Source organism: Ascidia mentula, chromosome 6 (genome assembly GCF_947561715.1).
Source record: "Ascidia mentula chromosome 6, kaAscMent1.1, whole genome shotgun sequence".
In the NCBI taxonomy this organism is placed as follows: Eukaryota; Metazoa; Chordata; class Ascidiacea; order Phlebobranchia; family Ascidiidae; genus Ascidia; species Ascidia mentula.
Window position 1 is genome coordinate 17,522,089 of NC_138571.1, and position 72,089 is coordinate 17,594,177.

The window sequence follows — 72,089 nt, forward strand, 5'->3', positions numbered from 1 at the left end:
TTTTGAAAACGTTTGTTTAAATAAATCTTGTAGATCAGTACCACAAACCTGGTCATTTTCTGATCCAAAAGTAATAGCAAACTAAATAATGCACTTGTTTTGAGTCACGCTCTGTACATGATTATTTTATTGATTTTAAAGTTAAACGTTGACAGCAATTTGTCATATCGACGATTTTGCGACACAGAGGTTCAAGGTGTTTTGGTTATTTAAACCGTACTTCGGGTATGAATCCCGCTGTCGCTTCAGACGGTGCGAAAATAATCCGCGAACAACCGCGTCTGTTGTGCAGAAAAGGGCATTCCAAAACATATTTTTTCGTGCTGTGATGCAATCAAAACACATTCCCGTGGCCACGATAAACATGCTTTACAGAGCGACCATTGCTGAACACGTATGGTGATGACCTCTATGGAATGTTATGTGAATTCAAATCACGGACATTATAGTCATCTCTCCCCGACCCATCTTCAACACCATAGCATTCTAGTTGCGGTAAACGAAAAAACATAACATCCTGCATGCGAAAATGTCTTTGCTTTGTACACAGTTGTACACAGTAATACATTAAAATTGTGTTAGATTGATTTCAGTTCGTATTCCGTTTCGTTTTAAGTCTATGTATTCTAATTATTGCTATTTTTGCATGTTTTCGGTGTTCGAGTCCTTGCAGAGGATCCAAGGGGTTCGATGAGGTTTAAAGGTTAAGAATCACTAATCAATGTTCTGATACTCAGACAAGAAAGCAACAAAGCGGGAAGTTTTCTGAGGGAAGGTTGGGAAAAAAGAACGTTGACTTCTTTCCGCGTCTCTCTCGTATTTTAGCTGCATATCTTGCTCTTTTTCAGTGCGAGCTTGGAAGTATGTGTAATGTGCAGTCACAGATTAAACTCACTGCACAACTATATGATTGACTCAAATGTTCGCAAATGAATGGGAAAAAACATAAACAAAATAAAGAATTTTAATGATTTAAATTTTAGTTTTTGGTTATTTCTTTAAATCAAATGTTTACTGGTATCGCAGCCAAGGCTTCGCACCCAAGATTGATCAGCCACTGTGACCCCTATAGGCACAATGACCCTTTTGGAGACGAAAGGCCTGTTGGCTAATAATTGCCCGAATGTCTCTCTGTAGAATTCACAATGGCAAACACTTTAGTTCGAATAACAGTTTATTATCAGACTTTTGGGAATAAATTCCAATCCCCGGCGAATAGCTTATAGAGACTCAGTGTTGATAGTCTTGTTACAATGATAATAGAGAATGCAATTGAACATGTAACAGACTGATCTTAATTCAACTTGTAATGCCATGCACTGCGATTTGAAACGTAAGATCACGTGACAATGCTAGAGCAGCAGCGACATATAGTGGAAGAGGAAAAAGGGAATGTCACGCAATGACTGTTAAAACTTGTCATTGTCCGCTGCAATATCCACGCCGCTATATGACTTAAACCTTGGTTTCGTATATGTTTAAGATTTTCCCCGAAATGTTACGATCAATATTTTGTAAAGTAAATATGTTCACAATTTACACAGCAAGGGACAACACACAATTAGAAATATTTTTGGAAACCGTCATGCAGTATAAAGAGGGTTTCCATACCATGCTTATTTCTAGAATTTGTGCATATTTCCACAAGCAGTGTTTTTGAAAATAAATCTATGCCCTTTTCCAAGACACGTGTTTCCTTTGGACTTGCGTTCTTGTTTGTTGTTTAGGTTTTGCGTCCTAACGGGTCTATTTCTTCAACAATTACGGATTATCAGTGACATGGCGCGGTGGTAAACGATTTCTGAGGGATCTCCTCAGAAAAGTCCAATCATTCTGACGAATTAATATATCTTCAAGATCGGACGAAGTGTGAAATGCATTAGAAATGTTGACGTAAAAAGCAACATGCTTATGTTGTTGATAATAACCCTGGGTGTAACACGTAATAGTAATTGCTGCAGATTGCTACATAATAAACCGTGCAAATGAAAGCCTTGGGTTGAGTTCGACTTTTGCATGGGGTTTTTATATTTGAAGACGAAGCTGGGCGTTTTCTGAAGGAAGGTTGGGAAAAAGGAACGTTGACTTCTTTCTACGTCTCTCTCTCGTATTTTAGCTGCATGTCTTGCTCTTTTTCGGTGCGAGCTTGGAAGTATGTTTAATGTGTAGTCACAGACTAAACACACTGCATAACTACAAGATTGACTCAAATGTTGCCATGTGAAAGGGTAACAAATATTAACAAAATAATTCAATTCAAATATTTTGATTAATGGTTTTTTCTTATATGTTTGTTATCAAATGTTCACTGGCATCGCAGCCAAGGCTTGGCACCTAAGCTTGATCATCCACTGTGGCCCCTATAGGCGCAACAAATCCTGTGGAGGCGAAATGCCTGTTGGCCAATAATTGCCTGAATGTCACTCTGTTGAACTTACAATGACAAACACTTCATTTGGAATAACAGTTAATTATCAGGCCTTTTGGGAATAAATCTCAAGCCTCGGCAAATAGCTTATAGAGTCGCAGTGATGGTTTGCTTGTCACAATGATAATAAAGAATGCAATTGAACACGTAACAGACTGATCTTTACACTGCTTGTAATGCCATGCGTTGCGATTTGAAACGTAAGATCACGTGACATTGCTAGAGCAGCAGCGCCACATAGTGGAAGACGAAAAAGGGAATGTCACGCAATGACTGTTAAAACTTGTCATTGTCCGCTGCAATATCCACATCGCTATATGACTCAAACCTTGGTTTCGTAAATAAGTAAGATTTTCCCCGAAAAGTTACGCTCAATATTTGTAAATTTTGCACAGCAACAGACAACATACTTGGAAATATTTTTGGGAACGTTATGCATTTGTGGAAATAGTGCTGTGAACCATTGGGTTCATTAGCAAATCTATATGAAGTTTCTCGCAGGAGCTATACAGAAGGTCAAGCCTTGGTTATTAATATGTGTGTGCAAGCGAAGCAACAGATTCGTCAAAAACCACTCGTACAGGAAACAATCAGGACTGGTATCGGCACTCAAACCTCGGAAATATTGTCAAAGTCATCGGCAAATAGCGCAATGTGATTCCATCGAACCAATGTTCTTCGTATTAATGCAATGGATAAACGCGGGAAACTGCATAATGGTCACTGAATTTAATGCCTCACAAAAAACAAAACAACATTTCGGTTTGGTACATACGACGATGCATCAGCACAAAAAACACTTCCGGTGTCTCTACGGGGGTAATTGCTTCTTACGTGCAAGTTTCAGGTATTTTCCTTTACCAATGAAAGGGCTCACAAAACAGAAGAGTGTCATTGCCATATTTATGTGAATCATCAAACAGATTAAGTTATTTGAACTTGGGCAATGCGTGAGAATGAAGCAATATCCCACAAAAGATTTCCCAAATACTTAAGTTCTGATACTGCGAAATGAATTAAAGTTTGAAGCAAATTTCTTGTGGTATGAGACGTAACTGTGATCGCTGACATTGCAATCAAGGCTTGGCATCTAAGCTTGATCATCCACTGTGGCTCCTATAGACGCAACGAATCGTATGGAGGCGAAAGGCCTGTTTTCTAATAATTGCCCGAATGTCAAATGGGAATAAATTTCAATCCCCGGCGAATAGCTAATAGAGACTCAGAGTTGATAGTCTTGTTACAGTGATAATAGAGAATGCAATTGAACACGTAACAGATTGATCTCAACTCAACTTGCAATGCCATACACTGCGATTTGAAACGTAAAATCACGAGATAATTTTAGAGCAACAGCGACACATAGTGTAAGAGGAAAAAGGGAATGTCACGCAATGTCTGTTAAAACTTGTCATTGTCCGCTGCAATATCCACATCGCTATATGACTTAAACCTTGGATTCGTATGTGACTAAGATTTTCCCCGAAACATTAGTATCGCAAATGTATTTGAACTCCCAGTATAAAATAGCGACTTATCGAAACCCAAAATTCAAGCTCACTCTTATGGCGTCAAAAATCTTTCACGAAACATCTACTTTCAATTGGGCGCAGTATAGTTGATATAAATAACGTAAGAATACAAAGCGATTAAATCCATGCTTCTCATCGAACCTTTATGAAGAAATTAGTCGTGTTGTTTGTTCACTGCAATAATATACCGTGTTAGAAACAGTTTTTAAGTTGTTTCGGTAACTTCACACACAACTGTGTCTAATATAGAGCATAATAGATGGCCGTGACAGCAACGCACTTGAACTGACGTAGTGTTTAATTGAAATTGCAACTCAATGTACGTGCCGCCGATTTGAAGCAACACAAAAATTTTACACGCACCAAACTTTAAGCTGTGTCTAACATGGAAAAACATAAGCATATTTTACCGTGCAAAATAAGTTTGTTTCTAGCGCTACAGTGATGGAGCATGAATTATGGATCGTGGCAAAAGATATTACGGAAAAAAGGACCCGATTTTTTTTTGAGCTGCAGTATATTTGTATTCGAAGACATAACAAAAATATTAGGAAATTTTTTTTTGTAGAAAGCGATACGTTTTCGTACACGAGTCTCAAACAGTTTTTAAAAACACGTACGATCATGATATTTAATCTAAAAGAAACGACCGTTTGCAACTGTTCTGGTTACGCCGTATGATTAGTATAATGTGCCACAATCAATCTGTGACTACATGTGTGATAACTACCACCGTGCGGAATACTGATAGCAATTAACTGTCATATAAATGCGTTCCTTTTATCCAACGTTTTTAGTTGATTGTTTAGCCTACAGTCATTTCGATACGAACAATTTAAAGAAACGCAACATCAACAGGGAAACAAAAATGTTCATCTCGTGTTAGTTTTCGTTCACTTATATCAATTCACTTATAAATGTTTTGACAAATGCCTTAGCCAGGGGTTCACAAATGGATTCATCAGGCTTGTCCACAAGCATATGAACAATGCACAATGTTACAGGACCAACGATGCGATGCGTGCTTATGATGCTTGAATGTCATTGCGTAATCCACTAAGTGGCGACAGCAACCCTGGAGCGATGTCTGACTGAAATAGGAAGTCATTATGTTTAAACAACTGACTCGGAGGTCCACAATGCAACAGCACACACATAAATCTGTTTTGAGACTAGATCTTATGTAGAAATATCTCGTCAACTATTTTGCAAGGGAAATAGCTTGCGGCGCCAGATCCGTCACCCAGCACATAGAACACAACACGCAATTGTATTCAATGTTGAGCAGAATGGGAGGCGCGACGGAAACACAAACACTACAAAACTTCCCATTCGTTTGGGGGCTTGATTTATTAATAGCGGCTCGAGGCTCACGCTTTTGGGGAGAAGAGAAAAAAGAGTGTTTTTCTTGTAAATGTGTATTTGCCTTCCGCAGAGTTATTAAAATATGATAGGAATTCCATTTTATGGAAAGTGATTACTTGACCCACAAACAGTTTATCAAAAAAAAAACGCATGTAATCCACAGTCTAATTATTTTGCATGTAATTGCTTTGAGCGTAGTTCTTGTTGGTGTTGGCAAAAATTGTTGTGGAACATTTTCAATTTCAATTTGCCGCTAGATGTCGCAAGTAGTAGCGTATTGACAATATATTTTTATGTGTCATGATCAGTATACTGGGAAAATGTAAGCTGTTGGCTTAGTGCCCAACTTCTTATTTTATGGCAAGTGGTTGGTCTCGAACACGAGTCACAAACAGGTTTTGTGATGACGATTACATGCTACTGTCACGTGATTTATGAAATCGGCCCCAATCCATCTGTGACCACCTGTGTGATTATTATGTTTTTGTGTTGTGCTAATTGCAATTATCTGTGTTTAAAGTGTGCTTGGTATCTAACCTTTTCATTCATTGGTTTAAAATCATTTCAATACGAACAATCCAAAGAAAAACAGCATGAATTTTATCGCAATTCCAGTCCCAGCATTTAGCAGGTTTCGAGACATTGAAATTAGCGAAATACTTGGTTTACTGACTTTTCTGACTCCTCTTGCTTAAAGTTCCAGATGATTGATAGGCCACGCTTTCGCGGTCTGTATTCATGCTGAAAATCAAGTGAGCTTTTGACCTTTTACTCTACGCAAGGTTTCCGTCCTCGCTGAGCTCACCTAAGGACACCTGTGTTATTCTTTGACATATGTAGCGCCCCAGTCAAACTCCCCGCCTGACAAGGTTTGCAGGGCGGGCGCCACACTTAAGACCGTGACCCGAAGGTCTCTTCTGCTTTACTGAATAATGACACAACAAGCAAAAGGTTCCATGTTTTAATGTTCCATAGATATTATTTTGTATGTGATGATTTGTGAAGCAAAGTATTTACAAAATATTCACAGCATCAAGCAAACACACTTGTGAATTCGATGCGATCGTGGTGGTAATAAGTATATGCGGTTAATAAATTGTTGATTTCTTCAAAGAATAAAGAATAAAAAAATTTTCCAGTAATTTCGACGATTTCTCGTTGATAACGCAAATAGTTTCATTTATTTGTTTTGTTTTATCCTCAGTTTTGTTACATCACAGGTCTTATTTTCATTTCCGAACGTTTATATGATACCGAATGCCAACGGTTCGAATCGGCTGCACTTGTCTTCCCCTTGTAATACTTTCCGTTTAGGTTGGAGTGAAAACAATTCTTATACCACCAAGCTCCATGCTTTCTAACAGCACAGTTTATTCCACCATATGAATCATGATCTCGGTCATGTGTGGAGAATGGCATCTGATTGTGATAAGCCAGCCAATCACCTATTGGTGCAAATTTTTTAACAGTTTAGTTTGCGGTTAAGATGTTGACCAGCCATCACCTGGCATACAGTTGAGAGCAGTGAATGTTTAATATAGATGAGTTTTACGCATTTTGTGAGTAACATAGACATAAGTGCCAAAAACACAATGAAATGCAAATAACGCTATAAAGTGCAAATAACGCTAAAATTGCGAAACACATTGTTTCTTAATTCTCAAATTTTTCGTATTGCGCATTCAGACTTAGTAAAATTGCAATTTTACTTTTTGAAGACATTTTTATTAATTTATTTTAATCGTTCGATTTTGGCGGCTAGCGAATTTCACAAATGATAAAAAATTTATTAACCGCCACACAAGTGATTGGCTCGTATATTTACTTCAAAAGTACGCGGGCTGTTATGGAAAAAAGTCTTGCATAAAAAAGGTCATACGAGTCAAATTTAGCACGTCCTTAATTGGAAAATGGCGCGCGTAAAATATTTCTTTATTTGACCAATACAAGCCATAACGCTTGAAAATGACATCGCAGTTTTTTGTAGGATATAAGCGGTCACCAGATGAGGATCTAAAAAGTCTTGTCAGGAGGCACGCGACCGGATAATACAAAATATTTTGGCACGCATCCTCATATGAGTTTAGTAACTCACCCACGATTTAGAGCAGGGGTGCACAACATGCGGCCGTAAACATCCTTTATATTACATTTGTATTGTCGGCCGTGCGTCGTGAAAAACTTAACAGGTTTTGCTTGGATGTTTGGCTTATTGAATTGGTCAGTCTTTGTTATAAAACAGAACAAAATCATGTGTTTTTACGTAAGAAATATTGTTAAATATAACATTTCATTACATTTCAAGACATAAGTAAATGCGTAATTGTCAGTTTGGACTCACTGGCGACTGTTGGTAAAATAAAGTCTGTGTGATGCGGCCGGTATTAATCTAAAGGTTGTGCACCCCTGAGTTAAAGACTTTATTAATCTACCTTTGTATCAAGCTAATTAGTTAAAAATGTTTGCTCACTTACCTGCGTTACCAGTGTACCCACCAACAGTCAGACGGTAATTCTCCCTTGATGAAGCGATGTTGAAGTTGCTGTCAAGATGATACAAATAGGAACTCAAAAACTTGGCACTCAAACGCACGCATGTAGTTACCTGTACTTTGCATAATACTTTGTGTTATCGAAATTTTGCAGGTCAACGCGGAGCTCTTGACGTTTCCAACTTGTAAGTTCGTGCATCAGCTCCAAGCCTTAATTAATTAACAAACGATAAGTTTTATTTGTTTATGCTTTTGCAAATGTTGTTGGAGATGAAAAAGCTTTACTTGCACTAAGGCGCAGCCCACGATATGACAATCGTGACGACAAGAAAATACTAACATATTTGCATCTTCGATTGCTAGTGTTTGAAACTACCACTGGAAGCGCTAAAGAACGAAACCTAATTGGGAGTTGGTAGTGATTGGCAGCATTGGTCAAGCGCACAACCCGTATACCAAGAAATAAAACCTGAAATCTAAATAAACAAAATCCTGCCAATCATGCCATTGCATGTACTATTATTGTCTGATATAGTGGTAGAGATCCACTACGTACATGTGAAGGTTGCCTGGCAAGTTGTACGTTTGCGCACCAGTGTACATTGGTCACAATATACCCCGTGAAACCACTGAGCTCATGTAGCTCAATTGGTAGAGCGTTTGGCCTGGTTAGCCCAGGGTCGAGAGTTCAAACCTCACCGGGAGCTTGATTTTTCAAATCTTGCTCCGACTTGTCAGGAAAAAGTGGTTGATCCAGCTAGACTGCATTGCGTTGGCTGCCAAGCCTGCAAACCTAATGATCGCGATACGACAGCTGTGATCGAGCAAGGACCTGCGCATTTAGGCGATCCTGCCATTAATGCCATTGCATGAAACATTAATGCGTTGTAAACAAATGAAACAAATTGATTTAAATGCGGGTGATGCTAATGTCGTAATACCTGACCAAAACTCTCCAGTCAAGGAACCAAATCCATTTTCATATTCTGTCCAGCCCCGATAAAAATTAGTTGAACCATCAAATCGTTTCTGTACAACCTGAAAATATATGAAGAAAATTAATTTACATTGTTTTGCTTGGATTTTTATATTTCCATCGAGCAACTACGTATATCCGTTACGTTACAATGTTCTTTGTATTTTAAAGTTATAATTGAAACAAATAATTTATTGAAAACGTGTGTATTTAAGACACCCCGTTTTGATTTGCAGCTTCGGTTCCATTAATATTGATAACATGACCCTGTTCTTTTGAAGAGGGGTTTCCATTCTTGGTCAAACGATTGCAATTAACCAAAAATTTGTTTAGTTCTAATCGCAGAAATATGAACTCACTAGCCAACCACCACCATCAGTTTGCATGTCGCAATATCCCTTGTATGGTTTAGGAGAATATAAATTGTAGACTCCGCTTTGTGTCATTCCGTTCTGCAATGCATCCTTGCAACTTGCGTAAACAAAACGATTCATATCTCCTGCAAAATAAAACGTAATCATTGGTTTGAATAGGAATTATGTCCCTTTAACGCCGATATATTGAACTATCACTAAACCTAAGGTGACTGTAAGATTTTTCTGCAAATTATCCTGTTTTGATGCTAATTTCGCGACAGAGACGTTAACGCCTGTTCAAAATATACAAACTATTAAAAATAACCTTAAATAATTTTTGCTTGAGGTTTAAACCAAGTGCCACTAACGCAGTTCCAAAATAAAAGTAAATGTTTTAATTTTAGCCAAACTAAATACGCCTAAGTTCAGTTTCCATTCCTTCCATCTTTGCTTCCAATCTCCTAAATTCGTTTTCCCAGGTGTTATTGGCACCGGGCTCTCCTTTCGGTCCCTGGACCCCACGAGGCCCAACAGCTCCCGGTGGACCTCGCTTTCCAGGAGGACCCGCTGGTCCTGGTATGGGATCTTCGTTGCTTCCTCCACAAGTCAGGATGACCTGATTGGCTCTTTGGCACAAACTTAGAATTGGACAAGTTAGGAAAAGCAGCAGAATGCAGCTGATATTTGCCATCTGAATTTTAAAAGTAGGCCTACAGAAGTAAAACAAGAAACAACATGAAATGTTACATGCTGATTATGTCAAGTCGGTTACAGAAGAATGCCTTAAAAAGGAAAAAACATTTTTTGTTACAATTTATCCGTTTGTTGTTCATTTGTTTTTAATTGAATTCCGCATTTTATTTTTGTATCACTTTTTATTCATCGAAAATTTAGTGTATTTTTACACACGACATATGAATGTACAAAAATTAGTAACGTGCAGATAGTTTCACATCACAACCATTACATTGGGTTTTAGGGGTTCTGTTTTAGGTTAGCTGAATTTCGAAACCACAGCGTTCTTTTGGCGGTTGTTGATTTGATAACTTGGTTGTTTACAATTGAACTGTCTTTTTAGCCGTGTGTCCTTAGTTAAAAACTTAATATTTAACAAACATAAACGACTGAAGTTCACCCAGATGATTTTAGCGTTTCATATCTTTCGTCACAAACTCCTCAAACTGCGCAAACATACAACCACCTTTACACATAGCAACTATGTCTTGATCTGCCACGATATATTAAACACTCTATCTCTTTTTCTGGCAATGGCACTGCCAACATCAGCACGAAAACGAAAACAAGTGGTGTTCGTGAGAGCCGTCGGGTCCATTAGCAAAGTTTTGATTTGCTTCACTGCATGTGGAGGAAAATTGTTTTCGCTTTTGCGTGGGAAAAAAGCAACTAATGGAGTCAACTTCGTCCATTAGCAAAGCGATAACAAGGTTCACACGGGAATTGTGCGTGCCATGATAGAAAAGGCCATCATGGTATGTGAACTGATGGGATCGCGAAAATAAAACACATTGTACAATTTTAAATGCTTACAAATGACACGCGAAATCAGTATGTTGCAAAAAACATGAATTTTTGGTTCAACATAAAATATAATGCTTCTTTACCTGAAAGCTTTCGTCTCAATTCTCAACAACAGCAAACCCGATATAATTATACCAGCACAAAAAGATATTCTATGGAAATCGTGTTAATTTGCTTTATTAAACAAGTCAATGAATGAAAGCATGTGCGAATGTCTTGCATTACCTAAGTGAAATACTGGTGGTCCAATTAGACTCCCATAGCGAAGGTCTTGCATTGGAACTGAGGCAGTTGTTTTCTATCTAACCGCCAAAGAAATGTTTTAAAACATTGAAGAGGGCCAGGCATGCTATCTTTAGTTTTGTGAAATATACAAACGATCCCACATTACTTGGTTAAACAGTTTTTGGCGTTTGTCTGGATCAAATATTTTTGAGCAAATTACCGCAATTTCTGATATGATAATGCTGGTTCGTGATGCTATGCAATTAGAGGTGTATTGATTGCTGGTGGTAAGCATTCTTTCATGCGCAGGATGGCCTAGTTTAAATCTCTGTGGATTGAAAACTTCCTTATTGTCCAATGCTGCAGGCCACTGCCTTTGTGATCGCGTCGTTCTTATTTTTGAACAAGCTGAGCACGAGAAGCTGGGTGAAGAAGGCACGTCGTAGCTACATTTTCACTACTCTCCGGGTATTTCAGCTGTGGGCCGTGGATTGGGTTAAATTGCTCACGAATTTCAATCCGGCAATATACTTTGCGTAGATGAAGAATTTAAATTTAGTACTGTAGAATGTGTACACACATTCTCTGGATCAGAGTGTTAAAAAAACTGCTCTATGATATGTTTTTTTTTTCTGGCAATGGCACTGCCAACATTAGCACGAAAACGAAAACAAGTGGTGTTCGTGAGAGCCGTCGGGTCCATTTGCAAAGTTTTGATTTGCTTCACTGCATGTGGAGGAAAATTGTTTTCGCTTTTGCGTGGGAAAAAAGCAACTTATGGAGTCAACTTCGTCCATTAGCAATGCGATAACAAGGTTCACACGGGAATTGTGCGTGCCATGATAGGAAAGGCCATCATGGTATGTGAACTGGTGGGATCGCGAAAATAAAACACATTGTACAATTTTAAATGGTTACAAATGACACGCGAAATCAGTATGTTGCAATAAACATGAATTTTTGGTTCAACATAAAATATAATGTTTCTTTACCTGAAAGCTTTCGTCTCAATTCTCAACAACAGCAAACCCGATATAATTATACCAGCACAAAAAGATATTCTATGGAAATCGTGTTAATTTGCTTTATTAAACAAGTCAATGAATGAAAGCATGTGCGAATGTCTTGCATTACCTAAGTGAAATACTGGTGGTCCAATTTGACTCCCATAGCGAAAGCCTTGCATGGGAACTGAGGCAGTTGTTTTCTATCTAACCGCCAAAGAAATGTTTTAAAACATTGAAGAGGGCCAGGCATGCTATCGTTAGATTTGTGAAATATACAAACTATCCCACATTACTTGGTTAAACAGTTTTGGGCGTTTGTCTGGATCAAATATTTTTGAGCAAATTACCGCAATTTCTGATATGATAATGCTGGTTCGTGATGCTATGCAATTAGAGGTGTATTGATTGCTGGTGGTAAGCATTCTTTCATGCGCAGGATGGCCTAGTTTAAATCTCTGTGGATTGAAAACTTCCTTATTGTCCAATGCTGCAGGCCACTGCCTTTGTGATCGCGTCGTTCTTATTTTTGAACAAGCTGAGCACGAGAAGCTGGGTGAAGAAGGCACGTCGTAGCTACATTTTCACTACTCTCCGGGTATTTCAGCTGTGGGCCGTGGATTGGGTTAAATTGCTCACGAATTTCAATCCGGCAATATACTTTGCGTAGATGAAGAATTTAAATTTAGTACTGTAGAATGTGTACACACATTCTCTGGATCAGAGTGTTAAAAAAACTGCTCTATGATATGTTTTTTTTTTCTGGCAATGGCACTGCCAACATTAGCACGAAAACGAAAACAAGTGGTGTTCGTGAGAGCCGTCGGGTCCATTTGCAAAGTTTTGATTTGCTTCACTGCATGTGGAGGAAAATTGTTTTCGCTTTTGCGTGGGAAAAAAGCAACTTATGGAGTCAACTTCGTCCATTAGCAATGCGATAACAAGGTTCACACGGGAATTGTGCGTGCCATGATAGGAAAGGCCATCATGGTATGTGAACTGGTGGTATCGCGAAAATAAAACACATTGTACAATTTTAAATGCTTACAAATGACACGCGAAATCAGTATGTTGCAAAAAACATGAATTTTGGGTTCAACATAAAATATAATGTTTCTTTACCTGAAAGCTTTCGTCTCAATTCTCAACAACAGCAAACCCGATATAATTATACCAGCACAAAAAGATATTCTATGGCAATCGTGTTAATTTGCTTTATTAAACAAGTCAATGAATGAAAGCATGTGCGAATGTCTTGCATTACCTAAGTGAAATACTGGTGGTCCAATTTGACTCCCATAGCGAAGGCCTTGCATTGGAACTGAGGCAGTTGTTTTCTATCTAACCGCCAAAGAAATGTTTTAAAACATTGAAGAGGGCCAGGCATGCTATCTTTAGTTTTGTGAAATATACAAACGATCCCACATTACTTGGTTAAACAGTTTTTGGCGTTTGTCTGGATCAAATATTTTTGAGCAAATTACCGCAATTTCTGATATGATAATGCTGGTTCGTGATGCTATGCAATTAGAGGTGTATTGATTGCTGGTGGTAAGCATTCTTTCATGCACAGGATGGCCTAGTTTAAATCTCTGTGGATTGAAAACTTCCTTATTGTCCAATGCTGCAGGCCACTGCCTTTGTGATCGCGTCGTTCTTATTTTTGAACAAGCTGAGCACGAGAAGCTGGGTGAAGAAGGCACGTCGTAGCTACATTTTCACTACCCTCCGGGTATTTCAGCTGTGGGCCGTGGATTGGGTTAAATTGCTCACGAATTTCAATCCGGCAATAATCTTTGCGTAGATGAAGAATTTAAATTTAGTACTGTAGAATGTGTACACACATTCTCTGGATCAGAGAGTTAAAAAAACTGCACTATGATATGTTTTTTTTTCTGGCAATGGCACTGCCAACATTAGCACGAAAACGAAAACAAGTGGTGTTCGTGAGAGCGGTCGGGTCCATTAGCAAAGTTTTGATTTGCTTCACTGAATGTGGAGGAAAATTGTTTTCGCTTTTGCGTGGGAAAAAAGCAACTTATGGAGTCAACTTCGTCCATTAGCAATGCGATAACAAGGTTCACACGGGAATTGTGCGTGCCATGATAGAAAAGGCCATCATGGTATGTGAACTGATGGGATCGCGAAAATAAAACACATTGTACAATTTTAAATGCTTACAAATGACACGCGAAATCAGTATGTTGCAAAAAACATGAATTTTTGGTTCAACATAAAATATAATGTTTCTTTACCTGAAAGCTTTCGTCTCAATTCTCAACAACAGCAAACCCGATATAATTATACCAGCACAAAAAGATATTCTATGGAAATCGTGTTAATTTGCTTTATTAAACAAGTCAATGAATGAAAGCATGTGCGAATGTCTTGCATTACCTAAGTGAAATACTGGTGGTCCAATTTGACTTCCATAGCGAAGGCCTTGCATTGGAACTGAGGCAGTTGTTTTCTATCTAACCGCCAAACAAATGTTTTAAAACATTGAAGAGTGCCAGGCATGCTATCGTTAGTTTTGTGAAATATACAAACGACTCCACATTACTTGGTTAAACAGTTTTTGGCGTTTGTCTGGATCAAATATTTTTGAGCAAATTACCGCAATTTCTGATATGATAATGCTGGTTCGTGATGCTATGCAATTAGAGGTGTATTGATTGCTGGTGGTAAGCATTCTTTCATGCACAGGATGGCCTAGTTTAAATCTCTGTGGATTGAAAACTTCCTTATTGTCCAATGCTGCAGGCCACTGCCTTTGTGATCGCGTCGTTCTTATTTTTGAACAAGCTGAGCACGAGAAGCTGGGTGAAGAAGGCACGTCGTAGCTACATTTTCACTACCCTCCGGGTATTTCAGCTGTGGGCCGTGGATTGGGTTAAATTGCTCACGAATTTCAATCCGGCAATAATCTTTGCGTAGATGAAGAATATAAATTTAGTACTGTAGAATGTGTACACACATTCTCTGGATCAGAGTGTTAAAAAAACTGCACTATGATATGTTTTTTTTTTCTGGCAATGGCACTGCCAACATTAGCACGAAAACGAAAACAAGTGGTGTTCGTGAGAGCGGTCGGGTCCATTAGCAAAGTTTTGATTTGCTTCACTGCATGTGGAGGAAAATTGTTTTCGCTTTTGCGTGGGAAAAAAGCAACTTATGTAGTCAACTTCGTCCATTAGCAAAGCGATAACAAGGTTCACACGGGAATTGTGCGTGCCATGATAGGAAAGGCCATCATGGTATGTGAACTGATGGGATCGCGAAAATAAAACACATTGTACAGTTTTAAATGCTTACAAATGACACGCGAAATCAGTATGTTGCAAAAAACATGAATTTTTGGTTCAACATAAAATATAATGTTTCTTTACCTGAAAGCTTTCGTCTCAATTCTCAACAACAGCAAACCCGATATAATTATACCAGCACAAAAAGATATTCTATGGAAATCGTGTTAATTTGCTTTATTAAACAAGTCAATGAATGAAAGCATGTGCGAATGTCTTGCATTACCTAAGTGAAATACTGGTGGTCCAATTTGACTCCCATAGCGAAAGCCTTGCATGTGAACTGAAGCAGTTGTTTTCTATCTAACCGCCAAAGAAATGTTTTAAAACATTGAAGAGGGCCAGGCATGCTATCGTTAGTTTTGTGAAATATACAAACGATTCCACATTACTTGGTTAAACAGTTTTTGGCGTTTGTCTGGATCCAATATTTTTGAGCAAATTACCGCAATTTCTGATATGATAATGCTGGTTCGTGATGCTATGCAATTAGAGGTGTATTGATTGCTGGTGGTAAGCATTCTTTCATGCACAGGATGGCCTAGTTTAAATCTCTGTGGATTGAAAACTTCCTTATTGTCCAATGCTGCAAGCCACTGCCTTTGTGATCGCGTCGTTCTTATTTTTGAACAAGCTGAGCACGAGAAGCTGGGTGAAGAAGGCACGTCGTAGCTACATTTCCACGACTCTCCGAGTGTTTTAGCTGTGTGGCCGTGGATTGGGTTAAAGTGCTCACGAATTTCAAGCTGGCAAAAACCTTTGCGTAGATGAAGAAATTAAATTTAGTTACACATTCTCTGGATCAGAGTGTTAAAAAAATTGCTCTATGATATGCATATTTTCAGTGCAGTTTGAAAACCTGAAGCTACTCGAATGGCGACAGCAAAACATTTCTTGTCGCAGTTTTCTACACGAACAACACCTGGCAAAAAGGTTGAAAAATGGAAACAATAGTCGATGGTTGTGCGTTCAAGATGTACTTTTATTTTTCAATACATTGGATTATGTCATTTTCAGCATACGAAATCCATTACGAAAAGACATTTCCTCACACAATCATAAGCCATTAAAATGCATTCGCACCGAACATTTGATTTTACTGCTTTTACGAGAGTAAGACATTTCAGAATAACTTTTCCACAAATTTTACAACGAGTCCAACTGTTTCCCACATGTTTTGCCGAAGAGAAACAATGTTAGTTGATAATTTTGGTGAATGTTAGTAAAAAAAGAAAAAATGTTTCCAATTTCAGGTAACATTGTTGTAACAGTCCGTTTCCCCTTCCAGTTACTCGGGGACGTACATGACGCATGTGGCGCTGACGTAATCACAGCACGGTTCCGCATCACCGATTCGCGATGTCCACGGTCGTTTACCTTGGTTGCTGACGTTGAGTTTACGGCCCGATTCAACTGGTCGCTAAGCAATTGGTTGCAACCAACGAAGGTATCCACGCAACCTGGAAACACGAACAGCGTTTTAAGATATATTGTAATGTATATTTATTAGGCCTAAAGCTGGTTTAAAAGTGACCACGGTTTATATGGACTCGTTATTCAAACAAGCCACTGTTATTTGGGTATTGATAATGAACTGAACTATGTTTATTTGAGCAGTTCGCGTGTTACTTGTGACAATTGTGTGTTTGCTATGAACGCTTTTTGGGAATACCGTTTTTGTATCTTCTTTTTTTTCAAAACAACAAATAATATATACAAAGTGAATATGTTTTGTTGGAAGCTCTCCTGGCAAGTTTTTATCTATCAGTTCATTCTACAAAAACAGATGCAAATTAATACAAACAAACCAACAGAAGTTATCGTAGCAAATTTCGTACCCGAAACAGTCCAAAGATTCCGGCTTGTAAGTGAATCACGTGATTTTCCAACCGCACCGGAAGTTACTTGAAAGCAATTCCGGCATTACCCAAAAAATATTTTACGACAATCTCAATATAGTAGTGGATATACGTGGATGCGAACCACACTTTGCTGTATGTTATGTCAACATAACGATACATATATGGTTGTATATTACCACACTAAACCAGTGTCAGCAAACTTTTTGGAAATTTGTGTTTTCCAAAACGTGTGTTTGAATGTGGGCCGCGGAAAGACTACTAGGTCCAACCCATATGCAGACTGAAGGATTCCCCGGTATTGTCCAATAATCACGTTGATACATGCAAGCGAATTTTCGTATTCATCTGTAAGGGTGACGTTTGGCACCGGAAACCTGAAGTTTATTCCAACGTTTCCCTGCACGTACTCTCGCGTTATCCATCTCTTTTATTTACCGAAAAATTTATTGTCGTGTTTGGGCAAAAATAAACCGATGAATGAATGAATCGCTAGCGTCTCGGAAATTAAACGAAGAAGAAGAAGAAGAAAAACATCTTATTTATTTGACATAACGCAGTCTAAGTCGACAGAGACGTTTTGTATCTCTCTATAGGGCAAGAATCTTTAGGTCTGATGTTAGGTGGGACGTGTAAAGGATACATTTGGAGGAGAATTTCACGTGGAGTGACAAAATGCGCTTAAATTTTACTTTTCTCGCGATTTTTTTTGCAGGAATTTTGTTCTCACATTTTCAACTCACTAGTAAATTACTTTTTCTATTGCTGAGTTCCATACTACACACAAACTGACAACAAATCGAAATGTTGGACTCTTTAAAATGCCTTTGCTATTTCAGTTGACTTCACGTCGTGGAAAAAAAGGTACGAATAACTTCTGAACGACATAAATCACGCGAACAGTCAAAATTAATCCAACTTGGCGCTGAACTTTTTTCAATTTGCAAAGGGTTTGAATGAACGGCGAATTAAATTGTAACAGGAACATCTCACGAAAGCCAAACTTGTGGCAAAAGTGAAAACAACTCATTGCCGGTGCTGCCAGGCATATTTTTTCTGGCAAAAATATTCTTTCTGGGCCTTCTGGCAAAAATAGTTGTATGTGTCAACGTTTCGGTTGCTATGCACCAGACTTTATCAGGATAAAGCGATGCAAATGTTCAAAACACAGCGTGGTCAATTGCCGAGGCGCATAAACGGAGCAACTACTTTTGCCAGAAGAGCCGTCTTACAGTAACAAGAGGAAATACTAACGAAATTTATATGCAAAACGCCCCAGTTTTTTTGTCTTCTGGTGGAGCTCTGCGATCTTCGGACGCTTCATCAAATTTGCTCTCAAACCACGACAATATTTCACTTCGTCCAATCGACCACGATCATGATCACACTCAGGGCACAAAAAAGAACACCAAGCACTGCAATCACCCAGGCCTGGAAGTGGTGCAAAAGCGTCGGGTGAATTATTATCGTTGAAACGTACATAAACGGTGCACAACGACGTTGAATATATTTTTAATTCACAATTTTTTTCTTTAATTCCCCAAACCAATTTTCCTTTTTTTTTTCTGCTAAGTGATTTTAGGTTTTTGGATGTAAGCCCACGAAAGTGCTAACGTTTTCCAATAAATTAAAAAAAAACTGTTTACGCTAATTCTAAGGGTGGTTGGTTAGCTGTTACTATATTTAATAAAACATTATGATGGAAACTTACAAATTTTCTCTTGGTTGGGTATTCCACCTGGACTTTCTTCGCCGCCTGCCTTCCTGTGAGCTTTATGAAGAATGCGCTCGGCAATATGATGAGGAGGGATGCGGAGGCGGTGGCACCTGATATGTGACATGTGACATGTGTAAGATGATGACAATTAGATCCACACAAACTATCTTTGAAAAGCAACAAAACATTTAGAGCAAAATTTTGAAAGAAATTGTTTTTGTTGAACATTATTCGTAGAAATATGACGAAAATTACAATTTGTGTTTTTGTGTGTTGATTTTGGAATGTCCACCTCATATTGTTTATTCATTACCGGTCATACGCAGTTGGCAAGAAACTTGTGTAGGTACCCATCCCTTTGCAGCAAGTATTTATGTCTTCGAATTCACTGTCAATGATTTTATACGTGTTGCTTATCTTGTAAGTATACGTGGAAAGATGGAGCGCATAAGTTAAAGCTTGTAATAACGGGGGACAAAGCTCTATTATTTGCTGTAGAGATTGGGCCTGGTTAGTTTCCTGTAGGCTGTGCTATAGACCTTTCAGAGCGTGGAATTTTTGCCTGAAAATAATCTTTCATGCCTCAGTCTGAACTGCCAGATCTCAAATGCGCTGAATTTGACATTGCCACAACTTTAACCTCCAACAGCAACGTGTTCCTCCAATAGTCGAGTTAACGTTTAGGGTAAAACACCCTCATAGTCCTCCAACCAATTCTATTGATCATTTGTTTGCACACTCCACTGATTTGGATGACCTTTTGTGGGTTAAACGACAATTTCACTCTTCGCTGCCGAAAATTTAAGTATTTTTTTTTATTCCTCAATGTATTTAAATGCAATAAAAAGGGTCTGACCCAAATTGTGCAGTTTTTGATTAATATTTTGCTCATTTTTTGTAATAGTAGGTTATGGACTGGTCAGTAATTTATATCAACTGAAGTAATTTATGCGTGTAAATGCTTTGCGAAAAGGTTATATGTTTCGATAAAACGAGTTAGAGGAAATAATAAATACTGGATTGGTCAAAGGCGCTCGAGCCATATACCAAGCAAAATACTTGATCAGATACTTACCCAGGATCATGCCTATTGTTTCCAAAAACAATGTTTGACGTTTGATGAATATCCGCATCGCAATTCTCAGTGCTGCAATGCTGCTTCTTTAGTTACAATAATGGTGACAAGGGGCAACATACAAAAACTTATTCCACAACAATTACGGATTGTCAGTGACATGGCGCGGTGGTAAACGATTTCTGATGGATCACCTTCAGATCATTCTGACGAATTAATATATCTTAAAGATCGGACGAAGTGTGAAATGCATCAGAAATGTCGACATCATAGCAACGTGTTTATTTCTGAGTCCATGTCGGTGGTAACCCTATGTGTAACACTTAATTGTGATTGCAGATTATTGCTACATAATAAACTGTGCACAGGAAAGCATTGGTATCATTCCCAGTGGGTAAAATGGCATGACAACTTGCGTAAAGTTTTTTTACTGGAACCTGCAATAACGTACATAAGTTGGCTAAGACGAAGAGGGACGTTTTGTGAAGGAAGGTTGAGAAAAAGGAACGTTAACTTCTTTCTACGTCTCTCTCCTTTATTTTAGCTGCATGTCTTGCTCATTCTAGGTGCGAGCTTGGAAGTATGCGTAATGTGTAGTCACAGACTAAACACACTGCGCAACTACATGATTGACTCAAATGTTCGCAAATGAAAGGAAAAAATATGAACAAAATATAGAATTTTAATTATTTAAATTTTAGTTTTTAGATATAAAATCTAAATATTTTAATTTTGAATTTGTTCTCTGTTGAACTTACAATGACAAACACTTTAATTCGAATAACAGTTAATTATCAGGCCTTTTAGGAATAAATTCCAATCCTCGGCAAATAGCTTATAGAGACCCAGTGATGATTTGTTTGTCACAATAATAATCGATAATGCAATTGAACACGTAACAGACTGATCTTAACTCAACCGATAAAGCCATGCACTGCGATTTGAAACGTAAGATCACGAGAATTTCTACAGCAGCAGCGACATATAGTGGAAGAGGAAAAAGGGAATGTCGCGCAATGACTGTTAAAACTTGTCTTTGTCCGTTGTAATATCCACATCGCTATATGTCTTACACCTTGGTTTTCTATATAAGTAAGATTTTCCCCAACATGATCGCAAATGTATATGAACTCTCAGTATAAAATAGCGACTTATCGAAACCCACAATTTCAAGCTTACTCTTATGGCGTTAAAAATCTTTTATGAAATTTCCACTTTCAATTGGGCGCAATGTAGTTGCTATAAATAACGTAAGAAAACAAAGCGATTCAATTCATACATCGAACCTTCATGAAGAAATTAGTCGTGTTGTTTGAACAGTGCAACAATACACCGTGTTAGAAACAGTTTTTTAGTTGTTTCGGTAACTTCACACACACCTGTGTCCAATATAGAACATAATGGATGACCGTGACAGCAAGGAACTGAAGTAGTTTTTTATTAAATTGCAACTTAATGTACGAACCGCCGATTTGAAGTACCACAAAAATGGGAGACGCACCAAACTTTAAGCTGTGTCTAACATAGAAATACATTTCTTTCCACGTCTTTAATCCAAATATGTTTCATGGGCACCAATTTTACACAGAAACAAGGTTTACAAACAGTTACAACAATCACTCTCTGCAAATCATTGACGATTTCATTCACATATCTGAGAATGCAGAGGCTTCCCCATACAACAGAAAATATTGACATGTTTTACTTATTTAAAAGATCTTTCGGCAAAAACTCATGCCATAATATGTTTAAAAATCTCGTGACTGGTCCAGCTCCACAGTTATTAGAGCTGACCAAACTGACGTCATAAATCGTAGATAGGACTTGCGTGGGTGGTGACGTCATATATCATTAATTTTAGTCACACACCCGCAGGAGCGGAAAAAACAATTAACGCACAGTAAAAGGCACAAAACGCAAACAATAAACACATTAAGCTTTAAACAGTAATGTGGGAAAGGGGTAGGTATTGCCCACATTAAGTTGCAACTGTTGATGTTGTTTTTACAGCGATTCCATGAGCAGGAGAAGATACATGTCTCTCGCCGACTCAAGGATTTGCGGTCGCTGAACTTAACTCTGTGACTCGGGTTGTCGAGCACGTGTTTGCACACTTCCGACGTTGCCGATCGTTGATGTTCAGCGATGCGTGTCCACAAGTTTCTTGATTTCTGTTTTGCGTTTTTGTGTGTGGGTTTTCGAATGTCCACCTCATTTTTTATGCATTACCGAACTTGCGCACTAAGCTACGAATTTGTTCTAACCTATTTTTTTCGAAATTATGATTGTTTTGTTGATATGTGTGCACTACGATGCATAGGCATATTTTACCGTGCAAAATAAGTTTGTTTCTAGCGCTTCATGGAAAGAGCATGAATTAGGGATCGTGGCAAAAGATATTACGGGAAAAAGGGCCCGATTTTTTAGCTGCAGTATCTTTGTAATCGAAGACATAACAAAAATATTAAGAAAGCTATATTTAACTATTTTATTCGGGGCACATCAAATCCCCACGAATATCACACCGCGTGAACGAATAACGCCACGCATAAAATTGAACAAAGTAAGTGGGGAAACGCAACGAATAAGGGAAAGGTCTTGACGATACACAGCGACTCCTTGCGGCAGCCAGTCCCTCGCGGGTAACGCACTAGTTGGCGCAAATACCTAGTAGGCACACGAGAAAACACAAGGAAAAAAAAAACGCAAAACACATAAAAAATAATCGCATGTGGGGCTATCGTCCCCTAGTGGTTGATTTAACATGGTGTAACTGACCACGTGTTGGCGCAGCTAAATGGCGGGCGAAGTGGGCGCTTTTATGGGGTGTCGGTATGCGTGATGTTAAGCGTGTTTACGACGTCGGCCAGGATTTCCTCGAGAAAGGGGTTGTCCCTATTTCGCTGGACAGTGAGTCTTAAGCAAAAGGAGGATTTGCAGGATGTTACTAAGTGGCGGGGTATGTCGTTGATGGGGCGTGTTTAATTCTGTTGCGTGTTTTCCAGATAGTGTGTGTTAGTGCGGTGTTTAACAGTGCTCCTAATGTTTTCGTGTAAGGTGTTGTGTTGTGAAGTTGTGGAAATGTGATGTGTAAAGGGGTGTCGAAAGGACAGGTGTTTAGGTCAGATAAAGTTCGAAAGACGTTGCGAATTAAGGTGAGCAGAGGTTGAATGGAGGACAGTTGTGGAATAGGTAAGTAAAAGTTTCAAAGGTGAATTTTCACAGGTAGCAGTGGGGTTGTTGGTCCAAGGGGAGGTATGATTTTTGACAATTTAACGGAAGAATTTTATGTGTTAGCCGAAAATTAAAAGTTTTGAGATAATTTGGAAAGATGGGATGGTGAATTTGGTGCCAGTCGTTAAAGGGATGTGGTGTGTTGGTTTCGTCGATGATCCGGAGATAGAGGGGTTTGAATTTTTTGGTCATGAGCTCAGTTTCGGTGAGTTTTAAAGATTTGAGAAGATTAAGAATATGAAGATAGTGCGGAGAAGGTGTTGAAGCGTGTGGAAGAAGTTTCTAGAACGAAGGTTAAAAAGTTTGGGGGGAGTCCAATGTTATATTCTATAAAGGAAAGTTGTGGAGAGGTTGGAAATTCCAAAAGGCGGTGATTGTAATATTGCCTTATAGGAGAGAGAAGTGATAGGTCAGCGTAGAGGGGAATGTTTGCCGCGCCGTAACCGCCATGGTCACGACGGGCTGCCAGGATGTTAATTGGCAGGGTTGGGCTGCTTGGGCCGACGAAGAACTTTACCACAATGCCGTCGATCCGTTCTCGTTGCTGGGGAGATAAAGGGTAAGTTTTACCAAGGTATGAAATTTGGGGCAAAAGTAAAGTTTTTGAGAGGATGCATTTAGAATCAAAGGTAAGAAACGTGTTGCTGATAGATTTGGCGCGGGATTGCAAAGAGGTAATTGTTTTGTGCCATGTCGCTGTAATGTCTGATGGTGCGCCTATTGGGGAGTTTAACGGAGTTATCGATTTAGGGTTCCACTTTATATTACACAAGGGCGGGTCATCAATGGGAGGTCGAAGGATGGCAATCGCTTCGGTTTTGGTGGGGTTTAGTTTTAATCCAGAAAATTTACCAAAATGATCAATGAGGCCGAGGGCTTTGGTGAGGGAGTGCCGATGCGCCACCGCTAGGGTGACGTCATCGGCGTAAGCGATTGCCTTGGGTGTGTTGCGGCATGGCACTGGGGTTGAGTCGATAGAAGAGTTATTTTGAAGGGCAACGAGGAGCGGATCTAGGGCAATCAGGAACAGGTTCAGACTAAGGGGGTCTCCTTGTCTGACTCCTCTCCTGGTGGCAAAGCCGTTTATGAAGGCCCGGGAGTTGGCGCTAGAGTGAAGTGCAGAAAGGTAATTAGTAAAGCAAGTGGGAAAGCGTTTAAGAGTTAACTGAAGGAGTAGCCAAGAAAATGAAACAGAATCGAAGGCTTTTTGAAAATCGAGGGAAATGAAGTAAGTGTCCGAATTGATGGAGGAAGCGTGATGGTGGAGATCGCGTAGGAGAGAAGTTGCGTCGGTGGTGGAAGAGCCGGGGGTAGCGAATTGATTTGAAGAAAGAAGGGTTTGAGAGAGTGAGATTTAGAAGCTTGTAAAGAATTTTAAGGTCCGTATTTAAAAGAGAGATTGGCCGGTAATTATTAAGAAGAGTGGGGTCATTTTTTTTAAAGATAAGGGTAAGATGTCCAAGGTTGTATTCTGAAGGGGTGTAAGAATTGAAATATGAGAAGTTAAGAGCTTGGGTGAGGTCGGGGGTTTTGCCGGAGGGAAAGAGGGAAAGAGTTTTTCTAATTTCATGTTGCGTGATGGGGATTGATAGGGTTTCAATGTGTTGGTCCGAATTTAATTTAAGGGGAATTTTAGCGAATAAATTAGAGGGGTCAGGTATTGGAAGGTTTTGATTAGAATATAAAGTTTCGAAGACTTGCCGAGTGTGAGAAAGAAGTTCCTTGGGGGTAGAGAGAGGGAGGCCGTGGTCGTCTTGTAGTTCGAAAATGGGATTGTGAATTCGTGAGGGTAGTAATTCGGAATAGAGTAATTTATCGGTAATGTTTTAAAAATGGGAGTCGAAATTTGGGGATTTTTTAATAGATTGAAAGGAGCGAAAGTTTTCAGAAGAGGGATTGTCGTTGAGAATTTGGCGGGCGGTGTCGAGTTGTTGCTGTAGGGTGTAAGTTTCTTCTCGGGATTGTTTAGCCAAACGTTTCGAATGTGATTTTGTCAGGGATTGAAATTGAAATTTAAGTGTTAGCCAAAAATCCATGGGGTTAGGGTGTAAGGGAGCGAGAGTTTGCCAAAGGGGGTAGAAGCGGTGAAAGTCGAGACGGAAAAGAGGGTCGTTAATAGTTTTAGTATTATTTTTCCATGTGCCACGGCCTCTGGGTGGAGAAGAGATAAGGTTAAGAGAGACCAAAACTGAGTCATGGTCCGAAAAGGGGCAAGGAGTAAAAAGATGATTATTGGGAGATAATGAAAGGGAGAGGTAAATTCTATCTATTCTAGACTGAGAGTTTGGGGCGCGGCGGGAAAATTGACGGAGATTTGGGTGTAGAAGCCGAAAAGAATCCTGTAAATTAAAAGTTAGTAATTTTATGAGGTTATAGCTGGGTTGTCGATTGGGTAGTGATGGGTATCTGTCTAAGGTAGGGTCGGTTACGCAATTAAAATCTCCAGTAAAAACAATTGGGTGGGTAGAAGAGATGTAGGGGTAGAGAGAGTCGAAGAATTTGTTATTGAATATGTATTTTTTTGTGCCGGAGGGTGCGTATATATTAACTAAGTGAAAGGTGTGGGTCAGGGTTGATATATCGGCCGCAATAATGCGACCGTCAGAGTCGGAATTTGAATTAAGAATTCGGAGGCTGGAGGAGTTTAGAAGATCTGCGACACCCCCGAAGGCAGAGCCTTTTTAGAGGTGCCCAGTTTAAGAGGATTGGGCCGTAAGCCCATTCGGACTTCCACAGGGATTCCGTATGGGGGGTAAAGTGAGTTTCTTGGAGGAAAAAAAGGTCAAAGTTAATAGGGCCCTTTTCTTGGTTGCCTGGCCTAAGCCGTTAACGTTCAGAGTGCAAATGCGTAGATAAGAAATTGGCGCCATTATAAAAACAAAATAAAAACAAAGTCACGTGGTCAGTGGGGTTATTTCAAAAACAGGTGGAATTAAAGTCGTCCGGTATATTCGCTTTACAACTACAAACAACTTTTTCTCCGGGCAAAAGATTGTAAACCGCGCCGCAGGTACAGCTGATTAGAATCCGCTGGCAGTTCTTATTAGTGCAGCGGGATGGGCTTGTATAGGCCTCATCCGGCGTCCAATTGCCGCATCGGCATTTAAAATGCACAGTACCACAAGAACATTTAATATCCTTGCCTGTATATGCAGTGAGACAACATGTCGTTTTCTTCGGTATGGGTGGTGAGTCACTCTGTTTTCGTTTGCGGGAACGCACCTCGGTGAAGCCTTCTTCGTCACGCTTGGCTGCTCTGGGTGTTGACGTTGCCACGGGTGATGGATGGTGTGTCGGAGCGGTAATAGCCAACTCGGGCTGCAGGATACGACGTTGTACCGCCTCTGGTGACTTGATTTTATTCTTTTTCGCGGGCGTTGGGGCGCGCTTGAGTGACGCCTCTGGAGACTTCACGCCCCTTTGTGTGACGTCAGCCGTCACGGTCGGGGGCGCACGGTCCGCAGCTGATGTTTTGCGCTTGCTCGCTGTGACGTCAGCCATCACAGTCAATGGTTCAGCACTTGCGACAACAGCTGTCGCGTTGCTGGTTTCACCCTGGCCCGCTCTTATCAGTGTAACTTCTGGCACATGCAGGTGCACAGATGGTGTGACCTCAGCGGTCGCTTGCATATTTTGGTCCGGCGCAATAACAGCTGTCAGACCTGTTGTAGCGTTAGCTTCTGATGTCTTCTTATCTTCAGCTGGCACATTCGGCTCCTTATCGCCGGCACTATTCTTTTCGGCTGCCTGCTTGCGCTCCACCGCTTGCCTCGCAAAGCTGGGGCAGTCGCTTTTCTGGTGGCCCATTTCCAAACAAAATTCGCATTTTTTTGGCTGGCCGTTGTATTTTATCTCGACCACGTTCTTACCAAGTCGAACTCGCTCTGGGATCGGGTTCTCTTTCAGCACAGACCCTTTCATAATAATAATTCGCTTGCCTCCGTAGAAGCCGCAATCGTCATTGGTTTTCCACCCTCTTAGTGTTGGGGCGTACTTGGCAAAATATGCGAGGTGCGCTTGCATTGGTATACGCGGGGGGACCTTGGTAAGTGTAACACATTCTTCATCTTCACATCTCGCGGTTGCGTAAACCGGCTTTCCGGTCGCTCGAAGTGCCATTGCGAATTCACGCGCCTTATCCTTGTGGGGCAGTAAAACTTTACTCTGCCGTTAGAGAACTGCAACAGACCTTCTAGGAAGGTCCGCCAACGAATGTTATGTTGCCGCAGCAACGTTAAGATTTCGGGACGCTTCAGCCCGGGATTGAAACGGGCGTCCACTTCCAAATTCTCATCCGTATCGAACGGATCTTTAGCTTGCACACATCGGGCCTCCACACTGGGCCCGGCTACAGCTTTTGCAAAATTTATAACAGACATATTGCAAAACAGAAAAATGGTGTGTCAAGTGACAAAGGACACACCCTGGCCGCTTGTCGATAACCTCTACTGAAACGTACGAAATAGTGGCCCTAAAAAGGGCCGGACTGGCTAAACAAGCGACCTCAAGAATCTCCTCCAAACACATTCACAGCTGACAATTACGTTTCAAAAGAAGTTCCAAAAACAAACTGGTAAATCCTTCCGATAACTGCTTTGAACAACTTGCAAATGATTAAATAGAGAAAATAGCTTGTCGAAACAGTAGGTAACTCACATATGATGCTTGCCTTATTCAAATAGCAATTAACTGTCACATATATGCGTTCTTGTTATCGAACGTTTTCCGTTGATGGTTCAGCCTTTTCGACACGAACAATTTAAAGAAACGCAACATCAACAGGGCCAGGGGTTCACTAATGGATTCATCAGGCTGTCCACAAGCATATGGAAAATGACAATGTTACAGGACCTACGATGCGATGCGTGTTTATGATGCTTGAATGACATTGCGTAAACCACTAAGAGGCGACAACAACTCTGGAGCGATGTCTGACTGAAATAGGAAGTCATTATGTACGTACAACTGACTTGGAGGTCCACAATACAATAGTACACACAAAAATCTGTTTTGAGACCCGATATTATGCAAGAACAGCTCGTCCACAATTTTGCAAAGGAAATATCTTGCGGTGCCAGATCCGTCACCCAGCACATAGAACACAACACGCAATTGTATTCAATGTTGAGCAGAATGGGAGACGCGACTGAAACCCATACACTACGAAAATTCCCATTTGTTTGAGCTTGATTTATTAATAGCGGCTTGAGGCTCACACTTTTGGTGAAAAAGAGCCTGTTTTTCTTACAAATGTATATTTGTCTTCCGCAGAGTTATTAAAATATGATAGGAATTCCATTTCATGGCAAGTGATTACTTGAACCACAAACAGTTTTTAAAAGAAAACGCATGTAGACCATAGTCTAATCTTATGCGTGTAAATGCTTTAAGCGTAGTTCTTGTTGGTGTTGGCTAAAATATTAGTGGAAATAATATAACAATTTCAATTTGTCGTTAGATGCCGCAAGTATTAGCATATATAACAATATATTTTTATTTGCTATGATCACAATACTTGGAAAATGTAAGCTGTTGGCTTAGTGCCCAACTTCGTGTTTGATGGCCACAGTGGTTGGTTTCGTACACGAGTCACAAACAGGTTTTGACATAACGCATAATGGAAAATTTGAATAAAGACTGTTTGCAACTGCTGTGGTCACGCCCCATGCATTCCACACGACAGTGATGACGTTTACATGCTACTGTCACGTGATTTGTTAAATCGGCCCCAATCCATCTGTGACCACCTGTGTGTGATTATTATTTTTGTGGTGTGCTTATTGCAATTACACGTCCTATAAATAAATGTGGGCTTGGTATCGAATCTTTTCATTCCATGGTTTAAAGTCATTTCAATACGAACAATCCAAAGAAACACAACATCAATTTTATCGCAAATCCAGTCCCAGCATTTAGCAGGTTTCGGGACGTTGAAATTAACAATAATACTTGGTTATCTGACTTTTCTGACACATCTTGTTCGAAACTTGCAAGTTTAAAATGGTGTTAGGCCACGCTTTCGCGGTCTGTATTTATACTGAAAATCAAAACTAAGTTTGTCCTACTCTACGCAAGGTTTCCGTCCTCGCTGAGCTCTACTTACACCTGCGTTACTCTTTGACAGATGTACCCCCCTGTCAAACTCACCGCCTGACAAGGTCTGCAGGGCGGGCGCCGCACTTAACGCTAAACAGTGACCTGAAGATCTCTTCCGCTTATCTGAATAATGACACAAAAAGCAAAAGGTTCCATGTTTTAATGTTCCATGTATATTATTTTATATGTGATGATTTGTGAAGCAAAGTATTTACAAAATATTCACAGCATCAAGCAAACACACTTGTAAATTCGATGCAATCGTGGTGGTAACAACTATGCGGTTAATAAATTGTTCATTTCTTCAAAGAATAAAGAATAAAGATGTTTCCAGTAATTTCGATGATTTCTCGTTAATAACGCAAATAGTTTCATTTATTTGTTTCGTTTTATCTTCAGTTTTATTACATCACAGGTCTTATTTTCATTTCCGAACGTTTACGTGATACCGAACTCCAACGGTTCGAATCGCCTGCTCCTGTCTCCTCCTTGTAATACTTTCCGTTCAGGTTGGAGACATGACAATCCTCATACCACCAAGCTCCATGCCATCTAACAGCACAGTTTTCCCAACTTCTCGAATCATGATCTCGGTCATGTGTGGAGAATGGCATCTGATTGTGATATTCCAGCCGATCAACTATTGGTGAAAATTTTTCAAAAGTTTAGTTTGCGGTTCAGATGTTAACCAGCCAATCACCTGGCATACATTTGAAAGCAGTGTATGTTTAATATATATAAATTTTACGTATTTTGTGAGTAACTTGGACAAAAGCGCATATTACGTCATACTTGCGTAACACATTATTTGTGAGTCCAACTTTTTCGTATTGCGCATGCAGACTTAGTAAAATTGCAATTTCAGTTCTTGAAGATTTTGTTTCCATTTATTTTATTCTTTCGGTTTTGGCGGATAGCGAATTTCACAAATGATAAAAAAATGTTTATTAACCTCCACACAAGTGATTGGCTCGTATATTTACTTCAAAAGTATAAACGGTCAACAGATGAGGATCTAAAAAGTCTTGTCAGAAGGCACGCGACCGTATAGTATAAAATATTTTAGCACGCATCCTCATGTGAGTTTTGTAACTCACCCACGATTTAGAGCAGGGGCGCACAACCTGCGGCCGTAAACATGCTTTATATTACATTTGTATTGTCGGCCGTGCATTGTGAAAAACTTAAAAGGTTTTGCTTGGATGTTTGGCTTATGGAATTGGTCAGTCTTTGTTATAAAACAGAATAAAATCTTTCATTTTTACGAAAGAAATATTGTTAAATATAACATTTCATTACATTTCAAGACAGAGGTAAATGCGAAATTGTCAGTTTGAACTCACTGGCGACTGTTGGTAAAATAAAGTCTGTGTGATGCGGCCGGTATTAATAAAAAGGTTGTGCGCCCCTGAGTTAGAGACTTTATTAAACCTCCTTTGTATCAAGCTAATTAGTTAAACATGTTTGCTCACTTACCTGCATCACCAGTGTACCCACCAGCAGTCAGACGGTAATTCTCCCCTGATGAACCGACGCTGAAGTTGCTGTCAAGATGGTACAAATAGGAACTCAAAAACTTGGCACTGAAACGCACGCATGTAGTTACCTGTACTTTGCATAATACTTCGTGTCATCGAAATTTTGCAGGTCAACGCGGAGCTCTTGACGTTTCCAACTTGTAAGTTCGTGCATCAGCTCCAAGCCTTAATTAATCAACAAACGTTAAGAGTTATTCGTTTTTTCTTTCACAAATGTTGTTGGTTTTTGAAGATGAAAAGCTTTGCTTGCACTAATGCGCAGCCCAAGATATGACAATCGTGACGACAAGAAAATACTAACATATTCGCATCTTCGATTGCTAGTGTTTGAAACTACCGCTAGAAGCGGTAAAGAACGAAACCTAATTTAGAGTTGGTAGTGATTGGCAGCATTGGTCAAGCGCCCAACCCGTATACCAAGAAATGAAACCTAATCGGGATTCGTGCATAGGATATTCCATGGTGCAAGTCACGGTCTGGCCAAAAAAATATCTAAATAAACAAAATCATGCCATTGCATGTAATAGTATTGCCTGATATAGTGGTAGAGATCCACTACGTACATGTGAAGGTTGCCTGGCAAGTTGTACGTTTGCGCACCAGTGTACATTGGTCACAATATACCCCGTGAAACCACTGAGCTCATGTAGCTCAATTGGTAGAGCGTTTGGCCTGGTTAGCCCAGGGTCGAGAGTTCAAACCTCACCGGGAGCTTGATTTTTCAAATCTTGCTCCGACTTGTCAGGAAAAAGTGGTTGATCCAGCTAGACTGCATTGCGTTGGCTGCCAAGCCTGCAAACCTAATGATCGCGATACAGCTGTGATCGAGCAAGGACCTGCGCATTTAGGCGATCCTGCCAATCATGCCATTGCATGAAACATTAATGCGTTGTAAACAAAAGAAACAAATTGATTTAAATGCGGGTGTTGCTAATGTCTTAATACCTGACCAAAACTCTCCAGTCAAGGAACCAAATCCATTTTCATATTCTGTCCAGCCCCGATAAAAATTAGTTGAACCATCAAATCGTTTCTGTACAACCTGAAAATATATGAAGAAAATTAATTTAAATTGTTTTGCTTGGATTTTTATATTTCCATCGAGCAACTACGTATATCCGTTACGTTGCAATAATCTTTGTATTTTATAGTTAAAATTGAAACAAATAATTTATTGAAAACGTGTGTATTTAAGACACCCCGTTTTGATTTGCAGCTTCGGTTCCATTAATATTGATAACATGACCCTGTTCTTTTGAAGGGGGGTTTCCATTCTTGGTCAAACGTTTGCAATTAACCAAAAATTTATTTAGTTCTAATCGCAGAAATATGAACTCACAAGCCAACCACCACCATCAGTTTGCATGTCGCAATATCCCTTGTATGGTTTAGGAGAATATAAATTGTAGACTCCGCTTTGCGTCATTCCGTTCTGCAATGCATCCTTGCAACTTGCGTAAACAAAACGATTCATATCTCCTGCAAAATAAAACGTAATCATTGGTTTGAATAGGAATTATGTCCCTTTAACGCCGATATATTGAACTATCACCAAACCTAAGGTGACTGTAAGATTTTTCTGCAAATTATCCTGTTTTGATGCTAATTTCGCGACAGAGACGTTAACGCCTGTTCAAAATATACAAACTATTAAAAATAACCTTAAATAATTTTAGCTTGAGGTTTAAACCAAGTGCCACTAACGCAGTTCCAAAATAAAAGTAAATGTTTTAATTTTAGCCAAACTAAATACGCCTAAGTTCAGTTTCCATTCCTTCCATCTTTGCTTCCAATCTCCTAAATTCGTTTTCCCAGGTGTTATTGGCACCGGGCTCTCCTTTCGGTCCCTGGACCCCACGAGGCCCAACAGCTCCCGGTGGACCTCGCTTTCCAGGAGGACCCGCTGGTCCTGGTATGGGATCTTCGTTGCTTCCTCCACAAGTCAGGATGACCTGATTGGCTCTTTGGCACAAACTTAGAATTGGACAAGTTAGAAAAAGCAGCAGAATGCAGCTGATATTTGCCATCTGCATTTTGAAAGTAGGCCTACAGAAGTTAAACAAGAAACAACATGAAATGTTACATGCTGATTATGTCAAGTCGGTTACAGAAGAATGCCTTAAAAAGGAAAAAACATTTTTTGTTACAATTTATCCGTTTGTTGTTCATTTGTTTTTAATTGAATTCCGCATTTTATGTTTGAATCACTTTTTATTCATCGAAAATTTAGTGTATTTTTTACACACGACATATGAATGTACAAAAGTTAGTAACGTGCAGATAGTTTCACATCACAATCATTACATTGGGTTTTAAGAGTTCTGTTTTAGGTTAGCTGAATTTCGAAACCACAGCGTTCTTTTGGCGGTTGTTGATTTGATAACTTGGTTGTTTACAATTGAACTGTCTTTTTAGCCGTGTGACCTCATTTAAAAACTTAATATTTTACATACAAAAAACGTCTGAAGTTCATCAAGATGATTTTAGCGTTTCATATCTTTCGTCACAAACTCCTCACACTGTGCAAACATACAACAACCTTTACACATAGCAAGTATGTCCCTCTGTTTTGATCTGCAACGATATATGAAACACTCTATCTCTTTTTCTGGCAATGGCACTGCCAACATCAGCACGAAAACGAAAACAAGTGGTGTTCGTGAGAGCCGTCGGGTCCATTAGCAAAGTTTTGATTTGCTTCACTGCATGTGGAGGAAAATTGTTTTCGCTTTTGCGTGGGAAAAAAGCAACTTATGGAGTCAACTTCGTCCATTAGCAAAGCGATAACAAGGTTCACACGGGAATTGTGCGTGCCATGATAGGAAAGGCCATCATGGTATGTGAACTGATGGGATCGCGAAAATAAAACACATTGTACAATTTTAAATGCTTACAAATGACACGCGAAATCAGTATGTTGCAAAAAACATGAATTTTGGGTTCAACATAAAATATAATGTTTCTTTACCTGAAAGCTTTCGTCTCAATTCTCAACAACAGCAAACCCGATATAATTATACCAGCACAAAAAGATATTCTATGGAAATCGTGTTGATTTGCTTTATTAAACAAGTCAATGAATGAAAGCATGTACGAATGTCTTGCATTACCTAAGTGAAATACTGGTTGTCCAATTTGACTCCCATAGCGAAGGCCTTACCTTGGAACTGAGGCAGTTGTTTTCTATCTAACCGCCAAAGAAATGTTTTAAAACATTGAAGAGGGCCAGGCATGCTATCGTTAGGTTTGTGAAATATACAAACGATCCCACATTACTTGGTTAAACAGTTTTTGGCGTTTGTCTGGATCAAATATTTTTGAGCAAATTACCGCAATTTCTGATATGATAATGCTGGTTCGTGATGGTATGCAATTAGAGGTGTATTGATTGCTGGTGGTAAGCATTCTTTCATGCACAGGATGGCCTAGTTTAAATCTCTGTGGATTGAAAACTTCCTTATTGTCCAATGCTGCAGGCCACTGCCTTTGTGATCGCGTCGTTCTTATTTTTGAACAAGCTGGGCACGAGAAGCTGGGTGAAGAAGGCACGTCGTAGCTACATTTTCACTACTCTCCGGGTATTTCAGCTGTGGGCCGTGGATTGGGTTAAATTGCTCACGAATTTCAATCCGGCAATAACCTTTGCGTACATGAAGAAGTTAAATTTAGTTCTGTACAATGTGTACACACATTCTCTGGTTCAGAGTGTTAAAAAAACTGCTCTATGATATGTTTTTTTTCTGGCAATGGCACTGCCAACATTAGCAAGAAAACGAAAACAAGTGGTGTTCGTGAGAGCCGTCCGGTCCATTAGCAAAGTTTTGATTTGCTTCACTGCATGTGGAGGAATATTGTTTTCGCTTTTGCGTGGGAAAAAAGCAACTTATGGAGTCAACTTCGTCCATTAGCAAAGCGATAACAAGGTTCACACGGGAATTGTGCGTGCCATGATAGAAAAGGCCATCATGGTATGTGAACTGATGGGATCGCGAAAATAAAACACATTGTACAATTTTAAATGCTTACAAATGACACGCGAAATCAGTATGTTGCAAAAAACATGAATTTTGGGTTCAACATAAAATATAATGTTTCTTTACCTGAAAGCTATCGTCTCAATTCTCAACAACAGCAAACCAGATATAATTATACCAGCACAAAAAGATATTCTATGGAAATCGTGTTGATTTGCTTTATTAAACAAGTCAATGAATGAAAGCATGTGCGAATGTCTTGCATTACCTAAGTGAAATACTGGTGGTCCAATTTGACTCCCATAGCGAAGGCCTTGCATTGAAACTGAGGCAGTTGTTTTCTATCTAACCGCCAAAGAAATGTTTTAAAACATTGAAGAGGGCCAGGCATGCTATCGTTAGTTTTGTGAAATATACAAACGATTCCACATTACTTGGTTAAACAGTTTTTGGCGTTTGTCTGGATCAAATATTTTTGAGCAAATTACCGCAATTTCTGATATGATAATGCTGGTTCGTGATGCTATGCAATTAGAGGTGTATTGATTGCTGGTGGTAAGCATTCTTTCATGCACAGGATGGCCTAGTTTAAATCTCTGTGGATTGAAAACTTCCTTATTGTCCAATGCTGCAAGCCACTGCCTTTGTGATCGCGTCGTTCTTATTTTTGAACAAGCTGATCACGAGAAGCTGGGTGAAGAAGGCACGTCGTAGCTACATTTTCACTACTCTCCGGGTATTTCAGCTGTGGGCCGTGGATTGGGTTAAATTGCTCACGAATTTCAATCCGGCAATATACTTTGCGTAGATGAAGAATTTAAATTTAGTACTGTAGAATGTGTACACACATTCTCTGGATCAGAGTGTTAAAAAAACTGCACTATGATATGTTTTTTTTTCTGGCAATGGCACTGCCAACATTAGCACGAAAACGAAAACAAGTGGTGTTCGTGAGAGCCGTCGGGTACATTAGCAAAGTTTTGATTTGCTTCACTGCATGTGGAGGAAAATTGTTTTCGATTTTGCGTGGGAAAAAAGCAACTTATGGAGTCAACTTCGTCCATTAGCAAAGCGATAACAAGGTTCACACGGGAATTGTGCGTGCCATGATAGGAAAGGCCATCATGGTATGTGAACTGATGGGATCGCGAAAATAAAACACATTGTACAATTTTAAATGCTTACAAATGACACGCGAAATCAGTATGTTGCAAAAAACATGAATTTTTGGTTCAACATAAAATATAATGTTTCTTTACCTGAAAGCTTTCGTCTCAATTCTCAACAACAGCAAACCAGATATAATTATACCAGCACAAAAAGATATTCTATGGAAATCGCGTTAATTTGCTTTATTAAACAAGTCAATGAATGAAAGCATGTGCGAATGTCTTGCATTACCTAAGTGAAATACTGGTGGTCCAATTAGACTCCCATAGCGAAGGTCTTGCATTGGAACTGAGGCAGTTGTTTTCTATCTAACCGCCAAAGAAATGTTTTAAAACATTGAAGAGGGCCAGGCATGCTATCGTTAGTTTTGTGAAATATACAAACTATCCCACATTACTTGGTTAAACAGTTTTTGGCGTTTGTCTGGATCAAATATTTTTGAGCAAATTACCGCAATTTCTGATATGATAATGCTGGTTCGTGATGCTATGCAATTAGAGGTGTATTGATTGCTGGTGGTAAGCATTCTTTCATGCGCAGGATGGCCTAGTTTAAATCTCTGTGGATTGAAAACTTCCTTATTGTCCAATGCTGCAGGCCACTGCCTTTGTGATCGATTCGTTCTTATTTTTGAACAAGCTGAGCACGAGAAGCTGGGTGAAGAAGGCACGTCGTAGCTACATTTTCACTACTCTCCGGGTATTTCAGCTGTGGGCCGTGGATTGGGTTAAAGTGCTCACGAATTTCAAGCTGGCAAAAACCTTTGCGTAGATAAAGAAATTAAATTTAGTAACACATTCTCTGGATCAGAGTGGAAAAAAAAACTGCTCTATGATATGCATATTTTCAGTGCAGTTTGAAAACCTACAGCTACTCGAATGGCGACAGCAAAACATTTCTTATCACAGTTTTCTACACGAACAACACCTGGCAAAAAGGTTGAAAAATGGAAACAATAGTCGATGGTTGTGGGTTCAAGATGTACTTTTATTTTTCAATATATTGGATTATGTCATTTTCAGCATACGAAATCCATTGCGAAAAGACATTTCCTCACACAATCATAAACCATTGAAATGCATTCGCACCGAACATTTGATTTTACTGCTTTACGAGAGTAAGACATTTCAGAATAACTTTTCCACAAATTTTACAACGAGTCCAACTGTTTCCCACATGTTTTGCCGAAGAGAAACAATGTTAGTTGATAATTTTGGTAAATGTTAGTAAAAAAAGAAAAAATGTTTCCAATTTCAGGTAGCATTCTGTTCCAGATTGTTGTAACAGTCCGTTTCCCCTTCCAGTTACTCGGGGACGTACATGACGCATGTGGCGCTGACGTAATCACAGCACGGTTCCGCATCACCGATTCGCGATGTCCACGGTCGTTTACCTTGGTTGCTGACGTTGAGTTTACGGCCCGATTCAACTGGTCGCTAAGCAATTGGTTGCAACCAACAAAGGTATCCACGCAACCTGGAAACACGAACAGCGTTTTAAGATATATTGTAATGTATATTTATTAGGCCTAAAGCTGGTTGAAAAGTGACCACGGATTATATGGACTCGTTATTCAAACAAGCCACCGTTATTTGGGTATTGATAATGAACTGAACTATGTTTTTTTGAGCAGTTCGCGTGTTACTTGTGACAATTGTGTGTTTGCTATGAACGCTTTTTGGGAATACCGTTTTTGTATCTTCTTTTTTTTCAAAACAACAAATAATATATACAAAGTGAATATGTTTTGTTGGAAGCTCTCCTTGCAAGTTTTTATCTATCAGTTCATTCTACAAAAACAGATGCAAATTAATACAAACAAACCAACAGAAGTTATCGTAGCAAATTTCGTACCCGAAACAGTCGAAAGATTCCGGCTTGTAAGTGAATCACGTGACTTTCCAACCGCACCGGAAGTTACTTGAAAGCAATTTCGGCATTACCCAAAAAATATTTTACGACAATCTCAATATAGTATTGGATATACGTGGATGCGAACCACACTTTGCTGTATGTTATGTCAACATAACGATACATATACGGTTGTATATTATCACACTAATCCTGTGTCAGCAAATTTTTTGTGTCGAAATGTTTTTAGAAATTTATTTCTTGTTATTCCCACGTGTGTTTGAATGTGGGCCGCGGAAAGACTACTAGGTCCAACCCATATGCAGACTGAAGGATTCCCCGGTATTGTCCAATAATCAGGTTGATACATGCAAGCGAATTTTCGTATTCATCTGTAAGGGTGACGTTTGGCACCGGAAACCTGAAGGTTATTCCAACGTTTCCCTGCACGTACTCTCGCGTTATCCATCTCTTTTATTTACCGAAAAATTTATTGTCGTGTTTGGGCAAAAATAAACCGATGAATGAATGAATCGCTTGCGTCTCGGAAATTAAACGAAGAAGAAGAAAAACATCATTTATTTGACATAACGCAGTCTAAGTCGACAGAGACGTTTTGTATCTCTCTATAGGGCAAGAATCTTTAGGTCTGATGTTAGGTGGAACGTGTAAAGGATTCATTTGGAGGAGAATTTCACGTGGAGTGGCAAAATGCGCTTAAATTTTACTTTTCTCGCGATTTTTTTTGCAGGAATTTTGTTCTCACATTTTTAACTCAGTAGAAATTACTTTTTCTATTGCTGAGTTCCATACTACACACAAACTGACAACAAATCGAAATGTTGGACTCTTTAAAATGCCTTTGCTATTTCAGTTGACTTCACGTCGTGGAAAAAAAGGTACGAATAACTTCTGAAATCAGGGAAATTTATTCATTGGGTTAACGTTACATAACTTACGCAATCATCAAAGTAAACTTTTGTCGTATGTACAGGCTTAACGATGCCAAGAATCAAGCTTTTAACTAAAGAAACAAAAAAGAGGGCATGGCCGAACGAAATTGCCACAAAAAACACGCGAACAGTCAAAATTAATCCAACTTGGCGCTGAACTTTTTTCAATTTGCAAAGGGTTTGAATGAACGGCGAATTAAATTGTAACAGGAACATCTCACGAAAGCCAAACTTGTGGCAAAAGTGGAAACAACTCATTGCCGGTGCTGCCAGGCATATTTTTTCTGGCAAAAATATTCTTTCCGACCCTTCTGGCAAAAGTAGTTGTATGTGTCAACGTTTCGGTTGCTATGCACCAGACTTTATCAGGATAAAGCGATGCAAATGTTCAAAACACAGCGTGGTCAATTGCCGAGGCGCATAAACGGAGCAACTACTTTTGCCAGAAGAGCCGTCTAGTAGTAACAAGGAGAAATACAAACGAAATTTATATGCGAAATCGCCCCATTTTTTTGTCTTCTGGTGGAGCTCTGCGATCTTCGGACGCTTCATCAAATTTGCTCTCAAACCACGACAATATTTCACTTCGTCCAATCGACCACGATCATGATCACACTCAGGGCACAAAAAAGAACACCAAGCACTGCTATCACCCAGGCCTGGAAGTGGTGCAAAAGCGTCGGATGAATTATGAACGTTGAAACGTACATAACCGGTGCACAACGACGTTGAATATATTTTTAATTCACAAATTTTTTTTTTAATTCGCCAAACAAATTTAGTTTTATTTTTCCTGATAAGTGATTTTAGGTTTTTGGATGTAAGCCCACGAAAGTGCTAACGTTTTCCAATAAATTAAAAAAAACTGTTTACGCTAATTCTAAGGGTGGTTGGTTAGCTGTTACTATATTTAATGAAACATTATGATGGAAACTTACGAATTTTCTCTTGGTTGCGTATTCCACCTGGACTTTCTTCGCCGCCTGCCTTCCTGTGAGCTTTATGAAGAATGCGCTCGGCAATATGATGAGGAGGGATGCGGAGGCGGTGGCACCTAATATGGGACATGTGACATGTGACATGTGACATGTGTAAGATGATGACAATTAGATCCACACAAACTATCTTTGAAAAGCAACAAAACATTTAGAGCCTAATTTTGAAAGAAATTGTTTTTGTTGAACATTATTCGTAGAAATATGACGAAAATTACAATTTGTGTTTTTGTGTGTTGATTTTGGAATGTCCACCTCATATTGTTTATTCATTACCGGTCATACGCAGTTGGCAATGAACTTGTGTAGGTACCCATCCCTTTGCAGCAAGTATTTATGTCTTCGAATTCACTGTCAATGATTTTATACGTGTTGCTTATCTTGTAAGTACGTGGAAAGATGGAGCGCATAAGTTAAAGCTTGTAATGACGGGGGACAAAGCTCTACTATTTGCTGTAGAGATTGGACCTGGTTAGTTTCCTGTAGGTTGTGCTATAGACCTTTCAGATCGTGGCATTTTTGCCTGAAAATAATCTTTCATGCCTCAGTCTGAACTGCCATGTCTCAAATGCGCTGAATTTGACATTGCCACAACTTTAACCTCCAACAGCAACGTGTTCCTCCAATAGTCGAGTTAACGTTTAGGGTAAAACACCCTCATAGTCCTCCAACCAATTCTATTGATCATTTGTTCCCACACTCCACTCATTTGGATGACCCTTTGTGGGTTAAACGACAATTTCACTCTTCGCTGCCGAAAATTTAAGTATTTTTTTTTATTCCACAATGTATTTAAATGTAATAAAAAGGGTCTGACACAAATTGTGCAGTTTTTGATTAATATTTTGCTCATTTTTTGTGAGGTTATGGACTGGTCAGTAATTTGTATCAACTGAAGTAATTTATGCGTGTAAATGCTTTGCGAAAAGGTCGATAAAACGAGTTAGAGGAAATAATAAATACTGGATTGGTCAAAGGCGCTCGAGCCATATACCAAGCAAAATACATGATCAGATACTTACCCAGGATCATGCCTATTGTTTCCAAATGAAATGTTTGATGTTTGATGAATATCCGCATCGCAATTCTCAGTGCTGCAATGCTGCTTCTTTAGTTACAATAATGGTGACAAGGGGCAACATACAAAAACTTAATAAAATATTCCACAACAATTACGGATTGTCAGTGACATGGCGCGGTGGTAAACGATTTCTGATGGATCACCTTCAGAAAAGTCCAATCATTCTGACGAACTAATATATCTTAAAGATCGGACGAAGTGTGAAATGCATTAGAAATGTCGACATCATAGCAACGTGTTTATTTCTGAGTCCATGTCGGTGGTAACCCTGTGTGTAACACGTAATTGTGATTGCTGATTATTGCTACTTAATAAACTGTGCATAGGAAAGCATTGGTATAATTCCCAGTGGGTAAAAGAGCATGACTTCCGATCGCAGACAAAACTTGCGTAAGGTTTTTTTACTGGAACCTGCAATAACGTACATAAGTTGGCTAAGACGAAGAGGGACGTTTTGTGAAGGAAGATTGAGAAAAAGGAACGTTGACTTCTTTCTTCGTCTCTCTCTCCTTTATTTTAGCTGTATGTCTTGCTCATTCTCGGTGCGAGCTTGGAAGTATGTGTAATGTGTAGTCACAGACTAAACACACTGCACAGTACATGATTCACTCAATTGTTCGCAAATGAAAGGAAAAAATATGAACAAAATACAGAATTTTAATTATTTAAATTTTAGTTTTTAGTTATGAAATCTAAATATTTTAATTTTGAATTTGTTCTCTTATTTCTTTATATCAAATGTTCACTGACATCGCAGACAAGGCTTGGCACCTCAGCTTGATCAGCCACTGTAGCCCCGCAACAAATCCTGTGGAGGCGAAAGACCTATTGGCCTATAATTGCCTGAATGTCTCTCTGTTGAATTTACAACGACCAACACTTTAATTCGAATAACAGTTAATTATCAGGCCCTTTGGGAATAAATCTCAAGCCTCGGCGAATAGCTTATAGAGACCCAGTGATGATTTGTTTGTCACAATAATAATCGATAATGCAATTGAACACGTAACAGACTGATCTTAACTCAGCTTGCAATGCCATGCACTGCGATTTGAAACGTAAGATCACGTGAATTTCTTCAGCAGCAGCGACATATAGTGGAAGAGGAAAAAGGGAATGTCGCGCAATGACTGTTAAAACTTGTCATTGTCCGCTGTAATATCCACATCGCTATATGTCTTACACCTTGGTTTTCTATATAAGTAAGATTTTCCCCAACAAGATCGCAAATGTATATGAACTCTCAGTATAAAATAGCGACTTATCGAAACCCACAATTTCAAGCTTACTCTTATGGCGTTAAAAATCTTTTATGAAATTTCCACTTTCAATTGGGCGCAATGTAGTTGCTATAAATAACGTAAGAAAACAAAGCGATTCAATTCATACATCGAACCTTCATGAAGAAATTAGTCGTGTTGTTTGAACAGTGCAACAATACACCGTGTTAGAAACAGTTTTTTAGTTGTTTCGGTAACTTCACACACACCTGTGTCCAATATAGAACATAATGGATGACCGTGACAGCAAGGAACTGAAGTAGTTTTTTATTAAATTGCAACTTAATGTACGAACCGCCGATTTGAAGCACCACAAAAATGGGACACGCACCAAACTTTAAGCTGTGTCTAACATAGAAATACATTTCTTTCCACGTCTTTAATCCAAATATGTTTCATGGGCACCAATTTTACACAGAAACAAGGTTTACAAACAGTTACAACAATCACTCTCTGCAAATCATTGACGATTTCATTCACATATCTGAGAATGCAGAGGCTTCCCCATACAACAGAAAATATTGACATGTTTTACTTATTTAAAAGATCTTTCGGCAAAAACTCATGCCATAATATGTTTAAAAATCTCGTGACTGGTCCAGCTCCACAGTTATTAGAGCTGACCAAACTGACGTCATAAATCGTAGATAGGACTTGCGTGGGTGGTGACGTCATATATCATTAATTTTAGTCACACACCCGCAGGAGCGGAAAAAACAATTAACGCACAGTAAAAGGCACAAAACGCAAACAATAAACACATTAAGCTTTAAACAGTAATGTGGGAAAGGGGTAGGTATTGCCCACATTAAGTTGCAACTGTTGATGTTGTTTTTACAGCGATTCCATGAGCAGGAGAAGATACATGTCTTTCGCCGACTCAAGGATTTGCGGTCGCTGAACTTAACTCTGTGACTCGGGTTGTCGAGCACGTGTTTGCACACTTCCGACGTTGCCGATCGTTGATGTTCAGCGATGCGTGTCCACAAGTTTCTTGATATCTGTTCAATGTAGGATTGACTACACGAATATGGGAGTTTGTTAACGACGGATGAGAGGTGAAAGGTCTTCTTTTTGCATGGAAAATGCTGCGCAAGTTTGAGTGGGTCATGTTCCACGCCCTATACAGTCTTCCTGTCTGTGCAGCGGTAATCGTAACGTGTTGATTTCCGATGGATTCGGTGGTTTATACGATCTGGGTGTGCTGGCAGCCTCATCACACAGAATTTTGCGTTTTTGTGTGTGGGTTTTGGAATGTCCACCTCATTTTTTATGCATTACCGAACTTGCGCACTAAGCTACGAATTTGTTCTAACCTATTTTTTTCGAAATTATGATTGTTTTGTTGATATGTGTGCACTACGATGCATAGGCATATTTTACCGTGCAAAATAAGTTTGTTTCTAGCGCTACATGGAAAGAGCATGAATTAGGGATCGTGGCAAAAGATATTACGGGAAAAAGGGCCCGATTTTTTAGCTGCAGTATCTTTGTAATCGAAGACATAACAAAAATATTAGGAAAGCTATATTTAACTATTTTATTCGGGGCACATCAAATCCCCACGAATATCACACCACGTGAACGAATAACGCCACGCATAAAATTGAACAAAGTAAGTGGGGAAACGCAACGAATAAGGGAAAGGTCTTGACGATACACAGCGACTCCTTGCGGCAGTCAGTCCCTCGCGGGTAACGCACTAGTTGGCGCAAATACCTAGTAGGCACACGAGAAAACACAAGGAAAAAAAAACCGCAAAACACATAAAAAATAATCGCATGTGCGGCTATCGTCCCCTAGTGGTTGATTTAACATGGTGTAACTGACCACGTGTTGGCGCAGCTAAATGGCGGGCGAAGTGGGCGCTTTTATGGGGTGTCGGTATGCGTGATGTTAAGCGTGTTTACGACATCGGCCAGGATTTCCCCGAGAAAGGGGTTGTCCCTATTTCGCTGGACAGTGAGTCTTAAGCGAAAGGAGGATTTGCAGGATGTTACTAGGTGGCGGGGTATGTCGTTGATGGGGCGTGTTTAATTCTGTTGCGTGTTTTCCAGATAGTGTGTGTTAGTGCGATGTTTAACAGTGCTCCTAATGTTTTCGTGTAAGGTGTTGTGTTGTGAAGTTGTGGAAATGTGATGTGTAAAGGGGTGTCGAAAGGACAGGTGTTTAGGTCAGATAAAGTTCGAAAGACGTTGCGAATTAAGGAGAGCAGAGGTTGAATGGAAGGACAGTTGTGGAATAGGTAAGTAAAAGTTTCAAAGGGGAATTTGCACAGGTAGCAGTGGGGTTGTTGGTCCAAGGGGAGGTATGATTTTTGACAATTTAACGGAAGAATTTTATGTGTTAGCCGAAAATTAAAAGTTTTGAGATAATTTGGAAAGATGGGATGGTGAATTTGGTGCCAGTCGTTGAAGGGATGTGGTGTGTTGGTTTCGTCGATGATCCGGAGATAGAGGGGTTTGAGTTTTTTGGTCATGAGCTCAGTTTCGGTGAGTTTGAAAGATTTGAGAAGATTAAGAATATGAAGATAGTGCGGAGAAGGTGTTGAAGCGTGTGGAAGAAAGTTTCTAGAACGAAGGTTAAAAAGTTTGGGGGGAGTCCAATGTTATATTCTATAAAGGAGAGTTGTGGAGAGGTTGGGGATTCCAAAAGGCGGTGGTTGTAATATTGCTTTATAGGAGAGAGAAGTGATAGGTCAGCGTAGAGGGGAATGTTTGCCGCGCCGTAACCGCCATGGTCACGACGGGCTGCCAGGATGTTAATTGGCAGGGTTGGGCTGTTTGGGCCGACGACGAACTTTACCACAATGCCGTCGATCCGTTCTCGTTGCTGGGGAGATAAAGGGTAAGTTTTACCAAGGTATGAAATTTGGGGCAAAAGTAAAGTTTTTGAGAGGATGCATTTAGAATCAAAGGTAAGAAACGGGTTGCTGATAGATTTGGCGCGGGATTGCAAAGAGGTAATTGTTTTGTGCCATGTCGCTGTAATGTCTGATGGTGCGCCTATTGGGGTGTTTAACGGAGTTATCGATTTAGGGTTCCACTTTATATTACACAAGGTCGGGTCATCAATGGGAGGTCGAAGGATGGCAATCGCTTCGGTTTTGGTGGGGTTTAGTTTTAATCCAGAAAATTTACCAAAATGATCAATGAGGCCGAGGGCTTTGGTGAGGGAGTGCCGATGCGCCACCACTAGGGTGACGTCATCGGCGTAAGCGATTGCCTTGGGTGTGTTGCGGCATGGCACTGGGGTTGAGTCGATAGAAGAGTTATTTTGAAGGGCAACGAGGAGCGGATCTAGGGCAATCAGGAAGAGGTTCAGACTAAGGGGCTCTCCTTGTCTGACTCCTCTCCTGGTGGCAAAGCCGTTTATGAAGGCCCGGGAGTTGGCGCTAGAGTGAAGTGCAGAAAGGTAATTAGTAAAGCAAGTGGGAAAGCGTTTAAGAGTTAACTGAAGGAGTAGCCAAGAAAATGAAACAGAATCGAAGGCTTTTTGAAAATCGAGGGAAATGAAGTAAGTGTCCGAATTGATGGAGGAAGCGTGATGGTGGAGATCGCGTAGGAGAGAAGTTGCGTCGGTGGTGGAAGAGCCGGGGGTAGCGAATTGATTTGAAGAAAGAAGGGTTTGAGTCTGAGATTTAGAAGCTTGTAAAGAATTTTAAGGTCCGTATTTAAAAGAGAGATTGGCCGGTAATTATTAAGAAGAGTGGGGTCATTTTTTTTTAAGATAAGGGTAAGATGTCCAAGGTTGTATTCTGAAGGGGTGTAGGAATTAAAATATGAGAAGTTAAGAGCTTGGGTGAGGTCGGGGGTTTTGCCGGAGGGAAAGAGGGAAAGAGTTTTTCTAATTTCATGTTGCGTGATGGGGATTGATAGGGTTTCAATGTGTTGGTCCGAATTTAATTTAAGGGGAATTTTAGCGAATAAATTAGAGGGGTCAGGTATTGGAAGGTTTTGATTAGAAAATAGAGTTTCGAAGAATTGCCGAGTGTGAGAAAGAAGTTCCTTGGGGGTAGAGAGAGGGAGGCCGTGGTCGTCTTGTAGTTCGAAAATGGGATTGTGAATGCGTGAGGGTAGTAATTCGGAATAGAGTAATTTATCGGTAATGTTTTAAAAATGGGAGTCGGAGGAAAGATATTTTAGAATAGAGTCGCGGGATTTAGAAAGGTAGAGAGAATTTAGGGATTTTTTAATAGATTGAAAGGAACGAAAGTTTTCAGAAGAGGGATTGTCGTTGAGAATTTGGCGGGCGGTGTCGAGTTGTTGCTGTAGGGTGTAAGTTTCTTCTCGGGATTGTTTAGCCAAACGTTTCGAATGTGATTTTGTCAGGGATTGAAATTTAAATTTAAGTGTTAGCCAAAAATCCATGGGGTTAGGGTGTAAGGGAGCGAGAGTTTGCCAAAGGGGGTAGAAGCGGTGATAGTCGAGACGGAAAAGAGGGTCGTTAAGAGTTTTAGTATTATTTTTCCATGTGCCACGGCCTCTGGGTGGAGAAGAGATAAGGTTAAGAGAGACCGAAACTGAGTCATGGTCCGAAAAGGGGCAAGGAGTAAAAAGATGATTATTGGGAGATAATGAAAGGGAGAGGTAAATTCTATCTATTCTAGACTGAGAGTTTGGGGCGCGGCGGGAAAATTGACGGAGATTTGGGTGTAGAAGCCGAAAAGAATCCTGTAAATTAAAAGTGGTTAGTAATTTTATGAGGTTATAGCTGGGTTGTCGATTGGGTAGTGATGGGTATCTGTCTAAGGTAGGGTCGGTTACGCAATTAAAATCTCCAGTAAAAACAATTGGGTGGGTAGAAGAGATGTAGGGGTAGAGAGAGTCGAAGAATTTGTTATTGAATATGAAATTTTTTGTGCCGGAGGGTGCGTATATATTAACTAAGTGAAAGGTGTGGGTCAGGGTTGATATATCGGCCGCAATAATGCGACCGTCAGAGTCGGAAGTTGAATTAAGAATTCGGAGGCTGGAGGAGTTTAGAAGAACTGCGACACCCCCGTAGGCAGAGCCTTTTAGAGGTGCCCAGTTTAAGAGGATTGGGCCGGAAGTCCATTCGGACTTCCACAGGGATTCGGTATGGGGGGTAAAGTGAGTTTCTTGGAGGAAAAAAAGGTCAAAGTTAATAGGGCCCTTTTCTTGGTTGCCTGGCCTAAGCCGTTAACGTTCAGAGTGCAAATGCGTAGATAAGAAATTGGCGCCATTATAAAAACAAAATAAAAACAAAGTCACGTGGTCAGTGGGGTTATTTCAAAAACAGGTGGAATTAAAGTCGTCCGGTATATTCGCTTTACAACTATAAACAACTTTTTCTCCGGGCAAAAGATTGTAATCCGCGCCGCAGGTACAGCTGATTAGAATCCGCTGGCAGTTCTTATTAGTGCAGCGGGATGGGCTTGTATAGGCCTCATCCGGCGCCCAATTGCCGCATCGGCATTTAAAATGCACAGTACCACAAGAACATTTAATATCCTTGCCTGTATATGCAGTGAGACAACATGTCGTTTTCTTCGGTATGGGTGGTGAGTCACTCTGTTTTCGTTTGCGAGAACGCACCTCGGTGAAGCCTTCTTCGTCCCGCTTGGCTGCTCTGGGTGTTGACGTTGCCATAGGTGATGGTTGGTGTGTCGGAGCGGTAATAGCCAACTCGGGCTGCGGGATACGGTGTTGTACCGCCCCTGATGTCTTGCATTTTGGACTCACGATGAGCGTTGCGGCGCTAGAGGGTGGTAGCGCCTCTGCAGTTCGGCTGCCTGCTTGCGCTCCACCGCTTGCCTCGCAAAGCTTGGGCAGTCGCTTTTCTGGTGGCCCATTTCCAAACAAAATTCGCATTTTTTTGGCTGGCCGTTGTATTTTATCTCGACCACGTTCTTACCAAGTCGAACCCGCTCTGGGATCGGGTTCTCTTTCAGCACAGACCCTTTCATAATAATAATTCGCTTGCCTCCGTAGAGGCCGCAATCGTCATTGGTTTTCCACCCTCTTAGTGTTGGGTCGTACTTGGCAAAATATGCGAGGAGCGCTTGCATTGGTATACGCGGGGGGACCTTGGTAAGTGTAACACATTCTTCATCTTCACATCTCGCGGTTGCGTAAACCGGCTTTCCGGTCGCTCGAAGTGCCATTGCGAATTCACGCGCCTTATCCTTGTGGGGCAGTAAAACTTTACTCTGCCGTTAGAGAACTGCAACAGACCTTCTAGGAAGGTCCGCCAACGAATGTTATGTTGCCGCAGCAACGTTAAGATTTCGGGACGCTTCAGCCCGGGATTGAAACCGGCGTCCAATTCCAAATTCTCATCCGTATCGAACGGATCTTTAGCTTGCACAGATCGGGCCGCCACACTGGGCCCGGCTACAGCTTTTGCAAAATTTATAACAGACATATTGCAAAACAGAAAAATGGTGTGTCAAGTGACAAAGGACACACCCTGGCCGCTTGTCGATAACCTCTACTAAAACGTACGAAATAGTGGCCCTGAAAAGGGCCGGACTGGCTAAACAAGCGACCTCAAGAATCTCCTCCAAACACATTCACAGCTGACAATTACGTTTCAAAAGAAGTTCCAAAAACAAACTGGTAAATCCTTTCAATAACTGCTTTGAACAACTTGCAAATGATTAAATAGAGAAAATAGCTTGTCGAAGCAGTAGGTAACTCACGTATGATGCTTGCCTTATTCAAATAGCAATTAACTGTCACATATATGCGTTCTTGTTATCGAACGTTTTCAGTTGATGGTTCAGCTTTTTCGACACGAACAATTTAAAGAAACGCACCACCAACAGGGCCAGGGCTTCACTAATGGATTCATCAGGCTGTCCACAAGCATATGGAAAATGACAATGTTACAGGACCTACGATGCGATGCGTGCTTATGATGCTTGAATGTCATTGCGTAAACCACTAAGTGGCGACGGCAACGCTGGAGCGATGTCTGACTGAAATAGGAAGTCATTATGTTCGTACAACTGACTTGGAGGTCCACAATACAACAGCACACACAAAAATCTGTTTTGAGACCCAATCTTATGCAAGAACAGCTCGTCCACAATTTTGCAAAGGAAATATCTTGCGGTGCCAGATCCGTCACCCAGCACATAGAACACAACACGCAATTGTATTCAATGTTGAGCAGAATGGGAGACGCGACTGAAACCCATACACTACGAAAATTCCCATTTGTTTGAGCTTGATTTATTAATAGCGGCTTGAGGCTCACACTTTTGGTGAAAAAGAGCCTGTTTTTCTTACAAATGTATATTTGTCTTCCGCAGAGTTATTAAAATATGATAGGAATTCCATTTCATGGCAAGTGATTACTTGAACCACAAACAGTTTTTAAAAGAAAACGCATGTAGACCATAGTCTAATCTTATGCGTGTAAATGCTTTAAGCGTAGTTCTTGTTGGTGTTGGCTAAAATATTAGTGGAAATAATATAACAATTTCAATTTGTCGTTAGATGTCGCAAGTATTAGCGTATATAACAATATATTTTTATTTGCCATGATCACAATACTAGGAAAATGTAAGCTGTTGGCTTAGTGCCCAACTTCGTGTTTGATGGTCACAGTGGTTGGTTTCGTACACGAGTCACAAACAGGTTTTGACATAACGCATAATGCAAAATTTGAATAAAGACTGTTTGCACCTGCTGTGGTCACGCCCCATGCATTCCATACGACAGTGATGACGTTTACATGCTACTGTCACGTGATTTGTTAAATCGGCCCCAATCCATCTGTGACCACCTGTGTGTGATTATTATTTTTGTGGTGTGCTTATTGCAATTACACGTCCTATAAATTAAATGTGGGCTTGGTATCGAACCTTTTCATTCCATGGTTTATAATCATTTCAATACGAACAATCCAAAGAAACACAATATCAATTTTATCGCAAATCCGGTCCCAGCATTTAGCAGGTTTCGGGACGTTGAAATTAACAAAATACTTGGTTATCTGACTTTTCTGACACATCTTGCTTGAAACTCGCAAGTTTGAAATGGTGTTAGGCCACGCTTTCGCGGTCTGTATTTATACTGAAAATCAAAACTAAGTTTGTCCTACTCTACGCAAGGTTTCCGTCCTCGTTAAGCTCTACTAAGGACACCTGCGTTACTCTTTGACAGATGTACCGCCCCTGTCAAACTCACCGCCTGACAAGGTCTGCAGGGCGGGCGCCGCACTTAACGCTAAACAGTGACCTGAAGATCTCTTCCGCTTATCTGAATAATGACACAAAAAACAATAGGTTCCATGTTTTAATGTTCCATGTATATTATTTTATATGTGATGATTTGTGAAGCAAAGTATTTACAAAATATTCAAAGCATGAAACAAACACAATTTCAAATTCGATGCGATCGTGGTGGTAATAAGTATATGCGGGTAATATATTGTTACTTCTTCTGAATTTGCACAAGGATATAAAAAAGACAATTTCTTATTTTTATTTAATCACGCAAATAATTCCAATTATTTGTTTGTTTTGTCCTCGTTTCCGCGTTTTATTACATCACAGGTCTTATTTTCATTTCAGAACGTTTACGTGATACGGGACGCCATTCGTTCGAATCGCCCGCACTTGTCTCCTCCTTATAATACTTTCCGTTCAGGTTGGAGTAATGACAATCCCCATACCACCAAGCTCCATGGTAAAAAACAGCACAGTTTCCACCATGCGAAGCTGAAGCTGAATCATGATCTCGGTCATGTGTGGAGAATGGCCTCTGATTGTGGTACACCAGCCGATCAACTATTGGTGCAAATTTTTAAAAAGTTTAGTTTGCGGTTCAGATGTTAACCAGCCAATCACCTTGCATATAATTGAGAGCAGTGAATGTTTAATATATATAGATTTAACGCATTTTGTGAGTAACATAGACAAATGTGCCAATAACGCTATAATTGCGAAACACATTATTTTTTAATTCCAATTTTTAGTATTGCGTATTCAGACTTCGTAAAAATTTTAGTTCTTGGAGACATTTTTCCATTTATTTTATTCTTTCGGTTTTGGCGGCTAGCGATTTTCACAAATGATAAAAAAATGTTTATTAACCTCCACACAAGTGATTGGTTCGTATATTTACTTCAAAAGTATAAACGGTCAACAGATGAGGATCTAAAAAGTCTTGTCAGGAGGCACGCGACCGGATAATACAAAATATTTTAGCACGCATCCTCATGTGAGTTTTGTAACTCACCCACGATTTAGAGCAGGGGTGCGCACACTGCGGCCGTAAACATGCTTTATATTACATTTGTATTGTCGGCCGTGCATTGTAAAAAACCTAACAGGTTTTGCTTGGATGTTTGGCTTATTGAATTGTTCAGTTTTGGTTACAAAACAAAATAAAATCTTTCATTTTTCTGCAAGAAATATTGGTAAATGTAAAATTTCATTACACTATAAGGGATAAGTAAATGCGAAATTATTAGTTTGGACTCACTGGCGACCGTTAGTAAAATAAAGTCTGTGTGATGCGGCCGGTATTAATAAAAAGGCTGTGCGCCCCTGAGTTAGAGACTTTATTAAACCTCCTTTGTATGAAGGTAATTAGATAAACATGTTTGCTCACTTACCTGCGTCACCAGTGTACCCACCAACAGTCAGACGGTAATTCTCCCCGGATGAACCGATGTTGAAGTTGCTGTGAAGATGGTACAAATAGGAACTCAAAAACTTGGCACTCAAACTCACGCATGTAGTTACCTGTACTTTGCATAATACTTTGTGTCATCGAAATTTTGCAGGTCAACGCGGAGCTCTTGACGTTTCCAACTTGTAAGTTCGTGCATCAGCTCCAAGCCTTAATTAATTAACAAACGTGTTATTTGTTTATGCTTTTTACAAATGTTGTTGGTGTTTAGAGATGAAAAAGCTTTGCTTGCACTAATGCGCAGCCCAATATATGACAATCGTGACGACGAGGAAATACTAACACATTTACACACAAGCCTATCTACCATTGTTTGTGTTTGAAACTACCGCTGGAGGCACAAAAGAACGAAAACTAATTGGGAGTTTGTAAAATCTAAATAAACAAAATAAACAATTGATTTGAATGCGGGTAATGCTAATGTCGAATTACCTAACCAAAACTCTCCAGTCAAGGAACCAAATCCATTTTCATATTCTCTCCAGCCCCGATAAAAATTAGTTGAACCATCATATCTTTTCTGTACAACCTGAAAATTTAAAAATAAAAACAAAATTGACATTGTCTTGCCTGGACTTAATATTTCCATCAAGCAATTACATGCATCCGTTATGTTTCAGTGTTCTATGCATGTTATAATTAAAATTGAAACAGATACTTTTACAGAAATCGTTTGTATTTCCTGCAGTAAATAATTTAAGGCATCCCGTTATATTACAGTTTCGGTTGCATAACATTACCTTGTTTTTTTTAAATAAAATTAATCATTCTTTGTCAAACCTGTACAATTAATCGAATAAAAATATATTTTTTTTCTTAAAAGATGAACTCACTAGCCAACCTCCGCCATCAGTTTGCATGTCGCAATATCCTTGGTAAGGCCGAGGAGAAGATAAATTGTAAACTCCGCTTTGTGTCATTCCGTTTTGCAACGCATCCTTGCAACTGGCGTAAACTACACGATTCGTATCTCCTGCAAAATGAAACGTAATCATTGGTTTGAATATGAATTATGTCCCTTTAACGCAGATACATCTTTACTGATATCGACAACATTGCAATAATAAAAAAAAAACTTTCACCAAACCTGATATTACTGTAAGATTGTTGTCCAATTCATCCTGTTTTGATGCTAATTTCACGACAGAAACGTTTACGCCTGTTAAAAGAATATAATATATTAAAAATAACCTTAAATCATTTGTGCTTAAGGTTTAAACCAAGTGCCACTAACGCAGTTCCAAAACAAAAGTAAATGTTTTAACTTTAGCAAAACTAAATACGTTTAAGTTCAGTTTCCATTGCTTCCATCTTTGCTTCCAATCTCCTGAATTCATCTTCCCAGGTGTTATTGGCACCTGGTTCACCTTTCGGACCCTGGACACCACGAGGCCCAACTGCTCCCTTTGGACCCCGTTTTCCAGGAGGACCCGCTGGTCCTGGTATCGGATCTTCGTTGCTTCCTCCACAAGTCAGGATGACCTGATTGGCTCTTTGGCACAAGCTTAGAATTGGACAAGTTAGAAAAAGCAGCAGAATGCAGCTGATATTTGCCATCTGAATTTTGAAAGTAGGCCTACAGAAGTTAAACAAGAAACAACATGAAATGTTACATGCTGATTATTTCAAGTCGGATACAGAAGAATGCATTACAAAAGGAAACTACCCTTTTTATTACAGTTTATCCGCTTGTTGTCCATTTGTGTTTAATTGAGTTGCGCATTTTGTTTTTGTATCACTTTTTATTCATCGAAAATTTAGTGCTTTTTTCTACACGACATATGAATACACAAAAATTAGTAACGTACAGATAGTTTCACATCACAACCATTACATTGGGTTTTAAGAGTTCTGTTTTAAGTTAGCTGAATTGCGAAACTGCGTTTTTTCGGCAATTGTTAATTTAATAACTTGGTCGTTTGCAATTGAACTATCTTTTTAGCCGTGTGTCCTTAGTTAAAAACTTAATATTTTACATACAAAAAACGTCTGAAGTTCACCCAGATGATTTTAGCGTTTCATATCTTTCGTCACAAACTCCTCACAATGTGCAAACATACAACCACCTTTACGCAGAGCAAGTATGTCCCTCTGTCTTGATCTGTAACGATATATTAAACACTCTATCTCTTTTTCTGGCGACGGCACTGCCAACATTAGCACGTAACCACTTGAGATTCGAGAAATTCAACTGATGATGGTATAAGCACTTGACGAAACGTTTTAAATATATAAAACAGGGCAAAGTTTTCAACAGTATGGGCCAGTCTCTTTATTCTCAGAATCTTACCTAAATCTGCAACAATATTTCAAGCTTCCAGGCGCTTTTATGCTTGAATGTTATTTCAGTTTGTCGAAAAACAAAAAAATGCAGTTTGCTGGTGATATTTGGATCTGGCAACCGTCAGGTACTTGTCGAAATATTGCTGGGAACCGTCAGGTATTTGCGTAAATATTGCTGGAAACCGTCAGGTATTTGCGTAAACATTGCTGGGAACCGTCAGGTATTTGCGTGAACATTGCTGGGAACCGTCAGGTATTTGCGTAAATATTGCTGGAAACCGTCATGTAATTGTGGAAATATGGCTGGGAACCGTCGCGTAATTGTGGAAATATAGCTGGGAACCGTCAGGTATTTGTGGAAATAGTGCAGGCAACCGTCAAGTACTTGTCAAAACATTGCTGGGAACCGTCATCTAATCGTGGAAATATTTTTTGGAACCGTCATGTAATTGTTGAAATATTGCAGGGAACCGTCATTTGGAATTGTGACATTGCCATATATATGTGAAGTATCAAACAGATCAATTTATTTGAACTTGGGCATTGCGTAAGAATGAAAGTTCCACAAAAGATTTCACAAATATTTAGGTCAGTGGTTCTTAATCTTGGTTACATCAAACCCCAGGGGTTCGATTTCGACGTTTCAGGTGTTCGACGAAGCTCCAATGATTTACAAAAATCAGCGAACGTTTCAGTCACATTTAACTCTTAAATAGTTTCGCAAGTTAAGTTGGCACGAGGAGGTTGGATCGTAACCATTGAATACTTTCACTCGCATGAGTAAAGATAGTAATTGCTTTGCACTTGCGTGAATTTGAAAATCGTTCGTAGTCATGGCTGACGTAAACATTCATCACACACATACAACATTAGTTACTGGCGGTGCGGTTTTCGATATCGCGGCAAACGGTCGGACGTTGATGCGAGCTGGCGCCATGACGTGAAGGCGTGATTTTCTCGCTTCAAGCGACTGACGGCGGAGTTAAATCTGATTTAACTTTTCCATCAACCTCAGTGATCGGAAGATTGTTTTCGCATGGTATTTGGTTTGTTATGGTGAATTTTGGGTGGTTGAAAATACTTTTATTTATTCATTGGGTGTTTGGTAAAAATATACCAGAAATTAATTAATAGATGATAATTATTGTTCGCAATGACGCATTAATTATTTGTTTGTTATTTTGATAACGTTTGTTTAAATAAATCTGGTGCATCTGGCCATTTTCTGATCCAAAAGTAATAGCGAACTGAATAATGCATTTGTTCTAAGTGACGGTCTGTACATGATAATATTGTTGATTTTGAAGTTAAATGATTTTTCGATACAGAGGTCAAGGTGTTTTGGTTATTTAAACCGCACTACGGATATGAATCCCGCTGTCGCCGCGAACAACCGCGTCTGTTGCACAGAAGAGGGCATTCCAAAACATATTTTCTCGTGCTGTGATGCAATCAAACCACATTCCCATGGCAAGGATAAACATGCTTTATAGAGCGACCATTGCTGAACACGTATGGTGATGACCCCTATGGAATATTATGCGAATTCAAAATCACCGGCTTCATAGTCATCTCTCCCCGACCCATCTTCAACACCATTGCATTCTGGTTGCGGTAAACAAAAAAACATAACATCCTGCATGCGAAAATGTCTTTGCTTGTACGCAGTATCCAAATACTAAAATTGTGTCAGATTGATTTCAGTTCGTATTCCGTTTCGTTTTAAGTCTATGTATTCTAATTATTGCTTTTTTTGCATGTTTTCGGGGGTTCGACGAATCCTTGCAGAGAATCGAAGGAGTTCGATGAGGTTGAAAGGTTAAGAATCACTAATTAAGGTTCTGATACTCAGACAAGAAAGCAACGAAGCGGGAAGTTTTCTGAGGGAAGGTTGGGAAAAAAGAACGTTGACTTCTTTCCACGTCTCTCTCGTATTTTAGCTGCATGTCTTGCTCTTTTTCAGTGCGAGCTTGGAAGTATGTGCAATGTGCAGTCACAGATTAAACTCACTACACAACTATATGATTGGCTCAAATGTTCGCAAATGAATGGGAAAAAACATAAACAAAATAAAGAATTTTAATGATTTAAATTTTAGTTTTTAGTTATTTCTTTAAATCAAATGTTTACTGGTATCGCAGCCAAGGCTTCGCACCCAAGATTGATCAGCCACTGTGACCCCTATTGGCACAATGACCCTTTTGGAGGCGAAAGGCCTGTTGGCTAATAATTGCCCGAATGTCTCTCTGTAGAATTCACAATGGCAAACACTTTAATTCGAATAACAGTTTATTATCAGACTTTTTTGAATAAATTCCAATCCCCGGCGAATAGCTTATAGAGACTCAGTGTTGATAGTCTTGTTACAATGATAATAGAGAATGCAATTGAACATGTAACAGACTAATCTTAACTCAAATTGTAAGCCATGCACTGCGATTTGAAACGTAAAATCACGTGACATTGCTAGAGCAACAGCGACACATAGTGTAAGAGGAAAAACGGAATGTCGCGCAATGACTGTTAAAACTTGTCATTGTCCGCTGCAATATCCACATCGCTATATGACTTAAACGTTGGTCTCATATATGTGCAAGATTTTCCACGAAATGTTACGCTCTATATTTTTGAAGCAAATGTGTTCACAATTTGCACAGCAACACAGAATAAGAAGTATTTTGGGGAACCGTCAGGCATTCGTGGAAGTATTGCTAGGAACCATTGTGTTCATTAGCAAAGCCATAAGTAGTTTCTCGCAGGAGCTATACAGAAGGTCAAGTCTTGGTAATTAATATGTTTGTGCAAGCGAAGCAACCGATACGTCAAAACCACTCGTACAGGATGCAATCAGACTGATATCGGCACTCAAACCACGGAAATAATGTAAAAGACATCGGCAAAAGGCGCAATGTTATTCCATCGAACCAATGTTCTTCGTATCAATGCAATGGATAAACGCGTAAAACTGCATAATGGTAACTGAATTTAAAGCCTCTCAAAAATAAAACAACATTTTGGTTCGGTACATATGACGACCATCAGCACAAAAAACACTTCCGTTGTCTCTACGCGGGAAATTGCTTCTTATGTGCAAGTTTCAGGTATTTTCCTTTACCTATGAAAGGGCGCACAAAACAGAAGGGAATATACTGGAATAGTGACATAACCATTTTTATATGAATCATCAAACAGATCAAGTTATTTGAACTTGGGCATTGCGTGAGAATGAAAGTTCCACAAAAGCTTTCCCAAATATTTAAGTTCTGATACTGCGAAATGAAACAAAGTATGCAGATTGTCTGGATGGCAAATTTCTTGTGTTATGAGACGTAGCTGTGATTTGGTGTCAGGTATAAAAGGGGCTTCCATACCATGCTTATTTCTAGAATTTGTGCATATTTCCACAAGCAGTGTTTTTGAAAATAAAAATGTGCCCTTTTCCACGACACGTGTTTCCTTTGTACTTACGTGTTTGTTTTTTTGTTGATGTTTTGCGTCCTAACGAGTCTATTTCTCCAACAATTACGGATTATCAGTGACATGGCGCGGTGGTAAATTTTTTCTGATGGACCGCCTTCAGAAAAGTCCAATCATTCTGACGAATTAATATATCTTCAAGATCGGACGAAGTGTGAAATGCATGAGAAATGTCGACGTAAAAAGCAACATACTTGCCTTGTCGATATTAACCCTGGGTGTAACACGTAATAGTGATTGCTGCAGATTGCTACATAATAAACCTGTGCAAATAAAAGCGTTGGTTTAAGTTTGACATTTGCATGGGTTTATTATGTAGCAAGAATGAAAGTTCCACAAAAGATTTCCCAAATACATAGGTTCTGATACAGTGTCTTTTTGCTCGGTTTTTTGTCTGGCGTGCTCGGTTTTTGTTTAGTGCTGGCATCCAAGTGTGACTATTTTTTCATCAGTTACGGATTATCAATGACATGGCGCGGTGTTAAACGTTTTCTGATGGACCGAATCCAGAAAAGTCCAATCATTCTGACGAATTAATATATCTTCAAAATCGGACGACGTGCGAAATGCATTAGAAATGTCGACATCATAGCAACGTGTTTATTTCTGAGTCCATGTCGGTGGTAACCCTATGTGTAACGCTTAATTGTGATTGCTGATTATTGCTACATAATAAACTGTGCATAGGAAAGCATTGGTATCATTCCCAGTGGGTAAAATGGCATGACTTCCGATCGCAGACAAAACTTGCGTAAGGTTTTTTTACTGGAACCTGCAATAACGTACATAAGTTGGCTAAGACGAAGAGGGACGTTTTGTGAAGGAAGATTGAGAAAAAAGAACGTTGACTTCTTTCTACGTCTCTCTCCTTTATTTTAGCTGCATGTCTTGCTCATTCTCGGTGCGAGCTTGGAAGTATGCGTAATGTGTAGTCACAGACTAAACACACTGCACAACTACATGATTGACTCTAATGTTCGCAAATGAAAGGAAAAAATATGAACAAAATATAGAATTTTAATGATTTTAATTTTACTTTTTAGATATGAAATCTAAATATTTTAATTTTGAATTTGTTCTCTTATTTCTTTATATCAAATGTTCACTGACATCGCAGCCAAGGCTTGTCATCTAAGCTTGATCAGCCACTGTGGCCCCGCAACAAATCCTGTGGAGGCGAAAGGCCTGTTGGCCAATAATTGCCTGAATGTCTCTCTGTTGAATTTACAATGACAAACACTTTAATTCGAATAACAGTTAATTATCAGGCCTTTTGGGAATAAATCTCAATCCTCGGCAAATAGCTTATAGAGACCCAGTGATGAGTTGTTTGTCACAATAATAATCGATAATGCAATTGAACACGTAACAGACTGATCTTAACTCAACCGATAAAGCCATACGCTGCGATTTGAAACGTAAGATCACGTGAATTTCTACAGCAGCAGCGACACATAGTGGAAGAGGAAAAAGGGAATGTCGCGCAATGACTGTTAAAACTTGTCTTTGTCCACTGTAATATCCACATCGCTATATGTCTTAAACCTTGGTTTTCTATATAAGTAAGATTTTCCCCAACAAGATCGCAAATGTATATGAACTCTCAGTATAAAATAGCGACTTATCGAAACCCACAATTTCAAGCTTACTCTTATGGCGTTAAAAATCTTTTATGAAATTTCCACTTTCAATTGGGCGCAAATGTAGTTGCTATAAATAACGTAAGAAAACAAAGCGATTCACTTCATACATCGAACCTTCATGAAGAAATTAGTCGTGTTGTTTGAACAGTGCAACAATACACCGTGTTAGAAACAGTTTTTTAGTTGTTACGGTAACTTCACACACACCTGTGTCCAATATATAACATAATGGATGACCGTGACAGCAAGGAACTGAAGTAGTTTTTTATTAAATTGCAACTTAATGTACGAACCGCCGATTTGAAGCACCACAAAAATGGCACACGCACCAAAATTTAAGCTGTGTCCAACATAGAAAAACACATCTTTCCACGTCTTTAATCCAAATATATTTTATCGGCACCAACTTTACACAGAAACAAACAGTTACAACAATCACTCGCTACAAACCATTGATGAACAGCAAATCACAAGAAACTTTGATAACGATTTCATTCATATATCTGATAATGCAGAGGCTTCCCCATACAACAGAAAATATTGACATGTTCTATTTGATTAAAAGACCTTTCGGCAAAAACTCATGCCATAATATGTTTAAAACTCTCGTGACTGGTCCAGCTCCACAATTATTAGAGCTGACCAAACTGACGTCATTGATCGGAGATAAGACTTTCATGGGTGGTGACGTCATGTATTATTGATTTTAGTCACACACACGCAGGAGCGGAAAAAACAATTAACGCACAGTAAAAGGCACAAAACGCAAACAATAAACACATTAAGCTTTAAACAGTAATGTGGGAAAGGGGTAGGTTTTGCCCACTTTAAGTTGCAAGTGTTGATGTTGTTTTTACAGCGATTCCATGAGCAGGAGAAGATACATGTCTTTCGCTGACTCAAGGATTTGCGGTCTGCTGAACTTAACTCTGTGACTCGGGTTGTCGAGCACGTGTTTGCACACTTCCGACTTTGCCGATCGTTGATGTTCAGCGATGCGTGTCCACCAGTTTCTTGATATCTGTTCAATGTAGGATTGACCACACGAATATGGGAGTTTGTTAACGACGGATGAGAGGTGAAAGGTCGTCTTTTTGAATGGAAAATTCTGCGCAAGTTTGAGTGGGTCATGTTCCACGCCCTATACAGTCTTCCTGTCTGTGCAGCGGTAATCGAAACGTGTTGATTTCCGATGGATTCGGTGGTTGATACGATCTGGGTGTGCTGGCAGCCTCATCACACAGAATTTTGCGTTTTTGTGTGTGGGTTTTGGAATGTCCACCTCATTTTTTATGCATTACCGAACTTGCGCACTAAGCTACGAATTTGTTCTGACCTATTTTTTTCGAAATTATGATTGTTTTGTTGATATGTGTGCGCTACGATGCATAGGCATATTTTACCCTGCAAAATAAGTTTGTTTCTAGCGCTACATGGAAAGAGCATGAATTAGGGATCGTGGCAAAAGATATTACGGGAAAAAGGGCCCGATTTTTTGGCTGCAGTATCTTTGTAATCGAAGACATAACAAAAATATTAAGAAAGCTATATTTAACTATTTTATTCGGGGCACATCAAATCCCCACGAATATCACACCACGTGAACGAATAACGCCACGCATAAAATTGAACAAAGTAAGAAGGGAAACGCAACGAATAAGGGAAAGGTCTTGACGATACACAGCGACTCCTTGCGGCAGCCAGTCCCTCGCGGGTAACGCACTAGTTGGCGCAAATACCTAGTAGGCACACGAGAAAACACAAGGAAAAAAAAAACGCAAAACACATAAAAAATAATCGCTATGGGGAGCTATCGACCCCTAGTGGTTGATTTAACATGGTGTAACTTACCACGTGTTGGCGCAGCTAAATGGCGGGCGAAGTGGGCGCTTTTATGGGGTGTCGGTATGCGTGATGTTAAGCGTGTTTACGACATCGGCCAGGATTTCCTCGAGAAAGGGGTTGTCCCTATTTCGCTGGACAGTGAGTCTTAAGCGAAAGGAGGATTTGCAGGATGTTACTAAGTGGCGGGGTATGTCGTTGATGGGGCGTGTTTAATTCTGTTGCGTGTTTTCCAGATAGTGTGTGTTAGTGCGGTGTTTAACAGTGCTCCTAATGTTTTCGTGTAAGGTGTTGTGTTGTGAAGTTGTGGAAATGTGATGTGTAAAGGGGTGTCGAAAGGACAGGTGTTTAGGTCAGATAAAGTTCGAAAGACGTTGCGAATTAAGGAGAGCAGAGGTTGAATGGAAGGACAGTTGTGGAATAGGTAAGTAAAAGTTTCAAAGGGGAATTTGCACAGGTAGCAGTGGGGTTGTTGGTCCAAGGGGAGGTATGATTTTTGACAATTTAACGGAAGAATTTTATGTGTTAGCCGAAAATTAAAAGTTTTGAGATAATTTGGAAAGATGGGATGGTGAATTTGGTGCCAGTCGTTGAAGGGATGTGGTGTGTTGGTTTCGTCGATGATCCGGAGATAGAGGGGTTTGAGTTTTTTGGTCATGAGCTCAGTTTCGGTGAGTTTGAAAGATTTGAGAAGATTAAGAATATGAAGATAGTGCGGAGAAGGTGTTGAAGCGTGTGGAAGAAAGTTTCTAGAACGAAGGTTAAAAAGTTTGGGGGGAGTCCAATGTTATATTCTATAAAGGAAAGTTGTGGAGAGGTTGGGGATTCCAAAAGGCGGTGGTTGTAATATTGCTTTATAGGAGAGAGAAGTGATAGGTCAGCGTAGAGGGGAATGTTTGCCGCGCCGTAACCGCCATGGTCACGACGGGCTGCCAGGATGTTAATTGGCAGGGTTGGGCTGTTTGGGCCGACGACGAACTTTACCACAATGCCGTCGATCCGTTCTCGTTGCTGGGGAGATAAAGGGTAAGTTTTACCAAGGTATGAAATTTGGGGCAAAAGTAAAGTTTTTGAGAGGATGCATTTAGAATCAAAGGTAAGAAACGGGTTGCTGATAGATTTGGCGCGGGATTGCAAAGAGGTAATTGTTTTGTGCCATGTCGCTGTAATGTCTGATGGTGCGCCTATTGGGGTGTTTAACGGAGTTATCGATTTAGGGTTCCACTTTATATTACACAAGGTCGGGTCATCAATGGGAGGTCGAAGGATGGCAATCGCTTCGGTTTTGGTGGGGTTTAGTTTTAATCCAGAAAATTTACCAAAATGATCAATGAGGCCGAGGGCTTTGGTGAGGGAGTGCCGATGCGCCACCACTAGGGTGACGTCATCGGCGTAAGCGATTGCCTTGGGTGTGTTGCGGCATGGCACTGGGGTTGAGTCGATAGAAGAGTTATTTTGAAGGGCAACGAGGAGCGGATCTAGGGCAATCAGGAAGAGGTTCAGACTAAGGGGGTCTCCTTGTCTGACTCCTCTCCTGGTGGCAAAGCCGTTTATGAAGGCCCGGGAGTTGGCGCTAGAATGAAGTGCAGAAAGGTAATTAGTAAAGCAAGTGGGAAAGCGTTTAAGAGTTAACTGAAGGAGTAGCCAAGAAAATGAAACAGAATCGAAGGATTTTTGAAAATCGAGGGAAATGAAGTAAGTGTCCGAATTGATGGAGGAAGCGTGATGGTGGAGATCGCGTAGGAGAGAAGTTGCGTCGGTGGTGGAAGAGCCGGGGGTAGCGAATTGATTTGAAGAAAGAAGGGTTTGAGTCTGAGATTTAGAAGCTTGTAAAGAATTTTAAGGTCCGTATTTAAAGGAGAGATTGGCCGGTAATTATTAAGAAGAGTGGGGTCATTTTTTTTGAAGATAAGGGTAAGATGTCCAAGGTTGTATTCTGAAGGGGTGTAGGAATTAAAGTATGAAAAATTAAGAGCTTGGGTGAGGTCGGGGGTTTTGCCGGAGGGAAAGAGGGAAAGAGTTTTTCTAATTTCATGTTGCGTGATGGGGATTGATAGGGTTTCAATGTGTTGGTCCGAATTTAATTTAAGGGGAATTTTAGCGAATAAATTAGAGGGGTCAGGTATTGGAAGGTTTTGATTAGAATATAGAGTTTCGAAGAATTGCCGAGTGTGAGAAAGAAGTTCCTTGGGGGTAGAGAGAGGGAGGCCGTGGTCGTCTTGTAGTTCGAAAATGGGATTGTGAATGCGTGAGGGAAGTAATTCGGAATAGAGTAATTTATCGGTAATGTTTTAAAATGGGAGTCGGAGGAAAGATATTTTAGAATAGAGTCGCGGGATTTAGAAAGGTAGAGAGAATTTAGGGATTTTTTAATAGATTGAAAGGAGCGAAAGTTTTCAGAAGAGGGATTGTCGTTGAGAATTTGGCGGGCGGTGTCGAGTTGTTGCTGTAGGGTGTAAGTTTCTTCTCGGGATTGTTTAGCCAAACGTTTCGAATGTGATTTTGTCAGGGATTGAAATTTAAATTTAAGTGTTAGCCAAAAATCCATGGGGTTAGGGTGTAAGGGAGCGAGAGTTTGCCAAAGGGGGTAGAAGCGGTGAAAGTCGAGACGGAAAAGAGGGTCGTTAAGAGTCTTAGTATTATTTTTCCATGTGCCACGGCCTCTGGGTGGAGAAGAGATAAGGTTAAGAGAGACCGAAACTGAGTCATGGTCCGAAAAGGGGCAAGGAGTAAAAAGATGATTATTGGGAGATAATGAAAGGGAGAGGTAAATTCTATCTATTCTAGACTGAGAGTTTGGGGCGCGGCGGGAAAATTGACGGAGATTTGGGTGTAGAAGCCGAAAAGAATCCTGTAAATTAAAAGTTAGTAATTTTAAGAGGTTATAGCTGGGTTGTCGATTGGGTAGTGATGGGTATCTGTCTAAGGTAGGGTCGGTTACGCAATTAAAATCTCCAGTAAAAACAATTGGGTGGGTAGAAGAGATGTAGGGGTAGAGAGAGTCGAAGAATTTGTTATTGAATATGTAATTTTTTGTGCCGGAGGGTGCGTATATATTAACTAAGTGAAAGGTGTGGGTCAGGGTTGATATATCGGCCGCAATAATGCGACCGTCAGAGTCGGAAGTTGAATTAAGAATTCGGAGGCTGGAGGAGTTTAGAAGAACTGCGACACCCCGTAGGCAGAGCCTTTTAGAGGTGCCGAATTTAAGAGGATTGGGCCGGAAGTCCATTCGGACTTCCACAGGGATTCGGTATGGGGGGTAGAGTGAGTTTCTTGGAGGCAAAAAAGGTCAAAGTTCAAAGAGGAAAGGTGCCGAAATAAGGCCCTTCTTTTGGTTGCCTGGCCTAAGCCGTTAACGTTCAGAGTGCAAATGCGTAGATGAGAAATTGGCGCCATTATAAAAACAAAATAAAAACAAAGTCACGTGGTCAGTGGGGTTATTTCAAAAACAGGTGGAATTAAAGTCGTCCGGTATATTTGCTTTACAACTACAAACAACTTTTTCTCCGGGCAAAAGATTGTAAACCGCGCCGCGGGTACAGCTGATTAGAATCCGCTGGCAGTTCTTATTAGTGCAGCGGGATGGGCTTGTATAGGCCTAATCCGGCGCCCAATTGCCGCATCGGCATTCAAAATGCACAGTACCACATGAACATTTAATATCCTTGCCTGTATATGCAGTGAGACGACATGTCGTTTTCTTCGGAATGGGTGGTGAGTCACTCTGTTTTCGTTTGCGGGAACGCACCTCGGTGAAGCCTTCTTCGTCCCGCTTGGCTGCTCTGGGTGTTGACGTTGCCACGGGTGATGGTTGGTGTGTCGGAGCGGTAATAGCCAACTCGGGCTGCGGGATACGGTGTTGTACCGTCCCTGATGTCTTGCATTTTGGACTCACGATGAGCGTTGCGGCGCTAGAGGGTGGTAGCGCCTCTGCAGTCTTGTTGATGTTGTGGTGCGTTGTAGCGGTAGTAGCCACCTCGGGCTGCAGGATACGACGTTGTACCGCCTCTGGTGACTTGATTTTATTCTTCTTCGCGGGCGTTGGGGCGCCCTTAAGTGACGCCTCTGGAGACTTCACGCCCCTTTGTGTGACGTCAGCCGTCACGGTCGGGGGCGCACGGTCCGCAGCTGATGTTTTGCGCTTGCTCGCTGTGCTGACGTCAGCCATCACAGTCAATGGTTCAGCACTTGCGACAACAGCTGTCGCGTTGCTGGTTTCACCCTGGCGCGCTCTTATCAGTATCAGTGTAACTTCTGGCACATGCAGATGCACAGATGGTGTGACCTCAGCGGTCGCTTGCATATTTTGGTCCGGCGCAATAACAGCTGTCAGACCTGTTGTAGCGTTAGCTTCTGATGTCTTCTTATCTTCAGCTGGCACATTCGGCTCCTTATCGCCGGCACTATTCTTTTCGGCTGCCTGCTTGCGCTCCACCGCTTGCCTCGCAAAGCTTGGGCAGTCGCTTTTCTGGTGGCCCATTTCCAAACAAAATTCGCATTTTTTTGGCTGGCCGTTGTATTTTATCTCGACCACGTTCTTACTAAGTCGAACCCGCTCTGGGATCGGGTTCTCTTTCAGCACAGACCCTTTCATAATAATAATTCGCTTGCCTCCGTGGAGGCCGCAATCGTCATTGGTTTTCCACCCTCTTAGTGTTGGGGCGTACTTGGCAAAATATGCGAGGAGCGCTTGCATTGGTATACGCGGGGGGACCTTGGTAAGTGTAACACATTCTTCATCTTCACATCTCGCGGTTGCGTAAACCGGCTTTCCGGTCGCTCGAAGTGCCATGGCGAATTCACGCGCCTTATCCTTGTGGGGCAGTGAAACTTTACTCTGCCGTTAGAGAACTGCAACAGACCTTCTAGGAAGGTCCGCCAACGAATGTTATGTTGCCGCAGCAACGTTAAGATCTCGGGACGCTTCAGCCCGGGATTGAAACGGGCGTCCACTTCCAAATTCTCATCCGTATCGAACGGATCTTTAGCTTGCACAGTTCGGGCCCGGCTACAGCTTTTGCAAAATTTATAACAGACATATTGCAAAACAGAAAAATGGTGTGTCAAGTGACAAAGGACACAACCTGGCCGCTTGTCGATAACCTCTACTAAAACGTACGAAATAGTGGCCCTGAAAAGGGTCGGACTGGCTAAACAAGCGACCTCAAGAATCTCCTCCAAACACATTCACAGCTGACAATTACGTTTCAAAAGAAGTTCCAAAAACAAACTGGTAAATCCTTCCGATAACTGCTTTGAACAACTTGCAAATGATTAAATAGAGAAAATAGCTTGTCGAAACAGTAGGTAACTCACGTATGATGCTTGCCTTATTCAAATAGCAATTAACAGTCATATAAATGCGTTCTTGTTATCGAACGTTTTCAGTTGATGGTTCAGTCTTTTCGACACGAACAATTTAAAGAAACGCACCACCAACAGGGCCAGGGGTTCACTAATGGATTCATCAGGCTGTCCACAAGCATATGAACAATGACAATGTTACAGGACCTACGATGCGATGCGTGTTTATGATGCTAAAATGTCATTGCTTAAACCACTAAGTGGCGACGGCAACTCTGGAGCGATGTCTGACTGAAATAGGAAGTCATTATGTTCGTACAACTGACTTGGAGGTCCACAATACAACAGTACACACATAAATCTGTTAAATATATTGCGGTGCCAGATCCGTCACCCAGCACATGGAACACAACACGCAATTGTATTCAATGTTGAGCAGAATGGGAGACGCGACGGAAACATAAACACTACGAAAATTCCCATTAGTTTTGCTTGAGGCTCACGCTTTTAGTGAAAATAGTCTGTTTTTCTTATAAATGTATATTTGCCTTCCGCAGAATTATTAAAATATGATAGAGAATCCATTTTACGGCAAGTCATTACATGAGCAACAAACAGTTTTTGAAGAAAAAACGCATGTAATCCACGGTCAAATGTTTTTGCAAGTAAATGCGTAAGTGTAGTTCTTGTGGGTGTTGGCTAAAATTATTGTTTAAATAATATAACCTTTTCAATTTGCCGCTAGATGTCACAAGTATTAGCGTATATAACAATATATTTTTATGTGTTATGATCACAAAACTAGGAAAATGTAAGCTGTTGGCTTAGTGCCCAACTTCGTATTTGATGGCCTGTGGTTGGTTTCGTACGCGAGTCACAAACAGGTTTTGACATAACGCATCATGCAGATATTGAATAAAGACTGTTTGCAACTGCTGTGGTCACACACCATGCCTTCCACACGACAGTGATGACGTTTACATGCTACTGTCACGTGATTTGTGAAATCGGCCCCAATCCATCTGTGACCACCTGTGTGTGATTATTATTTTTGTGGTGTGCTTATTGCAATTACACGTCCTATAAATAAATGTGGGCTTGGTATCGAATCTTTTCATTCCATGGTTTATAATCATTTCAATACGAACAATCTAAAGAAAAACAGCATTAATTTTATCGCAAATCTAGTCCCAGCATTTAGCAGGTTTCGTGACGTTGAAATTAGCGAAATACTTTGCTGACTTTTCTGCCACCTCTTGCTTAAAACTTGAAATCAAAACTAAGTTTGCCCTTTTACTCTACGCAAGGTTTCCGTCCTCGCTGAGCTCACCTAAGGACACCTGTGTTATCCTTTGACAGATGTACCACCCCTGTCAAACTCACCGCCTGACAAGGTCTGCAGGGCGGGCGCCGCACTTAACGCTAAACAGTGACCTGAAGATCTCTTCCGCTTATCGGAATAATGACACAAAAAGCAAATAGTTCCATGTTTTAATGTTCCATGTATATTATTTTATATGTGATGATTTGTGAAGCAACGTATTTACAAAATATTTACAGCATCAAGAAAACACACTTGTAAATTCGATGCAATCGTGGTGGTAACGTGTATGTGCGGTTAATAAATTGTTCATTTCCTCAAAGAATACAGAATAAAAAAATTTTCCAGTAATTTCGACGATTTCTCGTTAATAACGCAAATAGTTTCATTTATTTGTTTTCTTTTAACCTCAGTTTTATTACATCACAAGTCTTATTTTCATTTCCGAACGTTTAAGTGATACCGAATACCAAACGTTCGAATCGTCTGCTCTTGTCTCCTCTTTGTAATACTTTCCGTTAAGGTTGGAGTGATAACAATTATTATACCACCAAGCTCCATGGAATCTAACAGCACAGTTTATACGACCATCTGAATCATGATCTCGGTCATGTGTGGTGAATGGCATCTGATTGTGGTAATCCAGCTTATCACCTATTGGTGCAAAGTTTCAAAAGTTTAATTTGCGGTTCAGATGTTAACCAGCCAATCACCTGGCATACATTTGAAAGAAGTGAATGTTTAATATATATAGATTTAACGCATTTTGTGAGTAACATAGACTAATGTGCCAATAACGCTATAATTGCGAAACACATTATTTTTTAATTCCAATTTTTAGTATTGCGTATTCAGACTTCGTAAAAATTTTAGTTCTTGCAGACATTTTTCCATTTATTTTATTCTTTCGGTTTTGGCGGGTAGCGATTTTCACAAATGATAAAAAAATGTTTATTAACCTCCACACAAGTGATTGGTTCGTATATTTACTTCAAAAGTATAAACGGTCAACAGATGAGGATCTAAAAAGTCTTGTCAGGAGGCACGCGACCGGATAATACAAAATATTTTAGCACGCATCCTCATGTGAGTTTTGTAACTCACCCAAGATTTAGAGCAGGGGTGCGCACACTGCGGCCGTAAACATGCTTTATATTACATTTGTATTGTCGGCCGTGCATTGTAAAAAACCTAACAGGTTTTGCTTGGATGTTTGGCTTATTGAATTGTTCAGTTTTGGTTACAAAACAAAATAAAATCTTTCATTTTTATGCAAGAAATATTGGTAAATGTAAAATTTCATTACACTATAAGGGATAAGTAAATGCGAAATTATTAGTTTGGACTCACTGGCGACTGTTGGTAAAATAAAGTCTGTGTGATGCGGCCGGTATTAATAAAAAGGCTGTGCGCCCCTGAGTTAGAGACTTTATTAAACCTCCTTTGTATGAAGGTAATTAGATAAACATGTTTGCTCACTTACCTGCGTCACCAGTGTACCCACCAACAGTCAGACGGTAATTCTCCCCTGATGAACCGATGTTGAAGTTGCTGTGAAGATGGTACAAATAGGAACTCAAAAACTTGGCACTCAAACTCACGCATGTAGTTACCTGTACTTTGCATAATACTTTGTGTCATCGAAATTTTGCAGGTCAACGCGGAGCTCTTGACGTTTCCAACTTGTCAGTTCGTGCATCAGCTCCAAGCCTTAATTAATTAACAAACGTGTTATTTGTTTATGCTTTTTACAAATGTTGTTGGTGTTTAGAGATGAAAAAGCTTTGCTTGCACTAATGCGCAGCCCAATATATGACAATCGTGACGACGAGAAAATACTAACACATTTACACACAAGCCTATCTACCATTGTTTGTGTTTGAAACTACCGCTGGAGGCACAAAAGAACGAAAACTAATTGGGAGTTGGTAAAATCTAAATAAACAAAATAAACAGTTGATTTGAATGCGGGTAATGCTAATGTCGAATTACCTAACCAAAACTCTCCAGTCAAGGAACCAAATCCCTTTTCATATTCTCTCCAGCCCCGATAAAAATTAGTTGAACCATCATATCTTTTCTGTACAACCTGAAAATTTAAAAAGAAAAACAAAATTGACATTGTCTTGCCTGGACTTAATATTTCCATCGAGCAATTACATGCATCCGTTATGTTTCAGTGTTCTATGCATGTTATAATTAAAATTGAAACAGATACTTTTACAGAAATCGTTTGTATTTCCTGCAGTAAATAATTTAAGGCATCCCGTTATATTACAGTTTCGGTTGCATAACATTACCTTGTTTTTTTTAAATAAAATTAATCATTCTTTGTCAAACCTGTACAATTAATTGAATAAAAATATATTTTTTTTCTTAAAAGATGAACTCACTAGCCAACCACCGCCATCAGTTTGCATGTCGCAATATCCCTTGTATGGTTTAGGAGAATATAAATTGTAAACTCCGCTTTGTGTCATTCCGTTCTGCAATGCATCCTTGCAACTGGCGTAAACAAAACGATTCATATCTCCTGCAAAATAAAACGTAAGCATTGGTCTGAATAGGAATTATGTCCCTTTAACGCCGATATATTGAACTATCACTAAACCTAAGGTGACTGTAAGATTTTTCTGCAAATTATCCTGTTTTGATGCTAATTTCGCGACAGAGACGTTAACGCCTGTTCAAAATATACAAACTATTAAAAATAACCTTAAATAATTTTAGCTTGAGGTTTAAACCAAGTGCCACTAACGCAGTTCCAAAATAAAAGTAAATGTTTTAATTTTAGCCAAACTAAATACGCCTAAGTTCAGTTTCCATTCCTTCCATCTTTGCTTCCAATCTCCTAAATTCGTTTTCCCAGGTGTTATTGGCACCGGGCTCTCCTTTCGGTCCCTGGACCCCACGAAGCCCAACAGCTCCCGGTGGACCTCGCTTTCCAGGAGGACCCGCTGGTCCTGGTATGGGATCTTCGTTGCTTCCTCCACAAGTCAGGATGACCTGATTGGCTCTTTGGCACAAACTTAGAATTGGACAAGTTAGAAAAAGCAGCAGAATGCAGCTGATATTTGCCATCTGAATTTTAAAAGCAGGCCTACAGAAGTAAAACAAGAAACAACATGAAATGTTACATGCTGATTATGTCAAGTCGGATACAGAAGAATGCATTAAAAAAGGAAACTACCCTTTTTGTTACAATTTATCCGTTTGTTGTCCATTTGTGTTTAATTGAGTTGCGCATTTTGTTTTTGTATCACTTTTTATTCATGGAAAATGTGGTGTTTTTTCTACACGACATATGAATGTACAAAAATTAGTAACGTGCAGATAGTTTCACATCACAATCATTACATTGGATTTTAAGAGTTCTGTTTTAGGTTAGCTGAATTGCGAAACTGCGTTTTTTCGGCGATTGTTGATTTGATAACTTGGTTGTTTACAATTGAACTATCTTTTTATTCGTGTGACCTAAATACTTAATATTTAACATACAAAAACAACTGCAGTTCATCCAGATGATTTTAGCGTTTCATATCTTTCGTCACAAACTCCTTACACTACGCAAACAAACAACCACCTTAACACATAGCAAGTCCCTCTGTCTTGATCTGCAACGATAAATAAACACTCTGTCTCTTTTTCTGCCGACGGTTTTCAACAGTATGGGCCAGTCTCATTATTCTCAGAATCTTACCTAGATCTGCAACAATATCTCAAGCTTTCAGACACTTATATGCTTGAATGTTATTTCAGTTTGTCGAAAAACAAAAAAGGCGGTTTGCTGGTATTATTTGAATCTGGGAACCGTCAGGTACTTGTGGAAATATTGCTGGGAACCGTCAGGTACTTGCGGAAATATTGCAGGGAACCGTCAGGTACTTGTGGATATATTGCAGGGAACCGTCAGGTATTTGTGGAAATATTGCAGGGAACCGTCAGGTATTTGTGGATATATTGCAGGGAACCGTCAGGTATTTGTGGAAGTATTGCTGGGAACCGTCAGGTACTTGTGGATATATTGCAGGGAACCGACATGTATTTGTGGAAATATTGCTGGGAACCGTCAGGTACTTGTGGAAGTATTGCTGGGAACCGTCATTTAATTGGGAAATATTGCAGGGCACCGTCAGGTACTTGTGGAAATATTGCTGGGAACCGTCATGAATTTGTGGATATATTGCAGGAAACCGTCAGGTATTTTTGGAAATATTGCGGGGAACTGTCAGGTACTTGTGGAAATATTGCTGGGAACCGTCATTTAATTGGGAAATATTGCAGGGAACCGTCATGTAATTGTGAAAATACGGTTGGGAACCGTAATGTAATTTTGGAAATATTGCTGGAAACTTTTGGGTTCATTAGCAAAGCCATAAGAAGTTTCTCATTGGAGCTATACAAAAGGTCAAGCCTTGGTAATTAAAATGTGTGTGCAAGCAAAGCAACAGATACGTCAAAACCACTCGTACAGGATGCAATCAGGACTTGTATCGGCACTCAA

At 39.9% G+C, this 72,089-nt stretch overlaps 1 protein-coding gene across 1 annotated transcript; it reads right to left on the bottom strand.

Moving 5' to 3' along the window:
* Nucleotides 1-29,397: 29,397 nt before the first annotated feature.
* LOC145906502 (ficolin-1-like) lies at nt 29,398-32,782 on the bottom strand. Its single transcript, XM_082993934.1, has 7 exons — nt 32,494-32,782; nt 32,431-32,439; nt 32,080-32,219; nt 31,686-31,782; nt 30,809-30,905; nt 30,679-30,746; nt 29,398-29,842 (listed from the first exon to the last, which is right to left on the bottom strand). Exons 1-7 carry the CDS (start codon nt 32,771-32,773, stop codon nt 29,607-29,609), a joined length of 927 nt encoding a protein of 308 aa, XP_082850060.1. The 5' UTR covers nt 32,774-32,782; the 3' UTR covers nt 29,398-29,606.
* Between the last annotated feature and the right edge of the window lie 39,307 nt (nt 32,783-72,089).

Bases quoted from the DNA above. Each gene is read 5' to 3' on its own strand.
- LOC145906502 (XM_082993934.1), bottom strand. From the start codon at position 32,773: ATGCAGATGGCAAATATCAGCTGCATTCTGCTGCTTTTTCTAACTTGT. The intron at 31,783-32,079 runs GTGAGTTCATAT...ATATATTTTCAG, and splicing joins CTGATGGTGGTGGTTGGCTT to GTTGTACAGAAACGATTTGA. The intron at 30,906-31,685 runs GTATTAAGACAT...TGATTAATTAAG, and splicing joins GACTGGAGAGTTTTGGTCAG to GCTTGGAGCTGATGCACGAA.